General features: G+C 49.1%; 1 protein-coding gene and 1 non-coding gene across 2 annotated transcripts; both read right to left on the bottom strand.

Moving 5' to 3' along the window:
- Positions 1-33,362: 33,362 nt before the first annotated feature.
- On the bottom strand, positions 33,363-64,912 carry YBX3 (Y-box binding protein 3). Its single transcript, XM_086933001.1, has 10 exons — positions 64,554-64,912; positions 60,196-60,259; positions 59,451-59,484; positions 42,167-42,256; positions 39,796-39,918; positions 39,001-39,207; positions 37,208-37,305; positions 36,385-36,571; positions 34,940-35,053; positions 33,363-34,000 (listed from the first exon to the last, which is right to left on the bottom strand). Exons 1-9 carry the CDS (start codon positions 64,690-64,692, stop codon positions 34,976-34,978), a joined length of 1,020 nt encoding a protein of 339 aa, XP_086789127.1. The 5' UTR covers positions 64,693-64,912; the 3' UTR covers positions 33,363-34,000; positions 34,940-34,975.
- On the bottom strand, positions 59,720-59,854 carry LOC147706536 (small nucleolar RNA SNORA57). Its single transcript, XR_015298646.1, has one exon. It is a non-coding gene; the product is annotated as a small nucleolar RNA SNORA57 (small nucleolar RNA).
- Positions 64,913-71,699: the final 6,787 nt, after the last annotated feature.

The raw sequence follows: 71,699 nt of genomic DNA, 5'->3' as shown, positions 1-71,699 counted from the left end.
AAATTGCTCTCTGTTTATCTATCTGCTTAGCGGCCGGTCCCGGGGGTTGTAGGCCCATACTTGTATTTGGTTGAAATGTCAATAAAGGTTTTCCCCAAAAAAAAACTGCAACACAACTTTTAATGACCCCACTGCTCCATCAAAATGTTTATACAACAACTGAAAAAGGAGCTCAAATATTCATAATTAGTGTAGGAAGGTACCTCCTGACTATGGTTGCCCCCAACTTTTTGCCCTGTGTTTTAGCTGGTTTTTGACATAGTCGACCTGGGATCCTGCCAATCAGGACCCCAGGCCTACTGCTCTCTCTTTAAAATGGATTCCATGTACCCTAGGTGCATTTACCAATTGGTACTGGGCCACCTTATCAGACCCTGTAACTCAGGGCATAGGTGTACCCAGGGCTGCCAGGGGCTGCAGCATGTATTATGCCACCCCTGGCTGGCCTCCTAAATTTGACACAACTGGCTGCATGACAGCTGGGGCAAAGGCGTGTAATCACCCTTTGCTGTAGGTGTAGTATACCTATACCTAACCCTAAAATGGACACACAGATTCCTATCAGTCACTCCTATGGCAGGCCTTGACAATCCTGAAGGCAGAGTGCTTGGAATCGTGTGAAGAAAACAGCAGGTCTGGGAGCACACCGCTGACCTATCAAGCAAGGGTCGCCCCTGGCATTCTGGGTAATGCAGTCTCTGGTAGTTTGCCTCGTGGTAGTGTTATCGAGTGTTTCGCCAAGGTTGGCGCAAATGTGCTGATCTCTAGACACCGGTGTTTCAGGTTCATTAACCTTCGTCAGTAGAGATTACAGACTAGTTTTAGGGGTTTGCTGGATAGGTTGCCGAAATCATCTCAGGTCTGGTACCGCTCACTGGCGCGCAGGGCATCAACCACGAGCTCGTCAGCTCCATGACTCACGGGAGTCCATTTGAAGAAAACAGCAGGTCTGGGAGCACACCGCTGACCTATCAAGCAAGGGTCGCCCCTGGCATTCTGGGTAATGCAGTCTCTGGTAGTTTGCCTCGTGGTAGTGTTATCGAGTGTTTCGCCAAGGTTGGCGCAAATGTGCTGATCTCTAGACACCGGTGTTTCAGGTTCATTAACCTTCGTCAGTAGAGATTACAGACTAGTTTTAGGGGTTTGCTGGATAGGTTGCCGAAATCATCTCAGGTCTGGTACCGCTCACTGGCGCGCAGGGCATCAACCACGAGCTCGTCAGCTCCATGACTCACGGGAGTCCATTTGAAGAAAACAGCAGGTCTGGGAGCACACCGCTGACCTATCAAGCAAGGGTCGCCCCTGGCATTCTGGGTAATGCAGTCTCTGGTAGTTTGCCTCGTGGTAGTGTTATCGAGTGTTTCGCCAAGGTTGGCGCAAATGTGCTGATCTCTAGACACCGGTGTTTCAGGTTCATTAACCTTCGTCAGTAGAGATTACAGACTAGTTTTAGGGGTTTGCTGGATAGGTTGCCGAAATCATCTCAGGTCTGGTACCGCTCACTGGCGCGCAGGGCATCAACCACGAGCTCGTCAGCTCCATGACTCACGGGAGTCCATTTGAAGAAAACAGCAGGTCTGGGAGCACACCGCTGACCTATCAAGCAAGGGTCGCCCCTGGCATTCTGGGTAATGCAGTCTCTGGTAGTTTGCCTCGTGGTAGTGTTATCGAGTGTTTCGCCAAGGTTGGCGCAAATGTGCTGATCTCTAGACACCGGTGTTTCAGGTTCATTAACCTTCGTCAGTAGAGATTACAGACTAGTTTTAGGGGTTTGCTGGATAGGTTGCCGAAATCATCTCAGGTCTGGTACCGCTCACTGGCGCGCAGGGCATCAACCACGAGCTCGTCAGCTCCATGACTCACGGGAGTCCATTTGAAGAAAACAGCAGGTCTGGGAGCACACCGCTGACCTATCAAGCAAGGGTCGCCCCTGGCATTCTGGGTAATGCAGTCTCTGGTAGTTTGCCTCGTGGTAGTGTTATCGAGTGTTTCGCCAAGGTTGGCGCAAATGTGCTGATCTCTAGACACCGGTGTTTCAGGTTCATTAACCTTCGTCAGTAGAGATTACAGACTAGTTTTAGGGGTTTGCTGGATAGGTTGCCGAAATCATCTCAGGTCTGGTACCGCTCACTGGCGCGCAGGGCATCAACCACGAGCTCGTCAGCTCCATGACTCACGGGAGTCCATTTGAAGAAAACAGCAGGTCTGGGAGCACACCGCTGACCTATCAAGCAAGGGTCGCCCCTGGCATTCTGGGTAATGCAGTCTCTGGTAGTTTGCCTCGTGGTAGTGTTATCGAGTTTTTCGCCAAGGTTGGCGCAAATGTGCTGATCTCTAGACACCGGTGTTTCAGGTTCATTAACCTTCGTCAGTAGAGATTACAGACTAGTTTTAGGGGTTTGCTGGATAGGTTGCCGAAATCATCTCAGGTCTGGTACCGCTCACTGGCGCGCAGGGCATCAACCACGAGCTCGTCAGCTCCATGACTCACGGGAGTCCATTTGAAGAAAACAGCAGGTCTGGGAGCACACCGCTGACCTATCAAGCAAGGGTCGCCCCTGGCATTCTGGGTAATGCAGTCTCTGGTAGTTTGCCTCGTGGTAGTGTTATCGAGTGTTTCGCCAAGGTTGGCGCAAATGTGCTGATCTCTAGACACCGGTGTTTCAGGTTCATTAACCTTCGTCAGTAGAGATTACAGACTAGTTTTAGGGGTTTGCTGGATAGGTTGCCGAAATCATCTCAGGTCTGGTACCGCTCACTGGCGCGCAGGGCATCAACCACGAGCTCGTCAGCTCCATGACTCATGGGAGTCCATTTGAAGAAAACAGCAGGTCTGGGAGCACACCGCTGACCTATCAAGCAAGGGTCGCCCCTGGCATTCTGGGTAATGCAGTCTCTGGTAGTTTGCCTCGTGGTAGTGTTATCGAGTGTTTCGCCAAGGTTGGCGCAAATGTGCTGATCTCTAGACACCGGTGTTTCAGGTTCATTAACCTTCGTCAGTAGAGATTACAGACTAGTTTTAGGGGTTTGCTGGATAGGTTGCCGAAATCATCTCAGGTCTGGTACCGCTCACTGGCGCGCAGGGCATCAACCACGAGCTCGTCAGCTCCATGACTCACGGGAGTCCATTTGAAGAAAACAGCAGGTCTGGGAGCACACCGCTGACCTATCAAGCAAGGGTCGCCCCTGGCATTCTGGGTAATGCAGTCTCTGGTAGTTTGCCTCGTGGTAGTGTTATCGAGTGTTTCGCCAAGGTTGGCGCAAATGTGCTGATCTCTAGACACCGGTGTTTCAGGTTCATTAACCTTCGTCAGTAGAGATTACAGACTAGTTTTAGGGGTTTGCTGGATAGGTTGCCGAAATCATCTCAGGTCTGGTACCGCTCACTGGCGCGCAGGGCATCAACCACGAGCTCGTCAGCTCCATGACTCACGGGAGTCCATTTGAAGAAAACAGCAGGTCTGGGAGCACACCGCTGACCTATCAAGCAAGGGTCGCCCCTGGCATTCTGGGTAATGCAGTCTCTGGTAGTTTGCCTCGTGGTAGTGTTATCGAGTGTTTCGCCAAGGTTGGCGCAAATGTGCTGATCTCTAGACACCGGTGTTTCAGGTTCATTAACCTTCGTCAGTAGAGATTACAGACTAGTTTTAGGGGTTTGCTGGATAGGTTGCCGAAATCATCTCAGGTCTGGTACCGCTCACTGGCGCGCAGGGCATCAACCACGAGCTCGTCAGCTCCATGACTCACGGGAGTCCATTTGAAGAAAACAGCAGGTCTGGGAGCACACCGCTGACCTATCAAGCAAGGGTCGCCCCTGGCATTCTGGGTAATGCAGTCTCTGGTAGTTTGCCTCGTGGTAGTGTTATCGAGTGTTTCGCCAAGGTTGGCGCAAATGTGCTGATCTCTAGACACCGGTGTTTCAGGTTCATTAACCTTCGTCAGTAGAGATTACAGACTAGTTTTAGGGGTTTGCTGGATAGGTTGCCGAAATCATCTCAGGTCTGGTACCGCTCACTGGCGCGCAGGGCATCAACCACGAGCTCGTCAGCTCCATGACTCACGGGAGTCCATTTGAAGAAAACAGCAGGTCTGGGAGCACACCGCTGACCTATCAAGCAAGGGTCGACCCCTGGCATTCTGGGTAATGCAGTCTCTGGTAGTTTGCCTCGTGGTAGTGTTATCGAGTGTTTCGCCAAGGTTGGCGCAAATGTGCTGATCTCTAGACACCGGTGTTTCAGGTTCATTAACCTTCGTCAGTAGAGATTACAGACTAGTTTTAGGGGTTTGCTGGATAGGTTGCCGAAATCATCTCAGGTCTGGTACCGCTCACTGGCGCGCAGGGCATCAACCACAAGCTCGTCAGCTCCATGACTCACGGGAGTCCATTTGAAGAAAACAGCAGGTCTGGGAGCACACCGCTGACCTATCAAGCAAGGGTCGCTCCTGGCATTCTGGGTAATGCAGTCTCTGGTAGTTTGCCTCGTGGTAGTGTTATCGAGTGTTTCGCCAAGGTTGGCGCAAATGTGCTGATCTCTAGACACCGGTGTTTCAGGTTCGTTAACCTTCGTCAGTAGAGATTACAGACTAGTTTTAGGGGTTTGCTGGATAGGTTGCCGAAATCATCAAACTACCAGAGACTGCATTACCCAGAATGCCAGGGGCGACCCTTGCTTGATAGATAGAAGCTGTGGGCGTCGCTGGACCCACTGACTACTGGCTAGTAGTCTCGAACTTGGTCCCCTCTGCTTTCAGGTGTCATCTTCCATCGATCCAGGCTTGGATCCACCAAACTTTCTTCACTGGTCGCCTGCCAGCAACTTCTTTCTTCCAGGCTCCTGGTCCGTCAACGAGGATTCCCGACGTCCTTTGAGTCCTATGCAGCTGCAGCCCCTGGGCTAGGTAACTTCGGCATTTCGGTGCCCCAGCATAGCCTCAGTATCCAAGGGTCAGAATCTACTTTCGTTTTCTTCCTACCAGGTCGGGTTCGCCCGAGAACACTAACTTTGCAAATTCTAGCTACCATAGACTTTGTCCCGCATCTCGCGTGAGAGTACACACACTGCACCCGAGTCCCCTGGGTCTCCTAGAAGTAATCAAACGATTCTATAGTCAAGTCCTAGCGATTCCAAAGCCTATTAGTACTGTACTTACCTGCTAGTAATTTCGCATTCCACTTTTCTAGTATATGGTTTTCCGTGCCCCTCGGGCATTTGTATATACTGTGCTAACTTAAGTATTTTTGTACGAGTTTTGGTTTGTGCTTAGTACCCTGTCCTCATAAAGAGTACAGGGCTGTTGTGATTCTTAATAAATAACTGTTTATTTTCATAACACTTGTGTGGTGTCCTTTCACTTGGTGTTCAAGGGGTATATGTGGTATAACAGCTGGCTTAACACGCCCTCTCGAGTCTTTAGCCTTAGACTGCTCGTATCCACGCTACTAGGATAGCTGGTCTATAAGGTTGACTTACAACCAATCATCAATAAGGGTTGCTGGACTGATACATAGTGTTCACTAGAATAGTGAGCACTGCATATCAGGCCACCTTCTCACATTGGTGAGCAGCGGTTGGGATTTGAGCTTGCTGTTGTTTTACCACACGTATCCTAAGAATATCTTGTTGAAAGAGCACATAAGTACTGTTAGTACATATAACTAAGCTTAGAATACTCTGAGTTCTACTGAACCAGCTGTTGCAGCTCCTCAAGGCTTAGCACACCTTGGCTGCAACTCTTAGCAAGGGATCAGTAGGTAAACACATAGTGTAGGTAGGTGCATCACTTACACCACACTAGAATCAGCATGTCAGACAAAGGAGGAAACTCTGAGTATCCCCTTGTGTCAGTGGACCCTCCACAGGTCCTTACTTCAAAATATGCTGCTCTTAGCTTCCATGAGATGAGGCAAGTGTGTACCCTCAGGAAGCTAAAACAGGGGTCTAACCCCACCACCTCCTTTCTGATTGGTCTCTTAGAGGCTTATGATGCCAGTAGGGCTGGTAACCCAGACCCTTCTAATCCAGAGGGGAGTTTGCCCTCCTTACAGGGACCCTTTGATAGCCAGGACCATCCCCTCCAGGAAGCAGATGATGCTGAGGATGAGGACCAGTTGTCAGGGGATGAGGCAGATAAGGGACAGGTAGAAGTCAATAGACTAACCAGGTCCAACTTAAGCAGACATGAGCTTGGTACCAGGGGACTCCTGGGCCCACTCTCAGGTCAGCTTAACATTGGGAATGGACGAGTTAGGTCTCTATCAAGAGGCTCTAACAGATCCTTTCGAACCAATGGCTCTCTCAACTCTTCTCACAGAGGGATGTCTTCCCCTAAGAGGAGAGTGTATGAAGCTGAAGAAAGGGCAATCAAACTGAGGATTGAAAGGGAAGAACTTGCCCTGGCCAAAGAGAGACTTGCCCTTGCTAGAGAGCAAGAATTATGTGGGCTACAGCCCACTGGTGGCAGCAATAAACCTAGCAATAGGGAAAGGAGTTTTGATACAAAGCACCTGAATAAGATAGTGCCCCCCTTTAAAGAAGGGGATGACATCCACAAATGGATTACTGCTTTGGAGAGAGCCTGCACTGTGCAGGGTGTTCCCCAGAGTCAGTGGGCAGCTATCTTGTGGCTCTCCTTTGATGGTAAAGGTAGAGATAAGCTCCTCACCACAAGGGTGGAGGATGCTAACAATTACAAAATCTTGAAGAATACACTGGTTGATGGGTTTGGTTTAACCACTGAACAATACAGGATGCTGTTCAGAGACACCCAGAAAACTCAGTCTCAAGATTGGACTGACTTTGTTGATTGTGCCACTAAGGCTTTTGAAGGCTGGCTACTGGGTAGTAAGGTTACTGATTTTAAAGGATTGTATAATCTAATTATGAGGGAGCAAATCTTAAATAATTGTCAGAACCAGTTATTACACCAGCACCTGGTAGACTCTGATCTGACCTCTCCACAGGAATTGGGTAAGAGGGCAGACAAATGGGTCAGAACCAGGGTTAGGCCTAAAAACCAGGGTGGTGACCAGAAAAAGGAATCAACCAAGCCTCAAGAGAAGGGTGGGGATAAATCCACAGAGAAGACTTCCCAAGGGCCCCAAAACTCCAACAAGGGTGGTGGGTCCCAGAACACTCCTTCAGAACAGAAGAAACCTTATTGCCATACCTGTAAACAGGTGGGTCATTACAAAAGTGATGCCAGTTGCCCTAAAAATGGTAATAAGGGAAATATACCCCCAGGTAATACTCCTAAACCTCCTGTTACCACTAGGGGTAATCCCCCAGGTGGTGGGAGTGCCCCCAAGAATGTGGTGGGCATTACTTTGGGCCAGCAGGAGGACTATGGCCTAGCCAGGTTCCCTGACCACACTCTTGTCTGTGAGACTGGCATGGGGTTTGCCAACTTCACTACTGGACCCCACATTTTGGGAAAGTATAGACAAGAAGTTTTAGTGAATGGTCAGAAAGTTGAGGCATTCAGAGACACAGGGGCCAGCCTCACCATGGTGAGTGACCATCTGGTCCCCTCTGCTCAACTGACCCCTGGTTTTACTTATCAGGTGACAGACATTCATGGAATGAAGAGAAGGCATCCCATGGCAGTAGTCAAGCTCAGCTGGGGTAATGTCACAGGGCCCATGAGAGTGGCAGTGACAGATAACCTACCTGTAGATTGCTTACTGGGGAATGACCTGGAACTCTCAGCCTGGGCTGAGGTGGAACAAGAAACTCATTCCAGAATGATAGGCCTATCCAGACAGGTTAGTGGGACAGTAATAGCTACAGCCCCAGTCCAAGCACCATTCCTCCCTGAAAAGGTTGGAAGGGCAGTGGTAGCCACTGCCCAGGCCCAGACAGACTTTCCAGAACAGGATAGGAGGGCTGTGACAGTCACAGCCCAAACACAGACTGAGTGCCCTCCTGAAAAGGTTGGCAAGGTTGAAATGGTCTCAGCCTCTACTCAAACAGATAGTGAGGTTGTGAAGCCTGAAACAATGGATCACTCCACTCAAACAGAGAGCATTGAGGAGGAAGAAGAGTCTTCCCCCTCCAAGACACTAGGTGAGAGCCAGCCTCCTCAGGGAACTGACTCTACCCCTGTTGAAGGAACTGCCCCAGAGGTAGTCAGGCCTAGCCTGGCAGAGCCCCTGATGGCAGTGGACCCTTCCCAGGTGGGACCCAGTCTGGAGCAGGTAACCTGCACCTCTCTACCCTGCCTCAGTCAGCCCAGGGCTGTGGAGGTCAGGGAGGCCAGTGGTGGACCCCAAAGGGCCCCCTGTCCAAAAGAACCCCTTAATCAGCAGATTAGGATCACTGATGCTGGTAAACCTAGCCAAGTGAAAATAAGTCAGACTCCTGAGGGATCCCCCTTAAAAGTAGTTAGGGAACTCCCCCAGCTGGACACTGTTGGGCACAGCCAAACATGGGGCCTAAAAACCCCAGACCTGACCTGTCCCTCCAGTAAGCCAAACAGAGGGACTCAGCCTCCAGCTTTAGGTAGCCAGAGGCTGCCCTGAGAGCTCAGTGCATCTCAGCTAAAGAAAGAAAGGCACACATGATGGGTGCTGATTGGAGGAAGTTGAGCCCAAAGGTAGAGGAGCCTCACTTCAGTACTCCATCCCAGCATCAGCCTTCTTCTTTCCCAAGACACACCAGAGACAGAGATTCCCTATGGTGGAGACCCTCAGATACCCTTAGGGTGAGGGGTTGCCTAGTGGACCATGACACAGGGGGAAACAAAGCCAGAGCTGGTCCTTCCTTATATGGCCACTTAGGTAATAAAGGCTTACCTGGACAAGGATAGCCTTATCTCCTTTCGTTTGGGGGGGGTTGTGTAGGAAGGTACCTCCTGACTATGGTTGCCCCCAACTTTTTGCCCTGTGTTTTAGCTGGTTTTTGACATAGTCGACCTGGGATCCTGCCAATCAGGACCCCAGGCCTACTGCTCTCTCTTTAAAATGGATTCCATGTACCCTAGGTGCATTTACCAATTGGTACTGGGCCACCTTATCAGACCCTGTAACTCAGGGCATAGGTGTACCCAGGGCTGCCAGGGGCTGCAGCATGTATTATGCCACCCCTGGCTGGCCTCCTAAATTTGACACAACTGGCTGCATGACAGCTGGGGCAAAGGCGTGTAATCACCCTTTGCTGTAGGTGTAGTATACCTATACCTAACCCTAAAATGGACACACAGATTCCTATCAGTCACTCCTATGGCAGGCCTTGACAATCCTGAAGGCAGAGTGCTTGGAATCGTGTGAGATGGTGCTCTGGCATGAGCTGAGCCTGTCTGCAGCTTGCGGAACCAAGTCCTAATAGCTGTTCCATGATATCGCATACCATATACTCTTAAGTGCATTATAATCCTCGCGGTTAAATGCTAACTTTGGTATTGCTTTATCAAAACATGTCGAGTAAGGTGTCATACGAATTGGAATACTAACCCCTCGCCAATTCTGGCGACGGGGTTAGCATTCCACCCTTCTAGAGGGACACGACATGTATGTAACTGTGAACCCCGGTTAAAGTTAACTGAAGCCTCAGCTCCACAAAATGGATGCTGCCACCACAGACACGAGTCTGACCTCCTGCTGCTGGGAGTCCTTCCAGCGAGGGAGGCCTGGACAAAGGGTTTCCTGTCCGAGGCGGTGCTAGCACAGTCCCAGACATGGTTTTGTGTATCCTGGGTAGGCAGGGCTTTTCAGGAAGGTGACTGCTGAGTGGCACCCCGGTGCTCACTACGCATAGGCCGGTCAGAACCAGTTCCAGGGGCACACCAGCCCCTGGCCTGGGGGAAGTCCGGCATGGCAGAGGGGTGTAACCACCCCCCTCCTAGTCCCACCCATAGGCAAGACCTAGTCACCGGGTCAGCCCCCTTTTTTAGTATAAAGATGGGAGCGGGCCCCCTGTTAAAATTAGATCATCTTTGGAATCAAGACACGACTTTCTGCGAAAGGACTTCAAGATTTCCTTCTTCAAGATTCTCCCTTGTGGCTAAGGAGTAGTCACCCTGCATCCGCGGGCACCATCCTAAGAACACTGCGGTCTGCTGCAAGTCCTTCTTCACGAATCCGACGACCCAGCTCGACGAGACCCGGCTTCCCTGGCACCTCTGACCTCTACTCACCTCTACAGCAAAGCTGAGAACCGTGAGTGCGACGAGACCTCGAGGGACCGACGATCGCCAAGACTGCACGACTTCTTTGTAACAAGCCCACCGAGTCCTCCACTGGTGAGTGCTTTGGGGTCCGAGAAGCCCCAACTCTGCGGAGCTCCAGCACCCAAGATCAGCCTCCCTGCATCTCCACGATCTGCGTGGGGCCCTTCTGCTGTTTGCTGTGCACCGCGTTGTTTGGCTACTAGCCGGCTGGCTTGTGGCCTTCTGAACGATGCCCGACGACATCACTGCTGCTGGTCTGGTTGCTCCAGACTGGCCCTTGCTTCCTTCTTTAAGAGAGGCACCCCGGACCCTCCTGGTCCACTCCAGACGCCATTTTAGGTCCACCGCGTGGGCTTGAATTTGCCAAGGCTTTGTTGCCCAATCCTGGGTCCAGCGACGCCGACAGCTTCTATCTTCGTGGGACAGCTCGCTCCTCCATCCTGGTCGCCAACAACGCCTCCTGGTCCGTGAGATCTCCGAGCACAGCGTCACCCACTCGCCTAGTCGAGGTGGCTACCATCCGGTGTGAAAGTTGAAGAAATTGATGTACATAGACAGCATTCATTCCCCTTCTTCTCCCACTCCACTCCCTGTGAGCACCATGAATACCGTAAACCATTGACCGTATCACTCTGCCAGTAAGAGCCCATACCCCTATGCATATGTACAGCCATTCTAGGCACCATGGCCTTTTACCCATTGAAATCCCCTGGCTTCCCTCCTGCGCGTATCTTACACCCCCTCTCTCATGCATAGACCATGAAACCCTCTCCCTCTGCGCGACCCTGCTGTGAAAGGCAACTCTCCTGCTTGACCCGCACAAAACCCCCCCGTTCCCTCTTGAAGAGGCATCCTTCGCCTTAGCTGACATAGCCCTCCCCAGCTGCACCTGACAGCCCCCGCTCTCTCATGTACGGGTCATAAGATCTCTCTCTCTCTATGTGACTCTGTCCCCGTGTCCACCCTGGCTCCCCCCTCCCTTCTCCTCACATGGGCAAGTCATAAACCTTCTTCTTCTGCAAGGCCCTGTCCTTGAGAGTCACGGCCGCGCCTGACCAACACCTCCTTTCCTTCCATGAATGCCCCTCTGTTGACAAGCCTTCCCTCCGCGCTCGATTGTCCAGGCGGCATGAATACCACTCCTTTGATGACCCCTTCCCCCGAGCCCGGCTGACCACACATGTCCGAGGCCATCGCCTAAGCCAGGAGATACCATTTGCTGCCCTTATTGTATGAAGTCACTCCTCTTCAAAGGATCCACTATTGATCCTGGCCACCCCACCCCTGGGCTATGATTAGGCGTACACATCCTACGGAACACTCAGCTGCGTGATTGCCCTCCCCTCTTATCAGCAGGTCAAGGGTCCCCATTGTGAACATATGTGGGGTAGGATTGACACGAGGATTATAGGGATGTCTTTCTTTTGCGTCATACTGTCCTGATTGTACCATCAAGTGTTTTACAAGGTATAAAAGCAAGAGTCTCAGCTCACTTGTTAGAGCACCTCCCGAAAGACACTGTGTTTCGTGTCCGAAATGACTGGCTCTCCTCATGAGAATTAAACTCTGTTCTCGATTCCTGCTTCCAGCGCCCGTCTCTTTATTTGGTAATTATTCAACATGGGAACCAAGAGGCGGTTTGCGCCAGCAGCCTGGGCTTCGATAGAATTATGGGCTCATGTTCCACAATTGGCGTCCCAACGCGGGGCCCATCAGTGACATAAGGTTCGGTAAGAGAGATCCAGATGAAGAAGTGAACATCTAGAATGATCGGAGTATACCTGCCTTGAGAGGGCCCTAGCCCGGCTGCCGATCAAAAGAACTTCACCAATTCTGAACGGACCTCTCTTGAGAGACCTATTGTCCTGACTGGAATCCCACAGGAATGCTGCATGGAGTAAGAGAACGATCGGGCGCTGGAGGAGGAAGATGAAGAACTGTCCGTATGGTCCGGTCCGGGTAAGATTAAGTAGGGTGTTTTTACGCCTGATTGGTAGGGTGGTTCTATCCACCTGATTGATTGATTGTTTGTATTGAAATCGGTATTTGTATACTGATATTGTTGGTATTGGTTCATTTAGCTTTGAATGCTACTTGACATATTGGTTCTCTTTTGAGAACGAGACATTCTCTGTTTGCAAACAGCGGCGAATAGGAACGTCGTCCCTCTTTGCAGATAGAGAAGGGTAGGTAATGCAGACTTTTGTCCCCGTTGTAATCCGTCATGCCTACTTTTCTCCCCACTGATTGTTTGAAATCGATTAATAATCGATTGTTGCTCTTTGAGATCTTCCCTGTCTATAAACTGAGACGAGTAGAAATATTCTGTCTTCCTTTCTGGATAGCGAAGGGCAGGTAATGCAGACGTTTGTCCCCGTTGTAATCCGTCATGCCTGTTTTTCTCCCCACTGATTGGTTGGTTGCCTGGACATTGTTGTTCCAGGAATTGTTTCGTTTGAGGTATTTTCTGCCTGCAAACAACGTGGAGTAGAAATATTCCATCTAGTCTTTGCAGGTAGTAAAGGGTAGGTTATGCCCCTTTGTGAATTCGTCAGTCCTACCCACTCCCCACTGTTTGGTTATTTGGGGGGTAGCTCGCATGGTCCGCCCAGGAGACTACCCTTATGGAGGACATATGCTCCGCACTCATGGGCCATTTAGTGGTAGTAGACCATCTGGTCCGTCCAGGAGGCTACCCTAGTAAGTGGAAGTACATCGCTCGGTCTGTCCAGGATGATACCCTAATGAAGGAATATATGTTCCCCTTTTGATCGATAATCTCGTTCCACCCCGGACCATTTATTGGAGGGAACTCGTCTGGTCCGTCCAGAAGTACCCCCTAGTGAAAAGGACACATAAACATATGAAGTGATCACCGTTCCCTACTAACAGAAAGCTTTAGCTCGAAACACGCTAAGGAAGAGAAAGAAAAAAAAAAAAAAAAAGAAATCAGGCTAAGTCAGTAACCCCCTGATGAGCTTTTGACTTCACTAAAAATAAGAAACATTAGAAATAGTTCGTAATAAGAAATGTAAAATGGTGAAAAGTTTGAAAGCAAAAATAGCCACGAGGTAGCTAGGCTTCACTGCCTATTCCTGCTCCCAACATGTCTGCCTCATTGCCCGCCACGCCCAAATAACGGTCACATGAAATAGAAACAATTCAATAGGTACCTACCCCCATTCCGGAAGCTCCCGAAATGCAACAGGTCCGCGGTTACGCCCATCCGGAAGGCGAGGCCTCGAGGCACGAGGGGCTCGCCTGGCCACGGTCAGGAGGAGATGATGTTGGGCAGGCGGTCCAAAGAATGGCAAGGACCTCTCCATCTCTTCTCTTCTGCCGCCCTGCAGGCCACGGGGAGAGAGGGGGCTGTCTTGCCTCGGCCACCGACCACCCCTCTCTCTCACCCGATCCGGCTTTCGTCGACGGCCGAAGCCAAAGCGAGGATGGCGGCATTTCTTTCAGCTATAATGGCCGCAACTACACCCAACGCTTGACAAGTCCAGGTAGTCCCGCCACATGCCATCGCCTGCATAGTGACAAGTAGTCCCGCCACATGTCGACGCCTGGACAGTTCCAGGTAGTCCCGCCACATGTCAAGAGAAAAGGGGGGGCTGTCTTGCCTCAGCCGCCGACCACCCCCCCCCATCTTCAAATGGCTGGCACGGCCAATATCGAAGCGACGGAGCCGAGGAACGGTGCGGGGTCGCTGGAAGGGGGAGGTGACGCGAACGAGCCTCCCCCACCTCCCTCCAGGTGGAGGCTTCCAGCGACACCCCAATGCTCTTACATAAAGAGGGTCAACATCAAAAAGCGGTCTTCTGCCCAGGACGGGCACGCACCCCATGCCTTCTCTCCTCCACCTTGAAGATTCTATGAGAGCCGGGGGGCACCCCGATCCCTCCTCATGGGTGCCCCCGCCCCCTTTACTGGGAACCACGACATCGGTGCAGCTCCTGCCGGCGCCAGCCTCGGATTGGAAATGGCTAAAATGCAGCCACGGCACAGACTTGTTCAGTTCCGGAGGAACACCAGAATGACCCGGTAGGAAAATTGTTGCCGCCCTCCCCACTCTTTGACTAATGGTCCATATTGTTAGAACTGTTAACCACATGATTCAAAAACTCTTTGAACTTCCAACGGAAAGGCTCCGGTCCAACCACGAGTCATTGGAGACATTCTGACTGTGCCGGAACTCGCCTGACCCCACCCAAAATGGCGCCGACACAAAATGAGACTTTTTGAATAAACTTTATTGCACCCTGACCACGCAGCTTTTTTTGCCCCGAGATATGTATGTAGTTTTCTTGGATAATGTACGAAGGATATTGAGTATGTGCTTGGACAATGAACTGACTTAGGGTGGGTACTGATTATGAGATGGAAAATGAATTGGTGTAATTTAGACAAAGAATGAGTATTGGATAATGAATTTATGAATCAATTAAAACTGAATTCTTGACATGCATCATGCTCGCTCTGTAGGGAAGTTTGATATGATTTTATTGCACTGCTGCACTTTATGCAACGAACTGCCACCAACTCCGTTCTTCTTATGTACAGTTTCAATCTGCTTCGTAGCCGGCCCACTGAGTTGTGGGCCTGTATTTGTACCTCAACGTTTTTTTATTAAAAGTATTTTGAAAAAGAAAGCATGGTTGTAGCAGTTGCATAAATGAGTTTTGGATGTCTTACTACTGTGAGCGAAGAATAAGTATGATGAAAGATGTAGATCCAAAGGATCAGATATTTAGCAGCTACATTATGTGTCACGGGCAGCCGGAAAAGTGTTTTAGACGCCCTTAAAACGACACCACGGAAATGCCACCTGACCGTCACCCTTGCACCCGATAAAGAGGGTTACGGCCAAGTAACTCATGTAGATACGCAGATCGTCGACAATTATCTATCTGACCGCTGGTCCCTCTGGACTTAAACGCCGAGATGGCAAGGGAATGCAGTACGAGGAGATAGGTCGAGTATGTGGTAGGTAAAAACATTTTCGGACTACTGCATGCTGATGTACTTTGAATGCTGCCCCCCACCCCCTTCTTTTTCCTCCCTTCTGCAGGTCACGTCAGAACGTCGGCTGAAATGTGGGAGAGCGATGGTCGAACCACCGACGAAACGGGAAGGAGGGAATGTGTGCATAGTCCTCATAACGATAAGTTTTTAAAAGACGTAGACTTAAACATGACTGTTCCTCCTAGAACATAGCGACTGGGAGGAGGGACTGACATAGAAATTGGACGGGTACTGAATGACGAAAAATTGACTAGAAATGACGCGTTAAATAATGTAACTGGACGTTTGACTAGGTAGGGAAAGGACAACGAAAAATATACGGGTAAGGGTTACCACGGCACCACCCGTCTGGGAAGTTAGAAATATTGCCGATGTTCAAAATGCACTGCCCCCTTTTCTCACACTCTTATAGATGTAGCCAAGCTGTCCGACTGTTCTCCCGATCAAATACTTGCCGTTGCCTCAGCCTGGAGAACTTCCCACCAAAGGAAGGAACTGAAAATGGTTTAAGATCCAACCATGGGTAACTAACACGACCAGGTTAATTTCTGATCGACCAACCGAGGTGTGAGTATTGGTAATTGGGAACGCCCGCAGACGTAACAAGCGAGAAGGAAAAGGAGGGAAGGGTAGAAAGAACTAAGCACGTAGATAAATAGGATAGTAAAGATACGTAGGATATAATATGAATTTTGTTGGCCACCTGTCGTTTTCTGTTTGTCGTGGATGTCTTATATATGTGTAATACATGTGTCGTCTTCCCTGTCTGAGTGTGTGTATGTAATGTACGGATTTATGTCTTCCCTCTGTCTGTATCTGCGTGTTACCTGACCTTTGCTGTTCTGTGTTGTGAGCGTACTAAATGACCTATTTTCGTACACGTCTCTCTCTCTCTCTCTCTCTCTCTCTCTCTCTCTCTCTCTCACCACCCCCTTATCTCTCTCTCTCTCTCTCTCTCTCTCTCTCTACATGTCATACGTGTACCGAATGGCTCGTTTAGATTGCGGACGACTCTCACTCTCTATGAGAGTCTCCCTATTTTCTCTCCCTCTTTTTGGTAAAATTGTGCCCCACCGGCACCAGTCTGATTTGATACATATTGAACGCGAAGGTGTTCAGCGAAATTGACCGAAACTAAAATGATTGCATCTCGCCATATAACTGCCTCTCCTTTCTGCAAAATGAATGAACTTGAATTGGCTGAGAAGGAAAGGACAGGTAAGACGACTAAAGTCCCCCAAATCTGGCCATTTATAGGGGAACTGTATGTCCATGGCACCTTATGTCTGTTCTTCAGAGACGAACGCCAACGTCTAGATTGAACTCCAATGCCCAAACTGCCCCACCCCCTTTTGCACCCAAGCGCAAGCGCCCGAAGCATCCCCGCCCCATTTTTGATAGACCCCAGTTGCTGTCCCGAATATAAACATGATGACCATGAGTAGCTGTTGACCCCCGAGAAAACCCTGTTTTGCCTGACTCTCGATGATGGCATCCCCGCCCTGTTTGAAAAGGTTAGCCAGTCCTGAAGGGAAATGCTCTGTAATGTTGAACATGATGTAATGCACAGTTGATGGGAATCTCATTTGTCCTCACTAGAGTTATAAATAGGACGATGAATAAACCTGCTATGAACTCAGTAGGAATGCTGAAACATGCACTGCTTGGTAATGGACCTCTGACTGTGACCAATGAGCGTATCTCCCAAATGCATAGAATTGAGGGAGGAATTCACATGCGTAGATATCTTCTTCTGCCATTTCTCTAAAACCTTGTCTTGTACCTATTTAAAGATTCACGATCACCGAAGGAGATGGGTCAGATGTGACATACGGCCTGACTGCAGATCTTGGGACACGTGTGACCTCGACCAAAGGTGGAGCTGCAGAGCAACAAGATACGGGACGAGACCGCAATTTCAACGTGGAAAACGAAAAATGACGGGCCGCCTTGAAGCCCTCCGTCTGCTAACCCACGTGTGCCTGGAGTCTCCGTCCCCCTTCTTTGGGCCCGATTGATGGGCCTGCCAGCTTGTTATCCTTTGCCCCCTTGGTCCCTTTTGTGCGTCCCAGGAACTCTGACCCAACTCCGCTCTCTCTCCTATCGACTATTTGAACCATGCTCACCCTCTTTTCCACGTGACTTTTTGCCAAAATGAAGAACTGCCTTCATATGGGAATAGGGTGTTGCCACAGAAATATAGGTGCCGAGCATAAGGCGCCGCCAAACGGATTAATTAGGGAACAGGACTGTGGTCTAACAGCAGAGGACTGACCGCACCCTGCAACGCGTAAGGATAGAACTGAGCTGGACCTATAGCTCCACCGCCGGTGCTCAACAGTGCCAACGATAGTACACGGACTAGAGCCTACCAGTGATGGCTCAAGAATAAAAAAGACACTGTGACGAAGAAATCTTGTGTATTGAACTGAATTCCGCTCTCAAACTACCTGGTCGAAACTGTTCATTGGTCACATTTTTAAGTTAGAAAGATTCATGCTATGTAGTGCGTTTTATTGTCAGGAACACAACGAAAATGCAATTTCCTATGTGCTGCATTCTGCCCATCACCTCGACTGTCTATGTTTGTACGCCAAATGCTAGTCTCGACAAAATGCTAATTCATCAACGATGCCTGTCTACCTGTAAACCCATCAATTGCAAAAATGACTGCTGTTATGTAAAAAGGGGCGACTGTGAAAGTTGAAGAAATTGATGTACATAGACAGCATTCATTCCCCTTCTTCTCCCACTCCACTCCCTGTGAGCACCATGAATACCGTAAACCATTGACCGTATCACTCTGCCAGTAAGAGCCCATACCCCTATGCATATGTACAGCCATTCTAGGCACCATGGCCTTTTACCCATTGAAATCCCCTGGCTTCCCTCCTGCGCGTATCTTACACCCCCTCTCTCATGCATAGACCATGAAACCCTCTCCCTCTGCGCGACCCTGCTGTGAAAGGCAACTCTCCTGCTTGACCCGCACAAAACCCCCCCGTTCCCTCTTGAAGAGGCATCCTTCGCCTTAGCTGACATAGCCCTCCCCAGCTGCACCTGACAGCCCCCGCTCTCTCATGTACGGGTCATAAGATCTCTCTCTCTCTATGTGACTCTGTCCCCGTGTCCACCCTGGCTCCCCCCTCCCTTCTCCTCACATGGGCAAGTCATAAACCTTCTTCTTCTGCAAGGCCCTGTCCTTGAGAGTCACGGCCGCGCCTGACCAACACCTCCTTTCCTTCCATGAATGCCCCTCTGTTGACAAGCCTTCCCTCCGCGCTCGATTGTCCACGCGGCATGAATACCACTCCTTTGATGACCCCTTCCCCCGAGCCCGGCTGACCACACATGTCCGAGGCCATCGCCTAAGCCAGAAGATACCATTTGCTGCCCTTATTGTATGAAGTCACTCCTCTTCAAAGGATCCACTATTGATCCTGGCCACCCCACCCCTGGGCTATGATTAGGCGTACACATCCTACGGAACACTCAGCTGCGTGATTGCCCTCCCCTCTTATCAGCAGGTCAAGGGTCCCCATTGTGAACATATGTGGGGTAGGATTGACACGAGGATTATAGGGATGTCTTTCTTTTGCGTCATACTGTCCTGATTGTACCATCAAGTGTTTTACAAGGTATAAAAGCAAGAGTCTCAGCTCACTTGTTAGAGCACCTCCCGAAAGACACTGTGTTTCGTGTCCGAAATGACTGGCTCTCCTCATGAGAATTAAACTCTGTTCTCGATTCCTGCTTCCAGCGCCCGTCTCTTTATTTGGTAATTATTCAACATGGGAACCAAGAGGCGGTTTGCGCCAGCAGTCTGGGCTTCGATAGAATTATGGGCTCATGTTCCACACCGGTGCCCTCCTGGTGCCCACTGACTACTGGCTAGTAGTCTCGAACTTGGTCCCCTCTGCTTTCAGGTGTCATCTTCCATCGATCCAGGCTTGGATCCACCGAACTTTCTTCACTGGTCGCCTGCCAGCAACTTCTTTCTTCCAGGCTCCTGGTCCGTCAACGAGGATTCCCGACGTCCTTTGAGTCCTATGCAGCTGCAGCCCCTGGGCTAGGTAACTTTGGCATTTCGGTGCCCCAGCATAGCCTCAGTATCCAAGGGTCAGAATCTACTTTCGTTTTCTTCCTACCAGGTCAGGTTCGCCCGAGAACACTAACTTTGCAAATTCTAGCTACCATAGACTTTGTCCCGCATCTCGCGTGAGAGTGCACACACTGCACCCGAGTCCCCTGGGTCTCCTATAAGTAATCTAACGATTCTATAGTCAAGTCCTAGCGATTCCAAAGCCTATTAGTACTGTACTTACCTGCTAGTAATTTCGCATTCCACTTTTCTAGTATATGGTTTTCCGTGCCCCTCGGGCATTTGTATATACTGTGCTAACTTAAGTATTTTTGTACGAGTTTTGGTTTGTGCTTAGTACCCTGTCCTCATAAAGAGTACAGGGCTGTTGTGATTCTTAATAAATAACTGTTTATTTTCATAACACTTGTGTGGTGTCCTTTCACTTGGTGTTCAAGGGGTATATGTGGTATAACAGCTGGCTTAACACGCCCTCTTGAGTCTTTAGCCTTAGACTGCTCGTATCCACGCTACTAGGATAGCTGGTCTATAAGGTTGACTTACAACCAATCATCAATAAGGGTTGCTGGACTGATACATAGTGTTCACTAGAATAGTGAGCACTGCATATCAGGCCACCTTCTCACAATTAGTAGGTCTCAATTTGAGCAATAAAAGTTCAAAGTATGATATTTTGTCATACAGAAGTTGCAAATAACATCCATTCAATTTCATTCAGTCTTTCATGAGTAGTGTGTTTAGATTACATTTTATTGGTTATAGTCAATCAGCCCAGACAACGCGTTTCATCCAATAAGACTTCAGGCTTGGTATATCCATGGGCCAAATTTCCCAGCATAGTACAAAACTTCGCCGATATACAGAATCGGAAGGAAAATGGTCTTCATTTCAGGTGCTTTAGTACCTACAATGAAATCTTCATGGTTCGTAAGGCAGCACCAGACGTGGGCATACAGCCATAAGTTGTAATGTGCTAACTTAGTTACTTGGGGCGACAAACTCTGGCAGGGTGCCAGTCAAGGGGACCGGCAGAGCACAAAAAAAACATTACCCATACAAGAAAAGCAGCCTCCAGTTCTAGACAAGTTTCAGTGAAGTTGCCATTGACTTCTGTTGGAGTGGTCTTCGCCCTAAAGATGCTTAAGGACACTGAATATGCTGTTTGGTCAACAGGGGTCTTCCTGGGGCTCTCCCTTGATCCACAAGCTTGGTGAGAAGATTCTGTCCACAGGAGTCAAAGTCCTCTCGAACTCTGCAAAAGTCCAGTCGCCTGGTACAGCGGTTTCCTTCTTCCAGGGGTAACTTGCCTTCTGGGTGACCAGCCACACTCCGATACCTCTCTGGTTCTTAGACTTGTGTGCAGGTTTTGAGCATTGAATCTTGGTCCTTTAGGCTGCACAGGTGTGAGAAGTGACAATACGACAACCCAGGCTAACAGCTCGCCAATCAGGCTACATACAGCTGTTGTCTTGTGCTGCAAAAAGGTCAACCAACTAAGCCTTGGAGTCTCTTGCTTCTGGCTGCGCTCAGGTGTCAACTTCTTCACGAGCTCTCTACGCAGGAACCTCAGCCAAACTCCAGAATTGACTACAACACATACCTCTGCACGCCTCATCATCTACAATCCCCACCACAGTCACATCACATCCCACCTGAGAGAACTGCACTGGCTCCCAGTCAACAAGAGCATCACCTTCAAGCTCCTCACCCACACTCACTGGGCTCTCCACAACACCGGACCAGAGTACCTCAACGAACAACTCACCTTCTACACCCCGAACAGCCAGCTTCACTCCACTGACCTCTCCCTCCCCGCCGGTGGCAGATCATTCGCTCACCTCCCACTAAAACCTGAAACAACCTCCCCATCTGCCTATGACCAACCCAGGACCTGCTGGCCTTCAGGAGAGTTCTGAAGACCTGGCTGTTCTAGCAGTGGCCCCCAGCACCTTAATACCCTCACGGGTAAGTAGTGCGCTCTACAAAGGTACTGATTGACACAGCAGGCAGATTCCTTTCCTTAGCTAACCCAAGGTACAGCAGGCGCAGTCCAACATTGGTGCAGCCTCTCTTCGCCAGGTCCTTGATACAGCAGAGCAGTCTTCCTGTCCTTCTCCAGCCCAACAAGATTGGAGTTCTAGGTGCCACTTTTATGCACAGAATGTGCTCTATGATGGAGCTTGCAGTTAGGTTCTCTCCCTCCTGATGAACACTTCCTGCAAAGTGTGGCATCTAGCTATCGCAAAAGCTTCTATTCTGCCCACTATTACAAAAGCAGGACCCGTCTCAATCTCAAGAGCTTGGTAGCCCAACCCCAGGGGTGTGGTCATGCCCACAGGAAAAGCAGTTTGGCAACTGTTTTTCCTGCTTCTAGGCAGCCTACCGAAACAATAGAGCAGCCCCTCCCAAGTGTACTTGTTACTTTCCCTTCAAAGCTAACTTTTTGGGCCAACACTGTTTGGCTTCCTGCCAGGAGGTGGTAACACCTTCTCCAGTGGCAGGCCTCTATTCAGACCCCCAGGATTTTACGGCATAGATTTGAAAATTTTGCAGCACAAATTGAAATTTAGTGGCACAAAATTTAGCGGTATTATGCAGCACTATTTTACTCGCAATCATTCCTTTTCAGCACTAAATCAATGGAACCTGTTATAGCAAAGTATTCCACTTTGAAATTGGCATATTTATAATTTCTGCAGCTCTACGGAAGCACTTTGTGGGAGCGGGACGCATTTCTCCCTGGGATGTTCTAGCACCCATGTATGCACCCCTGGCGGGGCACCACTTTCACCACTCCCTGGTTTCAGTCGCGCAGCTCCCTGGGTGCAGTCGCGCAGCCCCCCTTCGCTTGTATCGCGTGCACGGACTCCCTTTTATGGGTAGTGCTGACAGGACAGACATCTCGCAATAATCATCCTTCAGAACCAGGTTCCCCAGTTCCAAATTTGGTAGCTCTGACCACGGTATCACATTCTCCCCCCCCACTAAACACCATCCTGCCCCAATGGGAGAAACTCGCACTGCAGTCAACTAGAACCCAATTGTGCCTGCTATTAATACCTGGATGCGGCTCAATTTAGGTTCACATTTGTTTTATTATTTCAAGAAGAAAGACAGGCAGTATGTTGCAATGAAAGGGCATCATACATAGACAGCGGTTGACAGACATGCATGTCTTCTCCGTATATCAAACTGTAAGCAAGATACATGTGCCGATTCGTAAGTGCGATGCAAAACCCACCGGTGCTAAGCCTGGTAAAGAAACAAAACTTCAGAAACCAAAAATCCCTCCCCCCCTTCCAATAAAGGCCTCTGAGGAGATCAGACAGATCATGGACCAGGGTGGCACGGCAGTGCTGATCCTGCTGGATCTCTCAGCGGCCTTTGACACGGTCGATCATAACACTCTGATCGACCGCGTCACCGCCATGGGCATACAGGGCAAAGCTGTCGAACTCCTGGCTTCTTTTCTGTCGAACAGGGAGCATTCGGTAAAGATGGGAAGTTTCTATTCTCCGACCTTTATGTTGCCCTGCGGAGTCCCCCAGGGATCCTCGCTAAGTCTGACACTCTTTAACATCTATGTGTCGGACTTGGCGAGGGTCATCAAAACCTTTGGGATAGGAGTGACTTTGTATGCAGAAGACACTCAACTGGTGCTGGAAGTGAAAAAAAACGGGAGTGAGGTTGCAGCTAACTTCCAGTCAGGCATGAGAGCAATTAGTCAATGGATGGATAGGAACTGCCTAAAACTACACACTGATAAGACTGAGGTAATGGTGTTTGGAGATCTACAGCCATCTTGGTCTCCAACTTGGTGGCCTTCGGAGATGGGTAATCCACCTATCCCGGTTCCGAAGGTCAGAAATCTGGGAGTGTTGTTTGATAACAAGTTAAACTTTACCAGTCACGCCAACGAGGTGGTATCTTCATCCTTTTTTACGCTTCGTAAGGTTAAAAAGTTACCACCATTCCTTCCACTGTCGGCTGGAAAAACCCTCATGTCCTCCTTGGTGTTGTCCAAGGTGGACTACTGTAATGGGCTTCTGTTGAATGCCCAGGAGCAGGTTTTCAACAAACTACAAATGGTACAGAACGCAGCCGCACAAATTTTGACCAAAACCCCAAGGTGTGCTTCCATTTCCCCTATTATACACCAACTTCATTGGCTCCCGATCAGAAAGAGAACTAAATTTAAAGCTTTATGCATAACCTACAAAGCATTAAACAGCCTGGGACCTGAGTTTTTCAGGGAATCTCTGTGTAGATATGTCCCTAACAGTCTTAAGATCAGCCTCTTCTGCGGCTCTATGTATTCAACGGGTGAGAACGGTCACATGGGGAGACAGACGCTTCCTTGTGGCCGCATCTAAACTCAGAAACTCTACACATGTGGTATTTGTTGCGCTCTACAAATCTTAAAAATAAATAAACCAGTGTACCTTACCAGTAAGACAATCGTCAAGGTGCTCAAATGCCCTTCCGCGCTCTTTCATGATGTCATGTGGAGTCTTTGTAAGGCATAGCAAGCGGAGATATCTAGGGCATGTGATTTCATTGAATTCAGTTGAGGAGGGACAATAATGGTAGCCAGACCTTCCAGAACATGGCTGCGGACTGTGTAAGTGTATTCTGAATGCGCTCCATACCCAGTGTAAACCAGATTTTATGCAGCCATCCCGTGTGAGTGGGTCTAGTGGTCGTTCCCCAGAGCAACAGAATGTGTTGTGATGCAGCTTGCATGGCGATCCCCATCAGACATCCTCGGATTGATTTCAGGGGGAAGGTAAGTGCATTGGGAAGGCCTAAGATTGTATAAGCTGGGAATCTCAGATTTCAGTGTCAAATGTATTGTCCATGTCGTCTAAGACCGCTTTCCAATAGTCCCCAACTTCTCGACTTTCCCAGGAGAGGAGTCATGGTTCCCAGTTCCCCGCAACCTCTCCAGCAAAGCGCACTGCGAGTTGGATTCCCCTTGTTGAGCCGAACAGGTGTGAGGTGCCAGTAGAGGGCCAGTTTCACTGCTGCCTCCCTGCGGTGTTGCGTGTGGTGTGGGAAGCCCTGTAGTATATGTAGCTCCATTCCCATTTTGTCAGGGTCCTCTAACTCCGCTTCCCAGCGCCTCAGTCCCGCCGCTTGGCCTGGTGCAGTCAGGGCTTGTGAGCATTTTGTAAAGTTCCAATATGAGACGTCTGTTGGAGTCTTTTGTCACTAACCACCTCTCGAACCAGTGTCATACGTCTACCAACTAGGGGAGCACAGTCCGGGTGCATGAGCCAGTGCCGAAACTGAAAGTATTGGAAAAGGTTGGGGGGACAACATCATGCGGCTCAATTTAAATTACGCACTACACAAGAGCAATATGCTGCCTACAAAAAAAACGTAAGATCCTGAAAAAAGCAAACACGGATAGGGAATTAAACATTAGGTAAAGCATGTGAAGTGTAAGCAGGAACATGGTTACTTTAGCGCTTTTAGACTATTCAGAAATCAGTGAGTGCTTTTGCCTGAAAAGTTAAGGACATGACTACAGGGCACGAAATGGAACCATTGCTTATATCCTTACAAAACGTAAGCAGTAAGGTACAAAGACCACTTCCCTGAACACACAGCCACAGTACACATTTTGTTTTCCAATCCACATCTTGCAGTACCTACAGAATTGGTGCACTAGTTCCCCGCCCGGGGGAAAACGCTATCCAAATAAAGACAAGAAAACAAAGGTAGCGCTTCACTGGAAAACTCTGTAGAGTGGCTCAAATTAGTTTGGGTGTGAATAAAATCAATCTGGCCACTTTGCTACCACTTTGTCTGGACGATGATATGGAAGCACCCCCCGAGTACTTTCCGTGTTTGAGTTAGTAGGTGTTGCTGGTGGTAGGGGCGGAAAAGTGTACGCAAATCTGCCTGTCCAGTTCATCCATATCACATTGCCCTTGGACAGCGGATTCGGAAACCTGGCGGCGAAGGTTGGGCATGTTGCGTTTATTTTTAGTTTTCCTGTGTGGCGAACAGATCTAGGTCTGGAGGACCCCACTTGTGAAAGAATGGTTTAAGAACTTGCGGATGTAGTTCCCATTTGTGAATTTGTTGTGTCTGTAGACTTAACAGATCTGCTATCAGATTGTGAACTCCTGGAAAGTGTTCTGCTAACAGATATATGTTTTGTAGAATGGCCCATCTCCAAATGTTCTGTGCAAGCTGGGACAGCTGTAGAGAGTGTGCGCCCCCCCGTTTTTGTATATAGTACATGGCTGTCATGTTGTCCTTCCAGATTAAGACCGCTTTGTTTTGTACTTGGAAAGTTTTGAGCACTAAGAATATTGCTAGCAGCTCTAGGTGGTCGATATGGAACGATCTTTGTTGAATGGTCCATTGCCCTGGAGTTGTATGCTGTAGGAGATGGGCTCCCCATCCTGAGAGAGGGGAGTCTGCTGTAAGTACTATTTGTGGAACAGGTTCGAGGAATAGCCGCCCTTTTGTCAAGTTTTTGGTGTTCCACCACTGCAGAGAGCGATGTCTGCAGCTGTCCACCAACACCTGGTCTGTTAGTTGTCCTTGAGCCTGATTCCACTGTTGCGCTAGACATTCCCGTAAGACGCATTTGCAGTCTTGCATATGGTACAATCAAGATACCATCATGCCGATTAGTCTCACGAACACTGGCTGGGAGAGAGTGTTGATGCTGAAACTTTGTCACTAAGGCTTGAATGCTCTGTATCCTTGCTGGACTGGGATACACTAGAGCTGTAGCATGTTTATTATAGCCCCTAAATATTGATGTACATGAGGGCTGTAGGTGCAACTTGGTGTAGTTGATTGTGAACCCTAAGTCATGCAATGCTTGAATTGTCTGAGATGTGTGTTGGACACACAGATTGAATGACTTGGCTTTTATGAGCTAATCGTCTAGATATGGGAAGACATGTATCTGTTGTCTTCCGAGATGTGCTGCTACCACTGCTAGGCACTTTGTGAACACTGCAGTTGTGACCCTGAATGGAAGGAATTTGAACTGATAATGCTGTCCTTACAGTACAAACCTCAGATACCTCCTGTGAGAAGGATGTGTAGGAATACGGAAGTAGGCATCCTTTAGGTCTAGTGTTGTAAGGAAGTCGCCTTGTTGCAGCAATGGGAGCACTTGTTGTAAAGTGATCATATGAAAATGATCTGAGTGTATATAGTGATTGAGGGGCCAGAGGTCAAGACTTGGTCTTACGTCCCATCCTTTTTGGATATTAGAAATTACAGCGAGTAAACCCCTGTTCCTTGATGTTGTAAAGGAACTATTTCTATTGCGTTCTTTTGAAGAAGTGATATGTCTTGTTTGAGCAGCGTAAGATGTTCTGCAGACATTGGACGCTGCCGGGGTCTGTATGTGTGATGGGGTAGCTGTAAGCTCGAGGCAGTAGCCATACTGGATAATTTGTCTTACCCACCTGTCTGTTGTGATAGAATTCCAGACAGGTAGGAACTGTGTTAATCTGCCCCCCACAGGAGTGGAATGCTGTTGGGGAGCAGAAGGAAGTCAGTTTTGTGGTGGAAGGTTAGATTGTTACCTCGACCTCTTCCTTTATGGTTGTTGCCTCTATAGCCTCCTCTAAAATAGCCTTTACTGGAGAAGGTCTGTGTATTGGATTTAAAGTAAGCTGTATTGCCTGTTTGGAGCCTCCTCTATAGAAGGAGCGACAAAGGGAGCCTCTAGCTTGTGTGGATTGCAAAGCTCCCATAGATTTGGCTGTATCAGTGTCTTTCTTCATTTTCTCAAGTGCTGTCTACCTCTGGTCCAAACAATTGATGTTGGTTGAATGGCTGATTTAAGATGGTAGTTTGCACTTACTGCTTAAATCCTGAAATGCGTAGCCACACATAACGTCTAAGTAGAACACTAGTATTTGCAGCTCTAGATTCAGTGTCTGCTACAACAAGTGCGCATTTGAAATTAACTTGCCTTATTGTATAAGGTCTTGTGCCTGTACCTTACATTGGGCAGGTAGATGCAGTAGTGTCCAACTGATCATAGTGAGCCCTGTCATATTTTGCAAGGAGGACTTGTGTTAGCTATACGCCATGTATTGTTAGCTTGTACAGCTATCCTTTTGCCTGAAGCATCTGTCACCCTGGATTCTTTATCATGGGGTGGCGCTTCACCTGATGTCAGAGTTTGCTCTTTTGCTAGCATTTGACACGACTAGGGTAGCTGTCCTTTAATGTAGGCAGGATCCCAGGAGCAGGCCTGTACTCTCAATTTTAGGGTTTACCATCCTAGCACATACAGGGTCTTTAAATACCTCTGGATCATGTTTGATGACCCCACTTTAATCATAGGCAGAATTTGAAGACCTTTGGGATTGTTCATACGTATCTAATAAAAAATATTCCTCTGCCTCATCTGAATGCATGGTGACCACATGATAAATGGCAGCCCTATTCAGTAAGTGCCCAAAACCAATATGGTCTTCTGGGGACAAGGTTTTGTTGGATATGAATGTGGGTCAGGCATGTCTGGCACATCTTGTGGGTTTGGGTACTCCCAATCTGGATCATCAATAGGGTAGGGAAAAGGCTCATTTGGGTCTACCCCTCCCCCTATGCTATACTCATCATTTGGAGGTGTATGTGTTGAATGAGGAGAGTATTCAGGAGAATTGGGAGGTGAAATGTTAAGAGGAACAGGAGATGAAGGAGAAGGAAGCATAGGAGAAGGGTGCATATGAGATGTGGCAGAGTCCTTCTTGACAGGCACTGCAGGTGCTGTGTCAGACTTCCTCTTCCTGTGTGGTGTAGTAGATACCTGACCTGCCTTTGGGTCAATGTAGATCTTTTGTAGAGGATCAGTTTGGAAAAGGTCTACTTGCGGAACCTTTGCCAGTGAGGATTTCAGTTCAGGGTGTGGTTGCTGGTGGTCTTTAGCCTTAAGAGTTGTTACCGTTTACCTTTGGTGCCGAAATCTACACCAAAGGTATTGTTTTCGGAGTCCTAGGCTGAAACACATCGCAATCAGGCCTTGTAGGTTTCAGTACCGAAGATATTGGCTTCGGAGTAGAAGCTGGTCTCGTCAGCCTTGAGGAGTCAGACGCTGGCTTCATAGTTTGCTTTTTAGAAGTAGACTGTTTCGGAGCCGGGACTTCTTCCGGTGCCGAGGGAGCAGGTGGGATCGGCACATGCTGCTTGCTCAGTAAGGAGCTACCGGAAGGCTTGAGTATTTTCTTCGGAGCCAGGCTCGATGGCAGGGCTTCAGAAGTGTGTTTTCAGTCACGACTGGGCCCCCAGAGGCAGAGTGTTGACCTTTGCCCTAGATTTGGGCGTTGGGTATGGGGCAGGGGCAGTAGTACTCACGAGCTGACCCGATGGTATGGAGTCATCGGAGTGGTCTGCCCCAGATACGATTTGGAGATAGTCTGAATCTTCTGGAAAGAGCAGAGCTTCTACATCACAGATATCTACCAGTTCCAGAGCCGATCTCTGCAGGTCGTGTCAACGGGCCCTCCGATCTCAAATGGTCTTCTTGGATCTAAAGGATGCACAGGCTGTACAGCTGGATTCGTTGTGTTCTAGCGATAAGCGCAGGTTACAGACCTAGTGATGGTCACTGTGTGGAAACTTTGCTCCACACTCGGGGCATCTTTTGAATGGAGTCCTTTCCATGAGATGTAGGCCCCACGGTGTGGATACACCCAGCAGCCCGCGTCGACGACCGGAAACAAGCCAATGGAGTAGAGTTGACGTTTATCGATATCGAAAGTAGTTGGTGAAGTTTGAATAAGTTTACGCGTCAAAGTACTTGAAAGGAAAATGCTACTTACCAGTATGCATCTGTTCTTGGCATGTAGAGCTGCAGAATCCTACATTTAGCAATAGATCGCAACCTGGTGTTGGATTGAATTTGCAGGTTGTCGTCTTGGAAGAAGTCTTATGTAGTCACGAGATAGGAGACTCCTCCCTTGGGCAATACTGCGCATGGTCATCAACTCCATCCTCAGTGTTTTTCGCCATGATGGGAAATCATTGAGTTAGTAGAAGTAAAGATAAAAGGATGTCCATGTGTGTGCAACTAAGTAAGATAAGTACCGGAACGGATACAAGTCCCGGGGAGGCGGGAGGGCATGTAGGGTTCTGCAGCTCTACATGCCAAGAACAGATGCATACTGGTAAGTAGCATTTTCCGTTCGAGGCATATGAGCAGCAGATCCTATATTTAGCAACGATTGCGCAGCAGTGTCTCCCCTAGCGGTGGTCGCTTGTATCCGTTGCAGGATACTGAAAAGGTGTTTTAAGGACAGCTTGGCCCACTGCAGCTTGCTGTTTGGCTTGCTTATCAACACAATAGTGGTTAGTGAAGGTGTGTATTGTAGACCATGTGCCGCCTTGCATATATCCTCAAATGGTAAGTTTAATAAGAAAGCCATAGAGGCTCCTAGTTTGCGAGTGGAGTGTGCTCTAGGAGGAACTGTTAGTGTACATTTAGCCTTGTGATAGAAGATCCGGGAGACTTTTTGCGGCCGATTTGGTAAATATTGCGGCCATCGTGCTGGACGCCGATTTCACGATTTTTGTGAATCGCGAAATGCTGCGTGTGTCTATTGTTACCTTTCCTAGGAGTATTTCACACAGCTCCCAAGGAAGAAAGACGGCAGTCCCAGGCCACTCACCAATAGCCACTGGGAAACTGGAGCAACTCTAAAAGCTGTATGTGGCAACAAGTACATTAATTTTGAATTGGGCATCAAGATGGGCAAAATGTAGCAAGTTGTTTGTTACCTTATTTTCATTTATAAACTTTAACATACTACCAAATTGGCCATAGAAGGGTATCAGAGTGCTTTGGTAGGTAGAAAATAGGTAACCAAGAAACTGACAATGTCTGTAGCAAATGAGTAGGACTGTGAGTTATAAACCAGTACACAGACCGCATGCAAGCCCTGGTTGGAGAATAGAGTCAGTATCCAGAGAATCAGTTTGAGAGTTCAGGGTAGAGATTATTAAAAGCAGTTTGATTTTTTTGATTGAAGGGATCAGTCTGATTTCAGGGGGCAGGGAGTTCGATTATTGGGGCCCATCAGGAGAAGGCTTGTAGGTTTTTCCCCCCGAAATTTGAGGTTTCAACAGTAAGGTGCTTCTAGATCTGCCACCATCGGACAGCTCCAGTGTCAGCTAGGTGTTGAAGTGTAGGGCATTGTGGGTCATGCAAGCAATCATCTGAATCCTTGACTCATAAGGGAGCCAGTTTAGTGCCTTCAGATCTGGAGTGATGTGGATGTACTTTTTCGATCCAGTGATGAGCCTTGCAGCAGAGTTAAGAAATGCCCTTAGTGGAGCCAGCTTTGATCTTGGCAGACCATAGGGTGGCACTCCCAGTCTAATATGGGGCCAACAAGCACTTGCACCGCTGATTTAAGGTCATCGAAGGGGAAGGTTTTATTTTTCTTAGAATGCTCATTTGAAAGTTTGCACCACTCGTGGCTGAGCTGATGTGTTCTTGCATGTTGAGATTCTTCTCAAGTGCAATTCCTGGTGATCTTGTGGAATCTATAATGTGTGGAAGGCAGTGAGTTTAAGGTGGTTTCTGGTTAGTCCGTTTTGAGTTTTAGGCAGTTGTGTTTAGACCAATATCCTCAGTGGAGATTTTAAGGTATAGTTGGGTGGCTCATTCATACATGGGAACATTTCAGAATTTCGGTTCGAGGCTACATGAACAGGTTAAAAGTAGGTGATGAGGTGGACCCCTGAAGTGACGGTAGTTGACAAGGATTGGTTAACATTAATTCTTTGAGTTCTGTTGTGTAGAAATGAAGTGAACCAATTTAGGACAAGCCCCGATAATCCCATTCTGTTTGCAAGAAGGCTGTCATGTAGGAGGATTAAAAGGCAAGATTGGTTCTGATCTAGTATTTTAAGCGTGTCAGCAACTATCTGGGTATGGGCGGTTTCCGTGCTGTGACCCTGGCGGAAACCGGGTTGAATTGGTCAATAAGGTGGAACTGATCAATGATAAAATGTATGTATTTCTCACGAGGCTTTGCCAGAGAGGGAATGGTGGAAATCGCCACCAGAGTCTATCGCTCACATGCAACCACCACAGACCAGCCACTCATGAGGGGCAAGCTGCCAAACACCCATGAAATTTCCTGCCCTGACTGCAGAGAGGTGGTGCTGTGCAGGGAAAGGCTGCCAGAGGAGCTGGACCCATACAAAGACCGGCTGGCCTAAAAATAAAAATTGCGCACCAAAAAAAAAATATAACGGGGGAGTCTCTTGAGAGGGTCTGGAAGGAATAATTAAAAATGTGCACCAATAAAAAATAAAAAACAGGCATTTTCTGAGGAGCATCAACAAGAGCCAATTGAAAAGATTGACGGTCTTTGAAGCCATAGTCTGAATGCAACATGCCTTGCAGCACATGCGCACCGACTTTAGGCTCTACCTAAAAATAATGAACTAGCAGCCAACGTGAGCGCTCCGAGCAGCAAAGCCAGAATTCTGGAAGGAAGAACCAAGGGAAAAAAGGTTACGTTTGCCCATTGGTAGAGTGGGTAGGGGGAGAAGAGTTGGCAATATGGCACCGTACCCTTCACATGCTGGAAAAAGAAAAAAACAGCTTTACTTCACTGCTGCAGATCAACTCCGGAGGGGCCCTGAACCCTTCCCTGTAGCCAACGTGGTACAGGTTACCTTTTGAGGAAAACCTGACCTGCAGAACGTGTGTAGCAAGTAATCTTTGCTTCATAGCGCATGTGATCCACAGGAAATGTTGGGCAGAGGACAGGGCCAGCACAAGATTCTACACCACAACCACCCCACGCCCTCCCCCCACTCCACTCAAAACAGTCATACATCTACATTGAGCAATGCAGGTCTCATGTTCGTAGGCATGGGCATGAAACTCCACTTGCAGAGTTTCCCACTCATGCTAGGCTCATACAACGGCTGGCTGAGATAGGGCTAAAAGATCAAGCATTGAGCTGGGTTCAGTCATACCTGTCATTGAGAACACAGAAGGTGGCATTGGATCAGATTGCCTCAAAACCCTCCAAGATAAAATGCAGTGTTCCCCAGGGGTCGGCACCAAGCCCGCTACTATTTAATGTTTACCTGGCTCCTCTGTTTACACTAATTTCAAACTGGGGGGTCAAAGCAATCTCGTATGCTGATGACACCCAGCTGGTGTTCCCATACTCTGAGGTGTCGGAGGAGGCTTTTGCAACTTTCAAGGGGTGCCTCCGAGATGTGGCCAGATGGATGAACGCCAACAAACTTAAATTGAATGCTGAGAAGACCGAGGTTATCTTCTTTGGCAAAGGATTTCTCAATGCTATAGTGTATAAAACAAGGACACCCTGAGCAAACAACTATCTGTACTCCTAGGTCAGGGATAAATCATATGTGTAAACCACCTAGGCAGACCTAGTGCTTGTCAAATGAATATTATAATATTATAAGGGCAAGGGACCATTATCAGAAAATTAGGTTAACAATTTGGCAACACGTCAATAATTCATTTAAAAATAATTATCAAATGAAGAAAAAAATGTGGACCCTAAACTGTTTTTACAAATTTTATCATTTGATTATTTTTATATGAATTGATGTGTTGCCAATAAAAATTGTTTTAAACTCATTTTCTGAGAAGGTACCTTGCCCTTATAATATTCATTTGACAAGCTATGTCTGCCTAGGTTGTTGTTTACACATATGATTTCTCAATGCAGCAGTCAAAGGTGGCTGCTACCACTTGCATGGAGAAACCTGTTCACGGTGAGGAACCTGCTGCTCTAGTATTCAAAAGCAGAAAGCAGCACCCTTTTGCACTGCACATGGTGCGGTTTGCATTGACAAACACTGGACCCTAAAAACACAGAGAGCCAATGCACTGCCACTTGCGGACCTCTGAAGTGACCAAAATACCCCGCTGTGCTATGCAGAATTGTGCATAGCGGAACTCAGCCCCAGCCTAGCCATTAGCAAAGTCCACAGGAAGAGGCTGGGGTGGTTCCCGCGCTGGTGCAGTCAAAGATGGCAGCTCTTTCATAGTAAACCAAGACATACAAATGACAAAGCAAAAGGCAGCTTAAGTTTAATTGGTGTTTATTGCTTGCGAAGTAGACTGCACGAGATTACACCCATTTTCAGTTTCACGTTTTTCATTTACACAAAAAAAGTTGCCATGGTGAACTTGCAGTAAACAGAGCCCCGGGATGCGGTGCAAAATTTTACAAAAATAAGCTTCCCCTTTTACACAAAAAAAGGCCACACCTGGGGATTTAGCACCAGATGAGCTGATTCTCTAAAAGTGTGCTTTTACTTCTCGCATTTTTAAGTAGAAAATTTGGTATTACAAGAAACCCTGAATTAAATAAAAAACGTGAAAATGGAACGGGTTGTGGCAAACCTTGCACTTCTCTTTGCGCCGGGCGGGTAGGTGTCACATTATTTCATTCATGCCTTCCCCTGCCCCGTTCACGCAAATGAGCCTCTCCGCGGGTCTCGTCAGCTGTTGATTCCCCTTTGAGTTTCTTCACTCAGATTATAAAGCAGTTTTGTTTCTTCCTCACTTTTAGAATTTCGGTTCGGATGTTAGCTTTGCATTTCAAATCTTTGGTGGTTCATTTCCTGGTGCCATCATGATTTTATTTTTTCCTTTCTAATTTGCTGGATGTTTCATTCCTCTGTTTAATTTCCCTTTAATTCCGGTTGAATTTACGACACCTACAAAGAGAAAGGAGAATTAAAAGCCAAACGCATTTAAGTGACAAGTCTAGTGTTCCTAGAGGCAGCAGATGTCAACTGAGAACCAGCCCCGCCCCAATCTTTCCTTTTACAGATCATCCATTTGCCATTGGTGGCCGAGGCTCAAGTGAATCAACTGACTAGGAACCGTGGCTGCAAGAGAAAGACTTGTCAAAGGGCAGAGGACAGCCAAGGGCAAGCCTGGTGTCCGAAAAGTGTTCAGGGAGCTAGACTGATTTAGGAATACCCCTAAACATTTAGTAGCCAGGGGAAGGTACTAGAGCGCACAGATTAAAGGGGAGCAGGGGATCCCATCAAACACCAGGCCAGAGGCAATGCTGTAGCATATAGCGGATGCACAGAGTGCGCATTCCCAGTAGGTACATCTGCTGCTGGCTGCCAAGTCTTTAACCTTATAGTCAAGGCCTTATATACACAGGACCAAAACCAACAAAACGTAAGCAGCTACCACTGGATACCAAAAGGTTTTATACATCCCCAGCGGTGTGAGAAACCATGCCAAGTCTGTCAAACCCTGAGCACAGGTGGCACCTGTACCTACGTTCTGCATGATGAGCACATCAGCAGGTTTACCATACGGGAGGCTTGCACACTTCTATGTCGGAGGGAGTTAATTGGGTGGTCGTGGTGACGGATACAGATTTAGACGAGAACAGGTGTAAAAACTGCACTGCCACAAAACAGCCAGAGAGCGTGTTGGTCTGGGTTAACTGCCTCAGACAGGAGGCAGTCATGTATCCTCCTTCGGGGTCAACCCGCTCCAGCACCACCCACCACGTCATGACCAGCAGTAGACCTCAAGCTCGGATCTGCAGTGACCCATCACTGCCATAAATGGCCACATTAAGGTCAGTTAAGTAATGGCCACACACATGGAGCCAGAATCCGTTTGATCACCTGGATGATGGTGGAGGTGTCCTGGGGAGCCGGACCTCACTCAGTCTTGCTCTCCCCGCTGGCCACCACTGCAGCAGCAGGGCTCTCCGCTGGTGTGGATTCGGCCACCTTGCCCTGAAAGAAAGGCAATGATATTAACTCCGTCATGGGCTGCATATGAAGCGCACAAAACTACAAAAACCGGTGAAGGGAGCAGACTGGATGAAGCAATACAAGAGCCAACGTAGCATCAGGCAGCCTGCAACTTGGGTAGAATCCATACTAGTTACCACTGAAGCAATGCAGGCTGCAGCAAGTCAACTTACCCCATCAACCACGCAAACTAGTGCTAGTAACCTAGCAAGCACAGAAGTGGAGAGAGGGCGGCCCTTCAAGCACACCTAGTTCTCTCAATCATTCACTGACTAAGCCCTCTGGTCGGTCTGAAGAATTTAGAGAGGCTGCAATATATCTGATTTACTGCACATCAGTGCAAGGGCGAGCCGGAGGTCAGACTCTTCTACTAAAGGAAACTAACAAGGCCATGGGCAAAGAGCCCCATGCTTTACGCTGGGGACAACACCAGAAGGTTTCCAGTTCACCGTGTAGTCAGATTCAAGAGCTGTCGCATATAAACCCTGGCCTTGACATAAAGCACAGTCCACTGCACATCTGTGGGGAGGTGGGTCTTGCATGCTGCGGTTGTGCAGCCTCAGTGAAACTCACCAACCCCTTTAGGACCCTCAAGGGTAATTTGTAAAAATTTTAGCTTACCGGTGGGTAGCTGTGGCCCTCGGCAGAAAGTCGTACACAAAGGAAGCAGCATAAAGCATTCAAGTAGCAAGAAAATAGTTAAAGAAATAGAAAAGACACCCAAGAAATCTGACAAGTATAGAGAATGTATTTTTAGATACGACAAAAAGATCCGCTGGAGGCTTCCAGTGGTTTGGGATTTACACGGTACAGTAAGTCATAGCACATCCAGATTCCCAGCTCAACCCATCCATTTACTGGCAGTGTGAGCAAATGCACTATGGTCTGCTCCGTTACACACTGACTGCCGGGGTCCACAAGAATCCTTCGTTTCATGCTGGGCATCTGTGTCACTGTTCATATATTACCAGTAATTCCAGCGCCTTGAAGACAGTCAAAGGCATGCCAGATTACAGCAGGGCCAGGTAACGGGAGGATTAGACTGCAACCCCTTCATCCTCGGGGACCAAGACCTCTGCTACTTCCAACTAGCTACACTAGATACTCAGCCACAGTAAACCGTGCCACAGAGAACAGAGGGTAACAGGAGTACGACTGATGCAGACATTTCGGAGAAGCATTGATCAGACACTCCTTACCAAGTGAGTCAAGTGTGCACAGCACTTCAAACCAGCACTACGAGGACACAAGCTGCGAAGGATGCATTGCTTGCACAGACCCCACGGTGCCCAGCACTCCTCTCCATGCATTACCTCTTTGCCATCTTGGGGTTGGGTGTTCTGCGGGTTGGCGCGGCGCCGGTAGTTGTAGGGGCGCCTGTTGTACCCGCGTCGGGTTTGGGGCTGGTGCTGCTGGTCAGAGACTGCAATGTTCTCACCCTGGTTCTCCTTGTTGTCACCGTCCCCTGCCACAGGCGGTGGTCTTGGGCGCGGGGGTCCTCTGTGGAATTAAAGTGCCTTTGAGTCTACATGCATAGCTACAATTGCATTTGCACTCCCGACTAGAATTACGCACACACCCATCCCAATAGTAGGCTCCCTGGCACACCCCATTAATTCGCACCAAGAAGCCCGCGCGCTCATACGCTGCAGCATGCTGCTCACAAACCGGGGCACTGCAATTAAGCGATTCTGCAGTTATGTTTGCATAGTTTTGGATTTGACGAGTCGAACACAAATGGTGCATTACAAAGAAGTGTCCAACTCAACCACCGTTGCTGAACTGCAGCAACGTGTGCTGCTGTGCAGGGCACTTCGGAATGGCTGACTAACTTGCAGTAACATTCCTGTATGACTAAACTAACACGGTGAAACCTGTGCCATGACGTTATGGCGTTAACATGGCAAAACAACATGATACCATCACAAAACGTACCACATAATGAACATTTTCTTGTTACATAATTAAATAAACTCAGTCAGATAAGTTGGTCATGCCTTGCCGCATAATACAGTGGCCCTGCTCATACAAAGGCTACTCTGGGTGCTCAGCATAAGCGCCCTGCCGGCCGCACCATCACCAGCTGGGTCCACCTGGGATGACGCCAGAGTAGAGCCGCGCCACGCATGCGCTCACCTGCGGTACCGAGGCCTGTAGTTGGGCTGGCGTCCTGGCTGCGGGTTCTGGTTTGGCCCTACTTCGCCACCGCCTTCCTTCATCTCCCCTTCTCCGCCCTAGAAGAGATGCCGAGCGCAAGCTTAAGGAGACGGGACAGACAAGGCTTTACCACCAGCACACAAACTTGAACAGTAAAAGAACGAAACCAGAGCCACTTGGAGGGTTAAAGATGTACAGACCTCGAGCACTAATGAAGACCCTGCCGAGATGCCCCTACCCAAATGGAAGCAACTGGAGCAAACGAACAGGGCAGGTAGCCTCCCTCTACCTCCACCAGTCTATACTTTAGTGCCGAGAGGGCCAGACAAGTCTCCTGCAAGACTGTATCAGCAGTACATCCAATAGTGATGCTTCTGCACGCAGGAGAACGTTTCCAAAGTCTCAAAGGCATCCCCAGAGTTTTGCGCCCTAGCAAACTACGGCCTGCATCTACAGGATGTCCACGGTAACTCATCACAAGGGTACAATACGCTGAACCAATGAGACAGAACAAGGGACCTTCATCTTTTCACCGCTGGCGGAGACCATGTAAAGTCACCACCAGGGGCACAGTGCAGGTCACACTGCACAGACCAGGCCTGTGGCATTTGCAAAATCCAGGTATGCATGTCAAGATCACACCCCAGCAGCACCCAGGGCACCGACATATCCACAAAGGCCCACAACAGCAGATGTGGACCAAGGGATGAGGAAGGCACCTACCGTTACAACCAAAAGAACCCACCAACAAGATAGGTGCTCAACGCACAGGAATGCATAGTGTGTTTATGTTCTTAGGTTCATGCTGTAAAAACGCTAGGAATGGACAATTGTGCATGTTCGGCCCAGGAGGATAAAACTTGTACCAAGGTAGCTCCATCTTCAGGACATTGTCAGAACCAACCAAAACTCCTGAGTAGCAACAATGCAGGGAAAGCCCAGGCAGAAAAGGAGGCCTAAATTCTACAGTTGACCACATCAAGACCAACCTCCCACGTGCAAGTAACTCGTGGTCCTCTGGAATGGCACGGATGCCAGAGCTTCAAAAGGAACGCAGTCCGAGTGCACACAGGATTAAGCGTGCCCTGCTGCGTGCCAATGGAGGAGCACATGGGCACGTTGACTAGTTTCCCAGACAGCTGTCGTGCTGTGTAACTCACCCCATGCGGTACCCCACCTCCCCCACATAGCCCAGAGCAGCATCACCAGTTAAATTTAGCAGGTACCACTAGGACAGCTGTCAGCAAACCCTGCAGAGAAACATGCCACTCTGCAATACACAAAACATTAGTTAGCTTCCAAGAGCAGTCTGATATTTAAATACCACCACCTCCCTTAGGCAGAGCACCAAACACCGGTTTATTCTGCCTGGATGGCCCAAAGTCACACGGTCAGTTTTTTAGGGTAATAAATAAATTAAGACTGGTGCAACTAGAAGCACCCGGAAACGAAAGCCCGATCTTCACAACTTCGGGCTACATCCATGTCCAAGCATCACACATTTAAGCAGCATGCAGTGAGATCCAACTGCGGCCGGCATAAAGCACCCTTCCCTTGTGTATGAACTTGTGTAAACCCTCAACAGGCAGCCACGGGTTACAACTGAAGGCTACAACTCTTCAGCCAGGTCTCCAGGGTGTGGAGTGCTCCATTGCGCTCTGCGGCTGCGGCGGCAGCAGCGAGGGTTGCGCTCATGCTGCTGCGCCTTGACGCCGGTTCTCCACATTCCCACCTGTGAGGGAGGGTAGACCCAGGGTGCAGTGCATATTTACCTGTGCGCCGGAGTGCTGGCCGGGACCCTGCGGGCGGCGGTTGAAGCCGCGCTGGACGTAATAGGGCGGGAAGCGCCGCTGCCTGAACTGCGGGCGCCGCTGCTGCCCCTGCCCCCGGGGGTTCTCTCCGTCGCCAGCTTGGTGCGGTGGGGGGCCGCCGCCACCGCCCTCCTCCTCTTCCTCCTCCTCGTCTTCCTCCTCCTCCCCCTGGTGCGGAGGAAGCAAAGACGATACAAGGGGGTCACAACCAGGGGGCTGGCGCAACCCAGGTCAAGGGGGCTCAGAGGGACCCTAGGCTGGCGCAACCCAGGGCAGGGGGGGCTCAGAGGGACCCGGGGCTGGCGCAACCCAGGGCAGAGGGGCTCAGAGGGACCCAGGGCAGAGGGGCTCAGAGGGACCCAGGGCTGGCGCAACCCAGGGAAGAGGGGGCTCAGAGGGACCCGGGGCTGGCGCAACCCAGGGCAGAGGGGGCTCATAGAGACTCTGGGCTGGCGCAACCCAGGGCAGAGGGGGCTCAGAGGGAACCAGGGTTGGGGGCTGCTTGTGGTGGTGCCACGGGAGTGGGGCCACAATAGTGCAGCAGGGAGGGTTCATGCTCCCATCGCACTATGAGCCATCAGACGCACCTTTAAAGCAGAGCTTGGGGTATGGGTCTGCGCCGCCCCATCATTACTGCCAGCGCCTGGAGTGCGCGCTGCAGACCTGGTGCCACCCAGATGCCCCACATGCACTAGGCCTGGCAGTTACAGCGCCTTTAATTCATGCAGCCCCCCAGGGGAGCCCCAGCACACTCACGTTTCGTGGTGGTCCACGGCGGCGGTTGTAGTAACCTCGGCGGTAGCGGCGTCGGTCGGCAGCGTAGCGGCTTCCCTGGACAGGGACGCCCTCCGGGCCGGTGACATTGGCGGCCTCGGCTCCCTGCAGAGGAAGAGAAACTGTGAGGACAGGGAAGGGAAGGACAAGACGAGGGACACGGAAGGGAAGGGAAGGACAAGACGAGGGACACGGAAGGGACGGACAAGACGAGGGACACGGAAGGGACGGACAAGACGAGGGACACGGAAGGGAAGGACAAGACGAGGGACACGGAAGGGACGGACAAGACGAGGGACACGGAAGGGACGGACAAGACGAGGGACACGGAAGGGACGGACAAGACGAGGGACACGGAAGGGACGGACAAGACGAGGGACACGGAAGGGACGGACAAGACGAGGGACACGGAAGGGACGGACAGGACGAGGGACACGGAAGGGACGGACAGGACGAAAAGGGAAGGACAGGACGAGGGACACGGAAGGGAAGGGCAGGACGAGGACACCGAAGGACAGGACTTCCTGGAGCCAGAGCTGTAACCCACCCACGGGTTCACTAGAAAGAGTTAAGGAAAGAAGACCCCACTTGTTCCAGGGAGCAGGGTGCTATAGACTAAGTCAGAGGGGAATCCCTGGAAAAACTGCTTTATTATTGTAATCACTTCACTATCTCATTATTATACCTCATTCACCCAGCATATTTAATTCTACAAACTCTTCATAGTTCCCACACTAAAAAGTAATGGTCAGTCTTTATTTCTCATTAAACAGAAGAGTACAACCCTTCTGAAATTTTAATTAAATGAAAATTGTGAAGAGATCTTTTTCTGAACACATAAAACATTTCACAGTGCAGTACATTATATTTGGACAATAAGTCCACGACGTATCCTAAAACAACAACTAAAAGAAAAATCTAAGTATTAGCAATAGTTTGTCTCTCCCTCCACTCAATGTTTTGAGACTGAACTATTTTGTCTGATGCCTGATGGAGCTACTTGGTTTAGTTACAGGTGAGATGGGCCTTGGATTCCCTCCTTGGTCGTCACCTACCCAGTCGGTCTCTAGGCAGACTTCTTTTCATCTCTCCTTATTGTCTCTTCCCTAGCTCCTATCCTCTCTCCCCTGAATCTCTCCCCTTGCCTGCTACTCTGCCTACCCCCTGTCCTTTGTGCCCTTTGACTAAGCACTCCTTCTCCCCTTGTTGGGGAAAGATCCAATATTTATACTCTGGAGTCTCAGCGAACCCGCTGAGTGAGTCCACTGCGACAAGGGAGCCACTCACACTTGAGGTATGGTATGGCACGCCTTGCTAAAGCACTCCCTTTCCCCTTTTTGGGGAAGGATCCAGTATGTAGGCCTTGGAGTCTCAGACCTCTGAGAGAGTCCACTGCGTAAAGGGAGCCTCTCGCAATAGTGATAGGGAAGGGATACCACTTCCCCTGGGATCACAGCTTACTGGACTTTGGACGTCGCCTTGACTAGTCTACCGGTTTGTCCCAGTCACCCTTCCCCTCCTCTTCCCATGCTGTGACTCTCACCCTCCCCATCTCTTTGCCACCTTCATGGTCTACTTCCCATCTCCAACCCCCCCCCTGAATCTTTGACCTTGCCTTCTTTTCCCCTTACGTATTTGTGCTTATTGTTTATCTCGACCTTACAAGTAACTATGTGCCATGCTCTAAGAACTGTGTAACCTTTGTAACGATGTAACCTGTAACTATGATCTGATGCTCATGTAAAGCGCTCCGATACCTCCGGGTCTAGCCAGCGCTATATAAAACTTTTAAAATAAAATTTTAAAAATAATGTGATCAGAAGAAGATCTTTTTGGTAATTTTAATTAAATAAAAATTGTGAAGGGTTGTACTCTTCTGTTTTATGAGAAATAAAAAGACTTAAACGTTACATTTTAGTGTGGGAACTATATTTTAAGAGTTAGTGGAATTAAATATGCAGGATGACTGAGGTATAATGAGATAGTGAAGTGAGTACAATAATAAAGCAGTTTTTCCAGGGATTCCCCTCTGACTTACTTAGTCACTAGAAAGAGTAAAAATGACACAGGGCCGTGGGTGGAAATAACGGCCTGAGAAGCAGACCCCCCATAGCCATGCGGCCCCTGGAGGGAGCTCGGATGGAGCCTGGACGGACCAAGGCATCAGGCAAATGGCGGTGGCGCAGTGGCCCGCTTCAGGCGCCCACCATCAGGGAAAGAAGCAAGGTCCAACCCCCAGCTTCCAAACACCAGCCTCACCATGTCACCTGGAATGCCAGGCAGAGCCGGCCTCTCGGGGGCAGGGGGCTGGCTTCAGGGGTGCGTGACCCGGACACAAAACACGACTGCTCACCTTCTCTCCGGCGACAACATCGAACTCCACGGTCTCGCCATCTCCTACGCTGCGAAGGTACTTCCGGGGATTGTTCTTCTTAATTGCGGTCTAGTTTAAAAAAAAAAAAAATTAGTCATGACAGGGCTTACATTTCACACACGCTTTGCAGTTTCTGCAGCTGACCCCATTACTCAATCTATCAACGTTTGAGGACCAGGAGCGAAGTGAGGCACCCCAGGCAGGTGTGCGAGCGCTGCAGAACAGGTAGGCTTCTTTGGTGCGTGGTTAACTCACTGAGCCATCTTACTACCTAGGAGCGTGAAATGTAAACAGCCAAACTTTCAGAGATTGCTTAATTTAAAGGGAAGTATAAAAGGCTAACAAACTATATTTAGATTTCACCCTCTGTACTCCCAAGGGGGTGGGTCATGGGCTTTGCCTGGGTGTTAACGCGGGTGCAGTTCAGAATCCCACAGCTGTGTAGCCAGAGCCCAGAACTAGTCCAAAAATCTACACCTGCATTGTGCACTGAACACATGCTTTGCAGAAGGAGGAGCTACAGCCAGGGCCCAAGACCGCTCTGCAGCAGGCACAATACTGGATGAACTCGACCAGCGGTGCACTTGGGACGCAATCACGAGGCATGCATGTGAACAAGGTCAGCACAGTGGGAAGCGGAGACAGCTCGGACCTGGCACACCACGGTCCAGTGCCAAGCTGTAAATGTAAATGTAAATGTATTGCGATTTATATAGCGCACATATCACCCGAAGGCATCAAGGCGCTTACCTTGGTAACCCGTCCTGGTATTCCCCTGTGAGATAACCCCAGCAGGGTATCCACAAGGTGAAAGCCAGGCATCCCGCCGCGAGGGGCCGTAGTGGAGATTAAGCAAGCTATTGCCCAGAGTCGCAGAGCGTGAACCCGTGAGTCAAGTAGGCACCGGAACGAGAATTATCAAGTCCGTTGAATTTTTGAGCCCAAGACCCGCCGAGGCGGGGAATTGAACCCTGGTCCAGGACCGATCTCAGCTTCCGGGTCTGCCGCCTCTAACCCCTGAGCCACACTTCTCCTAGCCGGTAGGCCACATCTTCCAGTGGAGTCTAGCATTATCCGACACCATAGGATTGACTCCGCACACAAGCAGGAGGAGGGATTCATTCTTGTACCAATACAAGGCACCAACACAAAAAAACATAGGTCTGAACAGGGACACCGATATGGATTGTGCCAAACCACCACTGTTGCTCGGTCATTGCAATGTGGCTCCTTTCTCTTCTGACCTGATGGAAAGCAGGTAGAGAACAGCAAGAAGGCCAGAGTATAGCCTGTTCTACATCTGGCGGACACCAGGTCGGGAAACTTTTTTTTTAACTTTATTTTTGTGCAGGTATAAAAGAATACAGTCACACCAGGCTCATTCAGTATGTGAAAACGTACATCATATTACTATATCCACCGCCTTCACGCCCACAACCCGGAGGCCGGGCGGCGACATAATTTTCGTTAAGTGAGTTGCAGTTATTCTGAGACTTGCGTGCACTTCACGGAGCTCCCCAGACCTGCTTTTGTTTTATTTTTTCTCCCACAACTCCCCCCCCCCCCCTCCCACCCCCACCCTATCAACAAAACTGGCTGGTTTCTCCCCTCAACGTGGTAACAGTCCGATCACATGTCTATCAAACTACGTGTCACTAGTCCATCAGTGCCATTTGTGCCTACTCTACTGATGCTCGTCTCTCTCCCCATGTTACTGTAGATCCCCGTACATGTGTGGTGTCTCTAAGTTTGCAGTGGTTTGGTCAGTTACCGAGCATTGATCGTTATCGGGTGGTCTCCCACTCCCTCCTCTGTACTCTGTTCGTCTATGTGTCACCTCCTAAATGCCCGGCTTCTAGGCCATGGTATTGTCTCCATTTACCCCATACCTTTTGGAATTTTTTAGGACAGCCTCTCGCTTTGTATGTCACTCGTTCTGCAGCCATATAGAGGTCTAACCCTCTCCTCCACTCCTCTACTCTACTTCCGGCCTCTCCCCAGTATTTTGCAATATCCCTTTTCGCCACAACTAAAGCCAGCACCAGGAAGATAATATGTGGGCGCAGCAGGTCTACTTCTGTCACCATTCCCAGTAGTGCCAGTCTCGGATCCAGTGTCAGCTCTACTCCCAGTACCTCCCCCAATTCTGCGAATATGTGAGACCAATATCTTTTAATCGCCGCACAGGACCAGATAGTGTGGTAGAAGTCCCCCTGTTCGGCCCTGCATCGAAGACAAGTGTCATCTGTTATCCTCCCCATTTTGAGGAGACGTCTCCTATCAAAGTAAGTCCTGTGCAGCACATTCAACTGAATCAGCCTTAGCCGTGACTTAATGGCCACTTCTCGGGGGTGCATCAGGATCAGCTCCCAGTCTAAATCTTCTAATTGCCCCACTTCCGCCTCCCACACTCTCCTGAGTTTCGCCAAATTCCCTAACATATTTGTGAGTGTTTTGTAGGTGAGGGACACTGCCTGGTGTATTATCTGTTCCTGTTAGAGTCTTCCTTCTAGGGGTGAATATTCCGGTATGTCTTGTAATGATATCTTCTGTGCTTTCCATGCATGCAATAGCTGCAAGTGTTTGTACTGTTGTGAGTGGTGCAATCCAAACTCTGCCCGTAGCATTGCGAATGTCTTCAGCTCACCCTGCCTAATCACGTCCCCGATAGTCGATATCCCTATGTCGTCCCTGTAGGAGAGTAGGGTCTGCAATCCTATGATCACCCAGATTTTTTGCTTTTGTTTCACTGGTTTACGACTTTCTCTGGCTGTGGGCCTGCCAATCAGACCCACAGCCTGGCTGTTCTCTTTCTAAATTACCTCATGTACCCTAGGTGCATCTACCAATTGGTACTGGGCCACCTTATCAGACCCTGTAACTCAGGGCATAGGTGTACCCAGGGCTACCAGGGGCTGCAGCACGTATTGTGCCACCCCTGGCTGGCCTCCTAAATTCGACACAACTGGCTGCATGACAGCTGGGGCAAAGTCGTGTAATCACCCTTTGCTGTAGGTGTAGTATACCTATACCTAACCCTAAAATGGACACACAGATTCCTATCAGTCACTCCTATGGCAGGCCTTGACAATCCTGAAGGCAGAGTGCTTGGAATCGTGTGAGATGGTGCTCTGGCATGAGCTGAGCCTGTCTGCAGCTTGCGGAATCAAGTCCTAATAGCTGTTCCATGATATCGCATACCATATACTCTTAAGTGCATTATAATCCTCGCGGTTAAATGCTATCTTTGGTATTGCTTTATCAAAACATGTCGAGTAAGGTGTCATACGAATTGGAATACTAACCCCTCGCCAATTCTGGCGACGGGGTTAGCATTCCACCCTTCTAGAGGGACACGACATGTATGTAACTGTGAACCCCGGTTAAAGTTAACTGAAGCCTCAGCTCCACAAAATGGATGCTGCCACCACAGACACGAGTCTGACCCCCTGCAGCTGGGAGTCCTTCCAGTGAGGGGAGCCTGGACAAAGGGTTTCCTGTCAGGGGCGGTGCTAGCACCGTCCCAGACATGGTTTTGTGTATCCTGGGTAGGCAGGGCTTTTCAGGAAGGTGACTGCTGAGTGGCACCCCGGTGCTCACTACGCATAGGCCAGTCAGAACCAGTTCCAGGGGCACACCAGCCCCTGGCCTGGGGAAGTCCGGCAGGGGAGAGGGGTGTAACCACCCCCCTCCTGGTCCCACCCATAGGCAGGACCTAGTCACCGGGTCAGCCCCCTTTTTTAGTATAAAGATGGGAGCGGGCCCCCTGTTAAAATTAGATCATCTTTGGAATCAAGATACCACTTTCTTCGAAAGGACTTCACGATTTCTTCTTCAAGATTCTCCCTTGTGGCTAAGGAGTAGTCACCCTGCATCAAGCGGGCACCATCCTAAAGAACACTGCGGTCTGCTGCAAGTCCTTCATCACGAATCCGACGACCCAGCTCGACGAGACCCGGCTTCCCTGGCACCTCTGACCTCTACTCACCTCTACAGCCAAGCTGAGAACCGTGAGTGCGACGAGACCTCAAGGGACCGACGATCGCCAAGACTGCACGACATCTTTACTGCAAGCCCACCGTGTCCTCCACTGGTGAGTGCTTTGGGGTCCGAGAAGCCCCGACCCTGCGCAGCTCCAGCACCCAAGGTCAGCCCCCCTGCATCTCCACGATCTGCGTGGGGCCCTTCTGCTGTTTGCTGTGCACCGCGTTGTTTGGCTACTAGCCGGCTGGCTTGTGGCCTTCTGAACGACGCCCAACGACTTCACGACTGCTGGTCTGGTTGCTCCAGGCTGGCCCTTGCTTCCTTCTTCAAGAGAGGCACCCCGGACCCTCCTGGTCCACTCCAGACGCCATTTTAGGTCCACCGCGTGGGCTTGAATTTGCCAAGGCTTTGTTGCCCAATCCTGGGTCCAGCGACGCCGACAGCTTCTATCTTCGTGGGACAGCTCGATCCTCCATCCTGGTCGCCGACAACGCCTCCTGGTCCGTGAGATCTTCGAGTCAAGCGTCACCCACTCACCTTGTCGAGGTGGCTACCATCCGGTGCCCTCCTGGTGCCCACTGACTACTGGCTAGTAGTCTCGAACTTGGTCCCCTCTGCTTTCAGGTGTCATCTATCTTCGAGATCCAGGCTTGGATCCAACTGAACTTTCTTCACTGGTCACCGGCCAGCATCTTTTCTTCCGGCTCCTGGTCCGTCTACGAGGATTCCCGACGTCTTTTCAGACCTATGCAGCTGCAGCCCCTGGGCTAGGTAACTTCGGCATTTCGGTGCCCCAGCATAGCCTCACTATCCAAGGGTCAGAATCTACTTTCGTTTTCTCCCTACCAGGTCGGGTTCGCCCGAGAACACTAACTTTCTATTTCCTAGCTACCATAGACTTTTGTCCCGCATCTCGCGTGAGAGTGCACACACTGCACCCGAGTCCCCTAGGCCTCCTAGAAGTAATCTAACGATTCCCTAGTCAAGTCCTAGCGATTCCAAAAGCTATTAGTACTGTACTTACCTGCTAGGAATTTCGCATTCCACTTTCAGAGTATATGGTTTTCCGTGCCCCTCGGGCATTTGTATATACTGTGCTAACTTAAGTATTTTTGTAAGAGTTTTGGTTTGTGCTTAGTACCCTGTCCTCATAAAGAGTACAGGGCTGTTGTGATCTTTAAATAAATAACTGTTTATTTTCATAACACTTGTGTGGTGTCCTTTCACTTGGTATTCAAGGGGTATATGTGTGGTAAACAGCTGGCTTAACGCGCCCTCTCGAGTCTTTAGCCTTAGACTGCTCGTATCCACGCTACTAGGATAGCTGGTCTATAAGGTTGACTTACAACCAATCATCAATAAGGGTTGCTGGACTGATACATAGTGTTCACTAGAATAGTGAGCACTGCATATCAGGCCACCTTCTCACATTGGTGAGCAGCGGTTGGGATTTGAGCTTGCTGTTGTTTTACCACACGTATCCTAAGAATATCTTGTTGAAAGATCACATAAGTACTGTTAGGTACATATAACTAAAGCTTAGAATACTCTGAGTTCTACTGAACCAGCTGTTGTAGCTCCTCAAGGCTTAGCACACCTTGGCTGCAACTCTTAGCAAGGGATCAGTAGGTAAACACATAGTGTAGGTAGGTGCATCACTTACACCACACTAGAAACAGTATGTCGGACAAAGGAGGAAACACTGAGGTTCCCCTTGTGTCAGTTGACCCTCCACAGGTCATCCCTTCAAGATATACTGCGCTTAGCTTCCATGAGTTACGACAAGTGTGTACCTCTAGGAAGATTAAGCAGGGGTCTAACCCCACAACTGCCTTTCTGATTGGTCTCTTAGAGACTCATGATGCAAGGAGGGCTGGTAACCCAGACCCTTCTAATTCAGATGGCAACATGCCCTCCTTACAGGGTCCCTTTGATGCCCAGGACCATCCTCTTCAGGAAGCAGATGATGCTGATGATGAGGATGATGATTTGGTATCAGGGGATGAGGCAGAAAAGGAACAGGTAGAAGTCAGCAGACTAACCAGGTCCAACTTAAGCAGACATGAGATGGGCACTAGGGGACCCTTGGGGCCACTCTCAGGTCAGCTTAACATTGGGAATGGACGAGATAGATCTCTATCAAGAGGCTCTATCAGATCCCTTCATACCAATGGCTCTCAACGTTCCTCTCAAAGGGGAATGACATCTCCCCAGAGGAGAATGTATGAAGCTAAGGAAAAGGCAGCCAATCTGAGGATTGAAAGGGAAGAACTTGCCCTGGCCAAAGAGAGGCTTGCCTTTGCTAGAGAGCAACAATTGAGTGGGACAGTCCCCACTGGTGGCAGCATTGTACCTAGCAATAGGGAAAGGAGTTTTGATACAAAACACCTTGGTAAGATAGTGCCCCCCTTTAAACAAGGGGATGACATCCACAAATGGATTACTGCTTTGGAGAGGGCCTGCACTGTGCAAGGTGTTCCCCCAAGTCAGTGGGCAGCTATCTTGTGGCTCTCCTTTGAGGGTAAAGGAAGAGACAAGCTCCTCACCACAAGGGTGGAGGATGCTAATGATTACCAAGTCTTGAAAAATGCACTGGTTGATGGGTTTGGCCTAACCACTGAGCAGTACAGGGTGCTGTTCAGGGATACCCAGAAAACTCAGTCTCAAGATTGGGCTGACTTTGTAGATTGTGCCACTAAGGCTTTTGAGGGCTGGTTGCTGGGCAGTAAGGTTACTGATTATAAAGGATTGTACAATTTGATGATGAGAGAGCAAATTTTAAACAATTGTCAGAACCAGTTGTTGCATCAGCATCTTGTTGACTCAGATCTGACCTCTCCCCAAGAATTGGGAAAGAAGGCAGACAGATGGGTTAGAACAAGAGTTAAACAGAACCAGGGCCAGAATCAAGGTGGTCAGAAGAAAGCAGACCAGAAGGGTAAGGATTCGAAAGGGGAACAAAATGACCAGAAGTCTTCGACAGGTCCCCAACAACCCAAAGAGGGTGGGGGTCAGGCTCCCCAAAAGAAGAAAGAAGGCCAATCTAAAAGGTGGTGCCAATACTGCAAAAGTAAAACTCACTGGTTTAGTGAGTGCACCAAGAAAGGAGGAGGGCAGACTCCTGCCACTGCAGCCCCTAAGGCACCTGTGCCCCCTAGTACAGCCAGCAGTGGTAGTGCACCTCCCAAGGGTTTAGTAGGGTTAACCCTGGGTTCTGAGGGGAGTGACAACTTAGTTGGCACCCTCACTCAGGCTGTCCTTGTCAGTACAGGGGATATGGATATGTCCCCTGACATAAGTCCCAATACTTTGGGCAAATACAGACAGACACCTTTTATTAATGGAAAAATGGCTCAGGCCTATAGGGACACTTGTGCCAGTGTCACAATGGTGACACCTAGCTTTGTGGACCCTGGACAGATCATGCCAGGTACAGAATTCCTGGTGACCAATGCAAGCAATGTCACTACCAATCATAGTATGGCAATTGTAGCTTTCTCCTGGGGAGGGGTAACTGGCCAAAAGAAGGTTGTAGTTAGTTCAGACCTCCCAGTGGATTGTTTGTTGGGCAATGATTTGGAGTCATCACAATGGTCAGAAGTGGAGCAGAGGACTCATCTGGAAATGTTAGGTTTGCCAGCACATGTGTTTGCTGTGACTAGGTCACAGGCCAGAAGATGCCCCACTGAACAGGTGCTGGATCCTGGAACAATGGACCAGACACCTTCCAAGAAAAAGAGCAGTAGGGTTAAGGCTGTGCCTTCCCCCTTGCCCCAGGTTGTGGATCAAGTCTCAGAGGAGGCTGACCTGCAGGAATTGAGGGAAACTGAGCCTAGAGAGTTTGAACTTGATCAAGTTGAATTCTTGGGTTCAGGGGGACCCTCAAGGGAAGACCTGGGGAAGGACCAGTTAGGCTGCCCTTCTCTTGAACCCCTCAGACAGCAGGCTGCTGCTGAGGCTGCTGGGAACGCCACAGGTACCCACAAGGTATACTGGGAAGATGGACTCCTGTACACTGAGTCAAGAGACCCCAAGCCTGGCATGACCAGGAGGCTGGTTGTACCCTTGTCTCAGAGAGGTTTCCTACTTACCTTGGCCCATGAGATTCCCTTAGCAGGACACTTAGGCCAGACAAAGACTTGGGACAGGCTTGTCTCACACTTTCACTGGCCTCACATGAATGAGGATACCAAGGAGTTTTGTCGCTCCTGTGTCACTTGCCAAGCCAGTGGTAAGTCAGGTGGCACAACAAAGGCCCCCCTTATACCAATGCCTGTGGTGGGGGTGCCCTTTGAAAGAGTGGGGATTGACATTGTTGGTCCAATGGAACCCCAGACAGCATCAGGGCACAAGTTTATACTGGTGGTAGTGGATCATGCCACCAGGTATCCTGAAGCTATTCCACTTAGGACCACCACAGCCCCTGTGGTGGCAAGGGCCCTAGTTGGAGTGTTCTCCAGAGTGGGCTTCCCTAAGGAGGTTGTCTCTGACAGAGGTGCAAACTTCATGTCAAGCTATTTAACTGCTATGTGGAAGGAGTGTGGTGTCAATTACAAATTCACTACACCCTATCACCCACAATGCAATGGGCTTGTTGAAAGGTTCAACAGGACCCTAAAAGGGATGATTCATGGACTACCTGAAACACTCAGGCGTAGATGGGATGTCCTGATGCCCTGCCTTCTGTTTGCTTACAGAGAGGTCCCACAAAAGGGGGTTGGCTACAGCCCTTTTGAACTTTTGTATGGGCATCCTGTGAGAGGCCCCTTGTGTTTGGTGAAGGAAGGATGGGAGAGACCTCTCAAAAAGCCTGCAACCAACATAATGGACTATGTACTTGGTCTCCGCTCCAGGATGGCTGAGTATATGGAGAAGGCATCAGAAAACCTTAAGGCCAGTCAAGAACTTCAAAAAGCTTGGCATGACCAAAAGGCTGTCCTGACTGTTTATCAGCCTGGACAGAAGGTGTGGGTGCTGGAGCCAGTGGCCCCAGCAGCACTCAAAGACAAATGGTCTGGGCCCCACACAATCCTTGAGCAAAAGGGAGAGGTCACCTACCTGGTGGACCTTGGAACTCCCAGGAGTCCCCATAGGGTACTCCATGTCAACAGGCTCAAAGCATATGTCGACAGGAAGGACATGAGCTTGCTCATGGCCATAGATGAGGGACAGGAGGAAGAGAGTGACCCTCTCCCAGACCTGCTCACTCAGAATCCTGATGATGGGTCAGTAGATGGTGTTGTCTTTTGTGGCAGCCTCTCTGAACATCAGCAGAAAGACTGTAAACAGGTTCTTCAGTCTTTCAGACATATGTTCTCTCTGACACCCAGTCAGACCAATTGGTGCACCCATGAGGTTGACACTGGTGACAGCCTGCCAGTCAAGAGTAAAATCTACAGGCAGCCTGATCATGTTAGAGACTGCATAAAAACTGAAGTGCAGAAAATGTTGGAATTGGGAGTCATTGAACCCTCAGATAGCCCTTGGGCTAGTCCAGTAGTTCTAGTGCCAAAGCCTCACACCCAAGATGGTAAGAGAGAGATGAGGTTTTGCGTAGACTACAGGGGTCTCAATGCAGTCACTAAGACTGATGCCCATCCAATACCAAGGGCAGATGAACTTATAGATAGATTGGCTTCTGCCAACTACTTAAGTACATTTGACTTAACAGCTGGGTATTGGCAAATCAGGTTAGCTGAGGATGCCAAGCCCAAAACAGCATTTTCAACCCCTGGTGGGCATTATCAATTTGTGGTAATGCCCTTTGGTCTGAAAAATGCACCTGCCACCTTCCAAAGGTTGGTGAATCAAGTCCTTACTGGGCTGGATGACTTCTGTGCAGCATATCTAGATGATATTGCTGTCTTTAGCTCCACCTGGGAGGATCACCTGGTCCACCTGAGGAAAGTGTTAGAGGCTCTGCAAGCAGCAGGCCTCACTATCAAGGCCACCAAGTGCCAGATAGGGCAGACACAGGTTGTATACCTGGGCCACCTTGTAGGTGGAGGCCAGGTTCAGCCACTGGAGAGCAAAATACAGTCAATCAGGGACTGGGCTCCCCCAACCACCCAGACTCAGGTTCGAGCTTTCTTGGGCCTGACTGGATACTACAGAAAGTTTGTCAGGAACTATGGTTCCATTGTGACACCATTAAATGAACTGACAAGTAAGAAAATGCCAAAAAAGGTTCAGTGGACAGCAGGCTGTCAAAAAGCATTCGATGACCTAAAGCAGGCCATGTGCACAGCACCTATCCTTAAGAGTCCAGACTACTCCAAACCATTCATTGTCCAAACAGATGCTTCTGAGTTGGGTGTGGGAGCTGTTCTTTCTCAACTGAATTTTGATGGTCAGGATCAGCCCATTGCTTTTATAAGCAGAAGGCTGACCCCCAGAGAGAAGAATTGGTCAGCTATTGAGAGGGAGGCCTTTGCTGTGGTTTGGGCCCTGAAGAAGCTGAGGCCATACTTGTTTGGCACTCACTTCAAGATTCAGACCGACCATAAGCCCCTCTTGTGGCTAAATCAGATGAAGGGTGAAAACCCCAAACTGCTTAGGTGGTCCATTTCCCTACAGGGGATGGACTTTACAGTGGAACATAGGCCTGGTACTGATCATGGCAATGCCGATGGGCTCTCCAGATATTTCCACTTAGAACAAGAAGACTCACCTGGTCAAGGTTAGCTTATTGTCCCAAAGTTTGGGGGGGGGTCATGTAGGAGAGTAGGGTCTGCAATCCTATGATCACCCAGATTTTTTGCTTTTGTTTCACTGGTTTACGACTTTCTCTGGCTGTGGGCCTGCCAATCAGACCCACAGCCTGGCTGTTCTCTTTCTAAATTACCTCATGTACCCTAGGTGCATCTACCAATTGGTACTGGGCCACCTTATCAGACCCTGTAACTCAGGGCATAGGTGTACCCAGGGCTACCAGGGGCTGCAGCACGTATTGTGCCACCCCTGGCTGGCCTCCTAAATTCGACACAACTGGCTGCATGACAGCTGGGGCAAAGTCGTGTAATCACCCTTTGCTGTAGGTGTAGTATACCTATACCTAACCCTAAAATGGACACACAGATTCCTATCAGTCACTCCTATGGCAGGCCTTGACAATCCTGAAGGCAGAGTGCTTGGAATCGTGTGAGATGGTGCTCTGGCATGAGCTGAGCCTGTCTGCAGCTTGCGGAATCAAGTCCTAATAGCTGTTCCATGATATCGCATACCATATACTCTTAAGTGCATTATAATCCTCGCGGTTAAATGCTATCTTTGGTATTGCTTTATCAAAACATGTCGAGTAAGGTGTCATACGAATTGGAATACTAACCCCTCGCCAATTCTGGCGACGGGGTTAGCATTCCACCCTTCTAGAGGGACACGACATGTATGTAACTGTGAACCCCGGTTAAAGTTAACTGAAGCCTCAGCTCCACAAAATGGATGCTGCCACCACAGACACGAGTCTGACCCCCTGCAGCTGGGAGTCCTTCCAGTGAGGGGAGCCTGGACAAAGGGTTTCCTGTCAGGGGCGGTGCTAGCACCGTCCCAGACATGGTTTTGTGTATCCTGGGTAGGCAGGGCTTTTCAGGAAGGTGACTGCTGAGTGGCACCCCGGTGCTCACTACGCATAGGCCAGTCAGAACCAGTTCCAGGGGCACACCAGCCCCTGGCCTGGGGAAGTCCGGCAGGGGAGAGGGGTGTAACCACCCCCCTCCTGGTCCCACCCATAGGCAGGACCTAGTCACCGGGTCAGCCCCCTTTTTTAGTATAAAGATGGGAGCGGGCCCCCTGTTAAAATTAGATCATCTTTGGAATCAAGATACCACTTTCTTCGAAAGGACTTCACGATTTCTTCTTCAAGATTCTCCCTTGTGGCTAAGGAGTAGTCACCCTGCATCAAGCGGGCACCATCCTAAAGAACACTGCGGTCTGCTGCAAGTCCTTCATCACGAATCCGACGACCCAGCTCGACGAGACCCGGCTTCCCTGGCACCTCTGACCTCTACTCACCTCTACAGCCAAGCTGAGAACCGTGAGTGCGACGAGACCTCAAGGGACCGACGATCGCCAAGACTGCACGACATCTTTACTGCAAGCCCACCGTGTCCTCCACTGGTGAGTGCTTTGGGGTCCGAGAAGCCCCGACCCTGCGCAGCTCCAGCACCCAAGGTCAGCCCCCCTGCATCTCCACGATCTGCGTGGGGCCCTTCTGCTGTTTGCTGTGCACCGCGTTGTTTGGCTACTAGCCGGCTGGCTTGTGGCCTTCTGAACGACGCCCAACGACTTCACGACTGCTGGTCTGGTTGCTCCAGGCTGGCCCTTGCTTCCTTCTTCAAGAGAGGCACCCCGGACCCTCCTGGTCCACTCCAGACGCCATTTTAGGTCCACCGCGTGGGCTTGAATTTGCCAAGGCTTTGTTGCCCAATCCTGGGTCCAGCGACGCCGACAGCTTCTATCTTCGTGGGACAGCTCGATCCTCCATCCTGGTCGCCGACAACGCCTCCTGGTCCGTGAGATCTTCGAGTCAAGCGTCACCCACTCACCTTGTCGAGGTGGCTACCATCCGGTGCCCTCCTGGTGCCCACTGACTACTGGCTAGTAGTCTCGAACTTGGTCCCCTCTGCTTTCAGGTGTCATCTATCTTCGAGATCCAGGCTTGGATCCAACTGAACTTTCTTCACTGGTCACCGGCCAGCATCTTTTCTTCCGGCTCCTGGTCCGTCTACGAGGATTCCCGACGTCTTTTCAGACCTATGCAGCTGCAGCCCCTGGGCTAGGTAACTTCGGCATTTCGGTGCCCCAGCATAGCCTCACTATCCAAGGGTCAGAATCTACTTTCGTTTTCTCCCTACCAGGTCGGGTTCGCCCGAGAACACTAACTTTCTATTTCCTAGCTACCATAGACTTTTGTCCCGCATCTCGCGTGAGAGTGCACACACTGCACCCGAGTCCCCTAGGCCTCCTAGAAGTAATCTAACGATTCCCTAGTCAAGTCCTAGCGATTCCAAAAGCTATTAGTACTGTACTTACCTGCTAGGAATTTCGCATTCCACTTTCAGAGTATATGGTTTTCCGTGCCCCTCGGGCATTTGTATATACTGTGCTAACTTAAGTATTTTTGTAAGAGTTTTGGTTTGTGCTTAGTACCCTGTCCTCATAAAGAGTACAGGGCTGTTGTGATCTTTAAATAAATAACTGTTTATTTTCATAACACTTGTGTGGTGTCCTTTCACTTGGTATTCAAGGGGTATATGTGTGGTAAACAGCTGGCTTAACGCGCCCTCTCGAGTCTTTAGCCTTAGACTGCTCGTATCCACGCTACTAGGATAGCTGGTCTATAAGGTTGACTTACAACCAATCATCAATAAGGGTTGCTGGACTGATACATAGTGTTCACTAGAATAGTGAGCACTGCATATCAGGCCACCTTCTCACAGTCCCACCTTTGGAAGTCTTTCAATTTTTGAAGTTCCGTGAACCAGCTGCAGTGCCATAGTGGTGTCTGGCGTGTAGGTTTCTCCTCCCACCCCGTGGATCTCGTGGCCCGTGTCCATGCTCGAATCGTGATCATGGTAGCGGGCAGGAGCTGTCTTCCCACCCTCCCCCCATATAAGTAGTGAAGTATATTGTGTGTGGACAATTTATGTCTTTCCAATGCATATGTCGGGTGGTCCACTGGTGCGTGTAGCCAGTCGTTTATGGGGGTCAAGTGTTCCGCCCAGTAGTATGCCTCCAGGTTCGGCAGTGAGATCCCTCCACTATACTGGTGGCGTTGGTGTTTGGAGGGCGATGCGTGGTTGTTTGCCTAGCCACAGGAAGGATCGCAGGTCTGCATGGATTTTGGTGATCGTGTTAGCCGGGAGCGGGTAGTATTCATTCTGAAGTGCGTAGAGGAATTTGGGTAGCGTAATCATTTTATACATTGCCGCTCTTCCCAGTAGGGTAAGCGGTAACAGCCTCCATCTCGTCATGTCCTCTACTGCCTCTTCCATTATTCGTTCCACATTATGCTGGAACGAGAGCTTCTTGTCCAGAGTGATATAGACCCCAAGGTACTGGAACCCCTCCGCGGTAGTGAGTAAACGGTCCGGTAGCGTCACTCCAGTCACAGGGCCCCGCGGCGTATACAAGACTGATTTGTGCCAGTTGATGGTATGGCCCGCCATCGCCCCAAATCCCTCCAACTCTCTGAATAATGTCCCTACTGAGACCTCGGGTTTCGTAATGTATAGTAATACATCGTCTGCATATAATGAAATTTTTTCCTGTGCCTCCCCTGAATCACTTCACATGAAACCATGGATCCCTGGGTTTTGCCGAATTTTGGCCGCCAAGATTTCTATCGTGAGCGTAAAGAGTAGCGGGGACAGCGGGCATCCTTGTCTTGTGCCCCTTTCCGCATGGAATTCACGTGATAGCCATCCATTTACTCGTACCCGCGCTTTCGGTGCCGTGTATAGCAGCCCTTTCCATTTCTGGAAGCGTGGACCAAAACCAAACCGCCTCATCACCGCCATGAGAAAGGGCCAGTGTACTGCGTCGAACGCCTTTTCAGCGTCCAAGGACAGGAACCAGTGCCGTTCCGCCCTATCTTTCACTTCTTGAAGCCAGTTGTGTGTCTGTCGGAGGTTGAGCTTTGTCGCTCTGTCTGGCAGAAACCCTGATTGGTCTGTGTGTATAAGGTCTGGAACGACCGTCCGGAGGCGTGCCGCTAGAATCGTGACCAGCACTTTCACCTCCATGTTCAGCAGTGAGATGGGGCGGTATGAGGCACAATCCTCCTCTGGCTTGCCCCGTTTGTGTATCGGTACTATGGTTGCCAATGTTAGGTCTCGCGGGAGTGTCCCTATCTCATAGGCTTCAACATATAAGGTCAACAGGTGACGTGTCAGCAAGTCGGCCGTCTTTTTAAAGAATTCCGCCGGGAACCCGTTGGGTCCCGGTGTTTCCCCGTTCTTAATTTATTTATGGCTATACTAATCTCCTCCAGTGTGATATCTGCCTCTAGCGGGGCGCTGAGCTCTGCATCCAGGAGTGGGATGTCCACCTTTTCCATATAATGTAGAGCCTCGTCAACTGTTCCGAGGTCTCTGCCTCTATAGAAATTCTCATAGTGGAGTGCGAATGCCTCCGCTATGTCCTTGTCCGTGGTTTCCATGTGTCCCCCGTCTCTCCTGATTCTTTCCACCCACCGTGCTGCTCGTTCTTTCCTGCTAAGCCATGCCAAAAGTTTGCCTGATTTGTCACCTACATCATACAGGCGGTGTAACGTAGCTAGTGATTGTGTCTTTGCCTCATTAGAGACCAGTTGTCTATACTCCCTTTGTTTGTCTTGCAGCCGCCTCAGTGTACCCTCACCTTTGTTTACATGGTATTCCCTTTCTAGCGCTAGGATGTCAGTTTCTAGCCCTGCCGCCTCCATGTGTTTATTGCGTTTGTCCCTTAATCTCCCTTTAATTCTGTCCCTCAACACCGGTTTCATGGCCTCCCAGAAGGTAATATTGGAATCTACTGAACCTTTGTTCTCCGCCACATACACCTTTATGTCAGCCCTCAATCCTCGTGTTATCTCGGGGGGTTTGTAAGTCCCATGCTGCCAATCGCCACTCGGTCTCTCGCCTTACCGTGTTTTTCCCTAAGTTTGCATACAGAGGTGAGTGGTCTGATATCCCCCTTGCTTTGTAGGAGAACTCATCCCCCTTCGACAGGTATTGCCTTGCAATAAAAATGTAGTCTAGCCTGGAGAAGGTTTTATGGGCCCCTGAGTAGAAGGATAACGTCTCCTGTGTCTGGTGTCGCCATATGTCGGTGAGTCCCATTTCCGCCATGTATTTTGCCAGTGCTGTTTGCGTCCCCTCCCTGCGTGTTGCACCTGAACGATCTAACGTTTCCGACAAACTTCATTGAAGCCCCCCCCCACTATTTGCATCGTGTCTGCCGTATCCAACAGGATGGCTGCCACTTCTCTGAGCATGCGTGATTGGAGTTTTGGCGGAGCGTATACTGAGATAACTGTCACGTTCAGTCTATTCCATGTCCCCTGTATTCCCATTTATGTACCCTGTGGATCACTCCACGTGCGTGTGACGGTAAAGGGATGTGTTTTGTTAATTAGGATTGCGACTCCCCTGGCTCCCGACGTATAGCCCGCGTGAGTCAGGACTTTGTATATCCCCCTCGCTATGAACGTACATTTTCCTGCCTTAAGGTACGTTTCCTGTAAAAGGATACGGTCTGGGGCGACCCTTTTGATGTATGTGTTGACCAATCCTCTTTATTTTGGATCCCAATCCATTAACATTCCATGTCAGAATGGAGATCCCCCTCTGAGTTCTGTCAGTAGTCCTTAGTGTGTCTGCCATACTGTGTTGCTCGTCTGGAGGTCAGTAGGAGACCATAGCAGCTGTGTGTGACAACGTTGATTCTTGTGCATCTGACTGTGTCCCAATGAGTGTTTCCGTGTCCAACATCCCCCCCAATGTCCCCAACGTGTTTTCCTACTCACTCCCCCGCCCCAACAAACTAGAAAACCCCTTCCCCCCCTCCCCCTCCCCACCTCCCTTCCAGATGTGCCCCTAAGTGGGACATGACTTTCAGTAGGAGTAGGCCTGTCGACCAGGTCGGGAAACTTGATAATACCACTTCCCTGCAGCCTGATCAAAAACACGAGTCCACCGGGCAGGATACAATTGCTTCCGAAGTTTACAGAAAGCCACAACACCATTTCACTCCATTGACTGATCTCCATAGAACCACTCCGTGGAGGCCATGCATGTGTGAAATTGTTATTGACACTGGCATGTTGTCAGTTCTTGTGGTGGACAGACTAGGTCAACCCTGCCACATGGCGTGCTGTCTGTCGCGATAGGTCGTGTCAGGACAGCTTAATACAGGCAAAAATACAAGAGATTCAGAAGGTGCCATACACTCCTCCAAATTCTGGGCCTGGAAGTTGTGCCAGGCTGTACGCTTCTGTCCAGCCCCAACAAAAGATGAAGTGTGACCCATGGGCTATACACTTGACATCTGCAGAGATGTGCATTTAGGCTTTAATCAGTTCCAAAGACTAGAAACAGCCGATGGGAGCATCTGTTACCGAAGACTGGTGTGCTTCCACCTGGGTGGAGTGACCAATCAAGCCAAGAAATATATGAGACTGCTTGCCCTCACACCCCAAATATGAGCTCATCACTCCTAGGTAGCATTAACAACTGGTATAGTAAGCAACACAAACAAATGCTGTGTCCAAGTACTGACTCAGCACAGACTGTAGTCTTACCTGGTGTACAAAGACGTCTTCCTTGGTGTCATTTCTGTTGATTGGAAGCCATCATGGCAGAAGGTCAAGTGAAAGAGTGGCACAGGAACCAGAGAAGAGGAAACGGCGGAGAGAAAAATAATTAGTACCCCATTCCAGGACAGGTTTACGGACCATACACCTGTACTGAACACGCTAACAAAATGGAGAATCTAAATTCACTGAGCTAGGGGGGGGGGGGGGGTACAGAAGCCATTCAAGGTTAGGAAATGGACGCCCCTCTTAGAGGGCTCTGTTCCAGTGATTGAGGATAGAACCAGTCGATAGAAGCGCCTGGCACCGAAGACATAGCACTGGTGTTTACTCTGCCTCCGAACATTACACATCTGGGCACATAGAAGCCCAAACATGCCAAGAAATGGAGGCTTGCTGTCACCTGGCACAATAATTCACTTAAAAGGGCATTGCAGAAGTTATGCTTGCATGGAATATTAGGAAAACTGCGGAGCTCCCACCCCAACATCCCGTTTACAGGCCACAATTCAGACATCTCGTTCGATTATAACAGTAAATAGGTCCGTTTTCCATTTGAAATCTGTGTTGGGAGGCCCTGTGTGCATATATGCTGCTCCTAAACTGGGATAAAACCAAAGATTTCCACAAACCCAACACCTGACAGTGACTAGCTTAAAGCAGACAAAAACAGCAAAAACTGAAGAAAAAAAAGCACAAAACAAGGAAAATAAAATAAAACGGGTGGACATACCGGTTGATAAAGCCGTAGCCGTTTCTCACGTTAAACCATTTGACAGTGCCCAGGACTTTGGTTGCTAAAGGAACGAAAAGAAACAAAAAAAGCAAACTAAAAAACAAACGCATGGTGGGGGTAATGATACACATCCAACATGATGGGTGGGTCCAATTCTATCCCTCCTTCATGAGGTTCCAACAGGTTCTGCTCCCTGAGGATCTCTGCCAAGTGTCACATTAGTAGACAAAGAGGGGGGGATCCTATTAGTAGGATAGGAGAGGGGGCTCTCCCCGCCCCCTTAATGCAGTTATTTGGGAAATTACGGTATAAAGGGACAACATGGTTGTGGGCTTTACAGTCACCCGACTATACACTATATGCATATGGTTAATTTTCAAAAAGGGAAGTCAATTTAGAGGGGGTGGAATATTTACATCCTCGTAATTCTGAAATCCCAACTTAATTGTACTATCCCTGGGGGTTTGACATTTCAGGTCCGGAGACATGCTCACTGTACACACCAGTGGAAATTTGGTTTACTATCGTGAGAGACTAAAAGGCTGACATGGATCTTGCCCTCCATTAGACAATAGTGTTAACTATTTGGTGGCTCGACCCTCCAGTTAGTAATAAATCGGCCAGATGTAGTTGATCTTTAAACAATCACAGGGATAGCAGTTCTGGAATAATTCAAGAGCAGAAAATTACACTTCACAGCAAAATGTAGTATTTTCCAATAGTAAATATTAAGCACTCACTCAACCCCACATGCTCCTTTCAGCAACTTCTCAATCTGCTTTTAAAGAAAAAACTATTACCACGTTCGAGAGGGTCTGCCACCCAGGAAAACCCACAGCACTATCACTCTGCCCATAAGTGCCCACTGCAACACCAAGTGTTGCCCACGGTGGAGCAGGCCTCTAGCACCCTTGGAGGGTGGGTAGGAGCTAACAAGTTGAAACTCATGGCCTGCAGCAAGGGAAAGACTTCATGGATACGGGTACAAAGAGGCATGAACTATGCACCCCACTCCTCTGCAATCAGGCTTCCACGTCGTAAAACGCATGCCAGGCAACAAGTCATGAGATACAACACGCAAGATTCCAATTGTTACTTTCAACCACTCATAGATCCTAACCAGATAAAGGGTAAGTTGGCAACTGTGTCTTACAACACCAACTACTGAACATGGTTAGAGAGAAGGGTAACCTGTGCAATGCAAGCTAGCAAGTCACCCTCCATTCAAGGCGGCACCATCACCCCCGGCTACCAGTACAGACCTCGTGCAACAGGCGATGCAGCTGTGACAAGCAGTCACAGCCTTGGCATGGGCTAGCCTGCTGATCTCTCCTCCCCTCCGAGCAGCTGTGCCACCCTGCTCCAATGCAGAGGGCTATTTGTGTCTGCTAGGAATGTCCGAGCCCTGGAAACAGAGCTTCAAATTGCCACATAGGCAAGGGGTGAATACTCCGACATTCCGCAGATTATTGTGCAGGATTTTAAGCCATTCGGTAGTCAGGGAAGCAAAGGAAGTGGCATGGGGCAACCCCTGCCCATTCGTTCCGACGCCCCGCCAAACAAGCTAGAGCGCAAAAAGGGGTTACTAGCTGCCATACACTAATTGATGCCCCTCTGAATTACAAGCAGGAGTAGCGTGCTTTGCACAAGAGGCAACTGATTTGATTTCCCCTACATGGCATGGGGTAGGCACTGCCATTCGGAACCTCAAAGTGCAAACGCAGTGGCGCTCTCCGGGGCCACAAGTGGGATGTGATTTCTTTTAGTCTGTAGGTAGGGACTTTATAGAGGACAACCTGCCCCCGAGGTAGGAGTTTGCTAAAGATAATTTAGAGCAGCTTCCCTCAAACCATGAGGGTGGTATTTTGAGACCTAGTCCAAGTCGCCTTAAAAACATACTGAGTCAGCTTCTCAAATGCGCAGTTGTTGTGGCGCGATTTTACCGTGTACACAGCAGACAGAGGCTGGACTCTGGCAACAGTGTCAGGAGGTGCCAAGTGTCACTGTTTCAAGGCCACAGGTGATGTGCGCCCATTTTCCAGGAACACTGCAGCCGCCTGCCAGCAGCACCAATAAACACAAACGGTCTGTTGATTACGGCACAAACTAGCAAGGGGGGGCACCACAGCCCAAGCCAAAAATAACTAGTCTAATTAATTTTGAAGACATGGACACAACTCACTAACAGATCCTGCTAAGGACCCTACTCGGCCATGGGGAAAAACCAGAGTCCGCACCACAACAATCTGCTGCAGATACACAGTGGTAGGATCGCTCGCTACTGAAGGGTACAGCTGCACAAGAGGGCAGCGCGGCACTCCCAACTGTCGGCAGACCACCACCAAGACACCAGCGGGCCACCAATGGAATGCAAGGACCCCAATGGTACGGATCTGAAGAGAACCTCGCTCTCGGTGCCCCATGGCAGACAGGTGCGCCATCTGCCAGCCGTCCTCACCACTCCTAGACTTGGAGAAAAATCGACTGCCACAAATGTACACAATTCACACCTCTACATGCTTGCTCCAGGAAGCGTTAAGCAAGTATGCAGAAAATAATTAAAACTACTACTAAACTACCCACAGCTCCCAGAAGGACACAAAAAGACAACAGCAAGAAGTCCAAAGATGTAAGGGGCATGGGTTCGACGCCTCGTCTCACCACTGCTGAATCAACCTAATAGTGCAGGTCTTCAGGAGCGAGATTGGTGTTGGACCACCACTGACTGATCTGAAGTCTTGGGGTGGGGCAGGCTTGGTGCCAGCTTGTTGATATGGGCCTGACGCACGGTCTTCCAGCGGGTCCAGGCCCGTGGCTCACGTGTTGACATCGCAGGCTGAAACCCCGAGAACTACTACTCTGCGGGAGCTGCTCCCCGCCGCCCTCGCAGGCAGAGGAGCGGCCGCCCCCGGCCACCAGGCAGGGCCCTGAGGAGGGGGCGTGTGTGATCCTTGATGTGAAGCACACGGCAGCAGTGGCGGCACAGCATGCCACCCCGCCCGCCCCTGCCTTGGGTCATTCCGGGACACAACTGGCTTATTCTTGGCACCCAACATCCCAACCATATTTGTACACGTAAGCTACTTTGTTTCAACTAAAGCTTCACTGTTCCCGTCTGTACAAACTACTGCAACAGAGCTGGCGGCAAGACGCATGCACCCACGACCATTAGCACGAATAATGGAGGAAGGGGCGCTATGTGGGCGCTCAAACACCAATTCAGAAGTAACGCCCGGTATGCAGCCAAAGGCGCCTCTGCGATTGCGCAACAGCGGCCAAGAGTTGTGCAACTTGGGGTCTGTACAAGGGATCGCCACTCAAACAATAACCCAGCCTGCTGGGCAGCATACTGACGGTGGAATACCCCGACACAACCCCAAGAACGGGTATAAGCAGCCTGGCATACTGCTTTCACATCTACAGGTTTGCTCAAATCCAAACGGAAAAACACGTTCTCATTAAACAACTCCATAACCCCCTTCTGCACAAAAATGGAGCGGCGTGCAGGGAGAGAGGGGACACACTCGGCCCAAATCCAAACTTGGAAAACAAAATGAACCATTCGAATCTGCACCCCGCGAGCAGGGCGAGGCCTAGCCAAGCATGCAGAGCAGCCACAGGCCGATACAAGGGCCCCTCGCGGGTCTGCACACCGCACCTCCTGTATAGCTATGCAGGACCCCGGGGAGACACGGAGGCCACAGGAATGAGCGGCGAGCCCCAGAGTCCGGCCTCAACGCCACACCCTTCATGCACGTCCTGTACGCGTGGAGAGAACAAACACTGCACCAGGCGCCCCGAGGCCATCGCACTGCACGCCATGAGAACACGTGGGGAGCAGTGACCCCACCCAGAGGACACGTGGAGGTGAAGCGGACCAGGAAGCTGCGCCCCCAGGAACTCGGAAGAGATGCGGGGCCGAGTAACCACTGTACCTGGACTCATGAAGCCTAGCAGCAGACACGTGGGTGCTAGGCCTACTACATTTACATGGGGTGGCCGTGGCACAATTAACCCACCCCTAACATACCGAGCATTTGCAGTGCAATGGGCCTCGCCTGTGGGGCCTCAAAGCACTTAGCCTGGGGACTGAAACCTCTGCTGTCCACCATTCTTCCAGGGGTCCCCTGCTGAGTTGCATGGATGGAGTTCGACATATACACACACGCATTAGAAATGACCAAACATACGAATCATGGATAATTATACTCCATTTGGGCATTTAGGTTGTGGGAAATCGCCCCCCCATGTCCCACGCCACGCACTAGCTGTGGCCTAGTCGCCCCCCTACTCCCCAGAGCCCCCTCAACCGATACCAGAAGGGAGGGGACCTCCCTTTCTCCCCCCACACTCACCCAGCACTTTCTTGTCCGGGGCGGTGGTGGCTGGCTCAGTGGTCGTGGTAGGGCTGGGGGTCGTGTCTTCCTCTGGGGCTGCTGCTGGTGCTGCTGCTGCTACTGGGGCGGCCGGGCTCTTCTCTCCCACCTCGCTCATGGCTGCTGATGGTTCCGGGGGGGCTTCTCTTGGCTCTGGTTGCTGTGCCCCCTGCGGCTCCTTGGCGCGCCCCCTCCCCTTGCCTGGCACCCTGGTGGTACAGGTGGTACTGGTGCAGGATGGTGGGTGCTGGGGAGGCGGGGGTGGGAGGCCGTTGATGGTAACCTGAGGGTCTCAGTAGGTTTCTTACTTCGTCCTTGGCTCCTCTTTCGGTCTTACTGCCTTAAAATGGCTCCCGCGCAGGCTTTATAGAGAGGGGCGGGGCCTTCGTGTCCGCCGCCTGTCCTCGCGCCCGCCTCCTCCGCCACTCACGCCCGGAGTCACACACGCGCCTCATTAGCATTTAAAGGCACCGCAGAAAGGAAGCGTCCCTTCTCTTTCTCAGCAGCTCACCCTTTGCGCCTCTTCCTTACTCAACACCATCTCCATACCCATTTTGGTCTAGTCATCAAGCTCCTAAAGTCCTCACCTCATTCCTTTACCCATACCTCATTTTGAGTTGCATCAATTCATCGTTTTCTGTTGTTTTATTAGATAACTTTCATTCATGTATTTTTTTTATTTGTAATACTTTTTATTGGGATTAAAAAGAGTGATAGAAGCACCAGGAAAAAAGATAACATAATAAAAAACATATAAAATACCATACTAAATATAAAACTGTCACGTTAGAAAAATTGTAAAGTACAATCTTATGCTAAAAGGAAGCTAAAAGGAGATTAGATTACCTATCAATCATGCATGTATTTTTTTAAATCACTTTTCATCCTTTCTTCCCCACATACCTTCTAATTTATCTCATCTGTCTTCTCTCCGTAGTCAAGTCTTTCTTCCCTCCGTACTCTAGTCTTTCTTTCCTACACGCTCTCGTCTCGGCGCTCGCCTTTTGTCCGTACGCACTGACGCCTCTCTGCAGTCTTTCTTCTATTCAACTCCGTAATGCTTTATTGAAGCGTCTGAACAGACAGGCGTTACTCAGATTGTTTGTGCACGTGACGTGATTCTCTAGACGTTGTCACGAGACGTAACGTACCCTCCAGGCATGTGCGTTTTCTATTCGTATTTTACTCACCTTTGCTTTATTTCTTTCTCTAGTAATACTCGCTTCGTGTTTCCAGTTCTACTCGTAATGTCGAACTAGAGTTGAATCAACCTGCGTCAGATTTTTCATCCTCCTCAAGGCTTTCCTGGCACCTATAGAGGCATCGAATTGTTGCAGAATGTGGGGTGTAATGTCTGCGACTAGGAGGCTTCCTTTAGTTACTGGAATCTGGCCCGCCCCAAAAATTGAGCCCCACAGCTTCCTGGCAGGACGTCTCCCTTAACTCACCCAATCCCCATACTCGCCCACGTGACACCGGCATCGCATCTAAAATGGACACAGTTACATCTGACCTACACACAATTTTAAATTGTAATTGTAAATTGATACAGTTGCCGTAAACCTTCTTAAAATAGCCATTAAAATGAACGGGGGAGCAAGGAGATTTAGGTTTTGAGGAGGACGGATTACGTTGGTTGATAATACGAGATTTAGTTTTGATATTTTTAGTTTAAGTGACAGATGATATTGCTCTTTGAACGGATGTCAGGAGAAGTTTGTTTTTATTTCCCTCTCTGATCGTTCTCTAAACCAAGGCTCTTATACATGTTTTTTTGAACAATGAACACTTTCATGGAATTCATGAATGACATAGTTTTGGAACTATGAGTTATGTGGACGTGATGAAGCAACATGTGCTAATGAAATAGTCTCAAAACACACGTTGACCAATTCTTTATTCCGACTGATTACAAAATAAAACGTCTACAATAGATCACAGACCTTTTGATAAAGACGTTGTCTTGTCTTATACAATAATTGTGATACAAATAATACTAAGTACAGATTTCAGTACCTCAAGCACGTTGCTTTTGTTTTTCTAGTTAAAATAGATACAATAATATCTGAAGAGGCAAAACCTGATACAAATACCCAAATGCTTACAATTCAGAAGCATTAATCACAACAATACTACAGTTTGAAAGCTTTAACACATTTATGGGAGTTTGGTGGCGCCTATTGCTTATCATTGGTTGGCTTCATTGCCACTCCCATTTGCTTGCTGCTTATTTGTCATCTTCCATAGGCTTCCTTCCTCTTCTTGTGTTTTAGGTTTCGCCTATTATCATTCGATTGCGAATGTAATAGGCGAGAATTCAAGGGCTCCATCGACTCGTCAAACCACTGCGGTTTTCTCACAGTGCATGTGTGTCACGTGACCACAAAAGCAGGTCACGTGACCACACAAGCACGCGCATCTCCCTAATCCGCCTGCCACACTTCTCCTCCCCTCGCTCGCATTCCCGCCCCCCCACCCCCACCAGGCTCTACCGCCCCCATCCGTGCTTGTTTCTTTTTGTTGACACACTCTACATATTGCATCTTTGGTAGCTGGCTCTGTCCTGCCTTTCTCGTCCGTCCATCTGCTCCTTTCCACCCTTCCACTGTTGTGCTTGCGAGCAGGCTTTCACTTCTATTCACTTTGGAAGGAATGATGGCAGAATCTGGGGTGAAACTGAGCAGTCTGCCTGTGTGATAAGGCAAGCAATGGACATCTGTAGTCGTAGGATGCCAGATTCAGCGGTTGCAGGAATGTGTTCCTCTGTTACCGTACTCAATTATTTCGGTTTGGAAGCCTACTCAGCTTTCCTTCATTCTGTTTTTTTGGCATTTTCTTTTTTATTTGCCTTCAAATATTTTCGCTTTCGTTCTTCGCTTTCTTTTTTTCTTTCTTTGCAGGCAGGTTCTTTCCATGTCTCTCACCCCCGCCTTCTTTCGTTAAATTCCCTCCCTCATTCCTTCCTGCCTTACCTCTTTCTTTCCGTTTGTTTTCTTTCCTTTTCACTCTTGTTCGGGTCTGTTATATTTCTTTTTCTGTTTTCGATAAGAACATTGTCGTCATCGCAACAGTTTTATTAACGCTATTTATACCGCTATCGAAAATGATAACATCAAGAAGCACAGCAGAATTAATATTAATAAAATTGTGTAATGTACTTGGTGTTCACGTAAAGCGCTCCAACGTCTTCGGACCGAGTTGGCGCTACATGTGGCTCCGACAGGTACGGGAAAAGTTTACAAGCTGGGTGGGATGTAGGGGTGTGTTCCCGCGTTAAAACTACCCCTTGCTTCTTAGTCTTCCCGCACCTACCCGGTCCCTTTAAATACCCTCCCCTCACCACGACTCACATTACCGGCAAAGCTTGTCACTAAATGTGTCCCTCACTTCCCCGGTTACCCCTGAGCAAAAGTACGAGGACGGAAAAGTAATTGGTCCTTTCTTTGTTTTGTTTCTTTCCGGACATCCCGAGAGCTGCCCCATATGAGAAGCCCCAACCCCGGGCAAGACGGTCTTCGGTAAAGCAGCTGACCCAGTAGGCACCACGGACCCAGCCGAATTCGCCAAAGAAAGACTGACGCTCAGAAAAAAGAAACTGTACATAAAAATAAAACCCGCTTTGCCCAAACCTCGTGTCCAGCCCATTACTGACTCCCCTTTACAGACACCTATAGCATTTGTAATGCAATATGTGTATTATTTACGTGACTTAGATGTATTGCTATTACAAATAACAATGGCTTTTTTATTTTTTATAATTAATACTTAAATAAAAGCTATTTTAATTTATAATGGTAATAGCTTAAACTTTTGTAAATAACTTTTGTGAATATTATGTTCAGTGTATTTTATTGTGACAAAAATCCAAGAACAGAAGTGAAATATTAACATCTTTTTGTAACATTTGTAATAAAGCTTGAAACATTGAGAGAAAATATTTGAACCAGTTGTTGTTGAATGGTTGCACAGATTGATGCTGTGGTGGCGTTGAGTGATGTTGTGGTGATGACGAGTGATGCTGTGGCGTTCAGTGATGCTATGTTAGCGCAGTGATTTTGTGGGGCCCCTGAGTGATGCTGTGGTGGTGCTGAGTGATGCTGTGGTGATGCGATAGATAGAGTGAGGGCGCTAGATAGAGTGAGGGCGATAGATAGAGTGAGGGCGATAGATAGAGTGAGGGCGATAGATAGAGTGAGGGCGATAGAGAGATAGAGTGAGGGCGATAGATAGATAGATAGATAGAGTGCGATAGATGGATAGATAGAGTGATGGCGATAGATAGATAGAGGGCGATAGATAGAGTGATGGTGATAAATAGATAGAGTGAGGGCGATAGATAGAGTGAGGGCGATAGATAGATAGAGTGAGGGCGATAGATAGATAGATAGATAGATAGATAGATAGATAGATAGATAGATAGATAGAGTGAGGGTGATAGATAGATAGATGGATAGATAGATAGATAGATAGATAGATAGATAGATAGATAGATAGATAGATAGATAGAGTGAGGGCGATAGATAGAGAGATAGATAGATAGATAGATAGATAGATAGATAGATAGATAGATAGAGTGAGGGCGACAGATAGATAGAGTAAGGCCGACAGATAGATAGAGTAAGGGCGATAGACAGAGTGAGGGCGATAGATAGATAGAGTAAGGGCGATTTTAGACATTTTGAGCGCCTTTGAAAATAATAGCAACTGTTGATGTTTTCAGTAAGGGAAATTGCAGTGGTTTGGCAGAGCAAATGTAGCTGTCCCATCGATTCGAACCAATAGTGTTTATCACTTTGTGAGCTGCTTTATTTTACATATAAAAAAACTCTGCTCACCAGTAAATCCTAAGCATAACTTTCACAAGCCACTGTATCCGTTCCTGCAGATTTTTATTTATTTATTTTATTTATTTAATGCATTTTTATAAAGCGCAGACTTTACCCGAAGGAGTCAGAGCACTGTACAATAGAACCAGTTACGTTACATGAGAGAACTGTTGCAGGAATAGAACAAACAAAAATAGTATGCCATAGAGTGAAAGCAAAACAGGCAAAAGGCACACAATCTCAAGCACAGCATGAACAGACTGTACAAGCAAAAGTAAGAATAAATATGACAAATTTTACAATGACTAAAGAACTTCCTGGCGAACAATAGCAGGCCATAGAATCAAAACAACGCAGGCAATGTGATGTGACTACCTTATGAAAAGCGGGCAGGGCATGTTCAAGGCTTGATTAACATGTTAGAAACCACCTGTCCCCAAAGAGCACATGCTGATTGCCCAGTGACTAGGAATCGCGGAAACCAACCCTGCCTCGTAAGGTCAGTGCTTTACAGCAAATGCACATCAAGGCTGTTGAGTCATGACCCGCTGCTTGGAGACAATAAATCTGCAAAGGATTTACAGCCATAGGTTCTCCTGCCACTGCCCTGAAACAATAAACCACAAGCCCTTCTAAAGCTTCTTATCTGTGTTTTCACACAGGCATGCAAAGATGTGCGTAATCAGCATGCGCGAGTTCTGTGTGAGAGCTGATGTGCCGAAGCCACTTGCTTTCACTTTCAGGCTTTAGGATTTGTTGCCAAGTGCTGAAATAAGCAAAGGCTGAGACACTCTTTCAACATGCGTTCTGTAATCATCATCGTAGGCGACAATAAAGCTCCGTAAGAGTGAGCAGGGGCAGACTAGCTATTGAGGCAATTCGAAATTCTGGTGGCCTTATCACAAAAAACAAAGACTGAAAGGGGTAAGTTGCAATGAAAATAAAGGCGCACCACTGCAATAAAATTTAGGTTGAAGAGGGAAGAAATGTAGTCTATGTTACAGGTTCTAGGCACTGGGAAGAGTGCATTGCGTCGTCCTTCGCTACTAATGTATGCGAGTCACCGGTTCGGTAAAAATTGGTCAGAGTTGAGACTAAAGACAACTATATGTGTTGTGTTTATTTAAATATTAAAACTGCTGAAAACAGGAGGGGAGGAAGAGAAAGTCAGACAAAAATGAGGAATAAATGAGAAACAAAAATGTAGAAAGAATGAAATAGTCCGAAAAAGGGGACAGTAGAGAGCGAAACAGAGGGAGCGAAAGAAGAACGTTGAGCACGAAAATGAGACACACAGGGAAGAGGAAAGCACGCGAGAAAGAGGACAAGAGTAAGAAATATGGAGCAAATTAGGATAAAACTGACAGAATGAGAACTGAATGATGTAAAGTGAGTTGCAAGAGTGGAACTTAATGAAATACTTTGAGACAGTGGCGTAATATTAATCAATTTGCTGCATCAACGTAGCAAAAAACGCTTTGAAGTATACAACGTAACATGAAGGGAGACAATTCTACGAGCGACTTCGGAAAACATTATGTTAGTTAAGGAAATTCATGTACTTTGCAATCAGCAACACTGGGTGAGAATCTTGTTGTTTCTTTGGGGGCGGGGGTAATCTTGCATTAAAGTATCTGCTCATATTTACTAGGGCGCGAGGAATATGATAAAATGCAGCCCCTCGGTAATGGAGCAAGTGAACATCTGTAGATGTAGGTTTGAATCATTGGGCTGTCTTCGCGGGTTGGCTGGAGCACAGGGTAGAGACCAAGAAGGAGCAGCAGGCACCCACTGGGGGGGAGTGGGGGGCAGACTTGGCAGCCGGGGGTGAGGGCCGAGGAAAGAGAGACCAGCAGAGGAGGAGAGCGACAGGGAGGGAGACCGTCAGCTGAGCAGACAAGGGGGTGGCTGACGGCGGGCCTGTGTGATCTGTGCCCTTGGCCTGGCCAGCAGATGTGCTCCTTGTGCAGTTCCTGGCACTTCATTTTACTGCAGCTGCCGCAAAGCGCCGTCCTGGATAGGAGCCAGGGGATGCTGAGCTTGGGCTGATGTGTTAAGAGTGAAGCACACACATCAGTGATTTGACTTCTATTCATCTCAGCCTTTCTTACTTATGAGGCCAGTTGGATTGGTGGCAATTCCTACGTGCACTTGGAAGACATGGCGGGGGATCGGGCGCTGTCTGGGGAGAGCTGAAAGCGAGTGAGGGGTCCGGGGTTGGTGTACGGGTGGCAATTTGTTCCAGTGCTTCCTTTGTCTCTCTTTTACGACAACTTACAGAGACCCCTGGGAGAAGTAG

This window comes from Lissotriton vulgaris, chromosome 7 (genome assembly GCF_964263255.1).
Source record: "Lissotriton vulgaris chromosome 7, aLisVul1.2, whole genome shotgun sequence".
Taxonomy (NCBI): domain Eukaryota; kingdom Metazoa; phylum Chordata; class Amphibia; order Caudata; family Salamandridae; genus Lissotriton; species Lissotriton vulgaris.
The sequence above is the reverse complement of the archived record's forward strand: the minus strand, read 5'-3'. Positions and strand labels throughout refer to the sequence as shown.

What these genes read in the sequence shown, in the direction of transcription:
- YBX3 (XM_086933001.1), bottom strand. Translation starts at nt 64,692, where the DNA reads ATGAGCGAGGTGGGAGAGAAGAGCCCGGCCGCCCCAGTAGCAGCAGCA. An exon ending in AAGACGTCTTTGTACACCAG is followed by an intron (nt 42,257 to 59,450) that starts GTAAGACTACAG and finishes TTTTTAAACTAG; the next exon opens with ACCGCAATTAAGAAGAACAA. An exon ending in GCCGTGGACCACCACGAAAC is followed by an intron (nt 39,208 to 39,795) that starts GTGAGTGTGCTG and finishes CCTCCGCACCAG; the next exon opens with GGGGAGGAGGAGGAAGACGA.